Source organism: Hyaena hyaena, unplaced genomic scaffold (assembly GCF_003009895.1).
Source record: "Hyaena hyaena isolate Hyena2069 unplaced genomic scaffold, ASM300989v1 scaffold_93, whole genome shotgun sequence".
NCBI lineage: Eukaryota > Metazoa > Chordata > Mammalia > Carnivora > Hyaenidae > Hyaena > Hyaena hyaena.
Window position 1 is genome coordinate 2,522,039 of NW_024080724.1, and position 71,621 is coordinate 2,593,659.

General features: G+C 47.1%; 1 protein-coding gene across 1 annotated transcript; it reads left to right on the forward strand.

The window, feature by feature from the left end:
- Positions 1–23,090: 23,090 nt before the first annotated feature.
- Positions 23,091–54,757, forward strand: FBXO10 (F-box protein 10). The gene is made up of 11 exons (XM_039234860.1): positions 23,091–23,129; positions 30,348–30,938; positions 33,942–34,775; positions 39,644–39,793; positions 42,357–42,493; positions 46,158–46,228; positions 47,967–48,119; positions 49,101–49,370; positions 51,023–51,336; positions 52,406–52,587; positions 54,583–54,757. Exons 1-11 carry the CDS (start codon positions 23,094–23,096, stop codon positions 54,755–54,757), a joined length of 2,913 nt encoding a protein of 970 aa, XP_039090791.1. The 5' UTR covers positions 23,091–23,093.
- Positions 54,758–71,621: the final 16,864 nt, after the last annotated feature.

The following is a 71,621-nucleotide window of genomic DNA, read 5'->3' on the forward strand; positions in this document are numbered from 1 at the left end:
TGATTTACATGCTGTATTACAGATATGGATATGTGGTGCCACTTGCCTACATTTATACAAGCTCACAAAAAACCTAGAAATCACATGGAAGGGTTGAATAGATTTGTTCCTGAAATGTAAAGCCATTACAGCACCACTTATTTTGTCTTTTAAACACAGTATCTGATGAACTGTTGCATGAAAGACTCTTAAACTGTTTCCTTCGCAAAGAAAACACAGCTGACTTTAATCCAGTAAGCATTCTACTAAGGCTAAAGATGTGCTTTAAGCACGTCTGATAATCGTCTTTTTCTCAGCCATGTTAGTCATAGTGCTGTCATTTTCCACTTATGTCTATAAAGTGTCTATAAGGACAAAATTGCAACAACAAAAATACACATATATATATTACCTAAGCAGCTGTATTGGCTGATACTGCTACATTTCACACTGTTGCACTGTTGTTTGAAATATTCATTAATCAGCTGGCACTAAAAGGATAAATTTGGTGAAGAGAGTAATTTCGAGAGACCAACATGTAGTAAAAAATGCATTTTGGAGGTAGAGATCTATCGGTTTGGAAGAAACACTAGAATTAGCTCAAAGTCCTCAGTTCTAGCTTCAGTTCTGCTCTTAATTATGTGACTATATGAGTCAGATTTTTTTATTTGAAGTGCCCAAATCAAGAGAAAAGTAATTCATTGGAAGGATTATAGGTAGTTTAGCATCACCTGGAGGCCTGGAGAATCAGGCTTGGAGACTAGGCAACTGGAAATATCACTCCTTGTTACTTGCTCGCTCCGTATAACCCAGTGCAGTGATCTCTGCTGAGGATTAGATGCCACCATTTGTCAAAGCCACAGACCCAGAGCCCTGCACTATCATGACAGCCAAGTGTTCTAAGAATTTCATCTTGCTGTTTGCCATGGCCACCAAAGAATTACACCAAGTCTCCACTTTGCTGTCTCTGGCTTCCAACTGATAGCCCAGGAATACCTACTTTGTAGTGTCAGGATCATGTGGAGAAGCAGAGAAAATATATGGATTTTAGCTTTTACAGTGAAAGGTACACTCTGATTCCCAACAAGCTCAAAGATGGGGAGATCCCAAATGTAGGAAGTTCAGATAACTGGGCAGCCAAAAAGGATGACACATCCACTATGTGGACCCTGGATATATCACAGAGAGCCCCACTTTCTGTAAAGCAAGGTAAAGTTCACATGGCTGAGGAAATTGTTTACTTGCTCATTTTGCAATAAATACCAACTGCTAGGCTGCAAAGATGAGCAAGTCCTCTCTAGTCTAACGGTGGAGAGGCATCAGTAGACAGCAAGTGGTAGGATAGAGGCATACGTGAAAGAGATGTGGGCAGAAAGAAAGGAGAACACAATCGCAATTTGCAAATGTTCTTATATTTAAGAACCTAAAATTACATTTTCCATGGGGCAACTGAGACTTGCACCATTACTGGGAAAGGCAGACAACACGCTCTTGTAGAGAATTGCTGTTGCACTCTTGAAGGGCTTAGCTGTTCTATAGAAATTCCAAAACAATGTTGGCTGGCACAAATCCAGAAAGTTGGGCTTTTGATTGCTTATTGACATATCTAGACTGCCAGTTTCATACAGTGGGACACTTTTCAAAGGATTAAAGGTGTCATAGCTTTGCCAGTCATCAAATATGATAAATCATCAAGCTCATTGTATTGTGAACGACCCCTATTCTAATCTGACCTAAGTCAGAGTGGTCTTTCTACTATATCTGGCTACTGTTGGCTTTAGGCTTAAGGTGTTTTTTTGTTTTGTTTCGATTTGTAAAAGAAAGCAGCTGCATGGTAACTTGGGCCTCATCCAGAATCCGTAATACCAAATTCATCATGTGGTAGTAACAGATGGAATACATTTTTTTTGGAATACATTCTGTAGAACCAGAGACTGACAGAGGTCAATGGGACAACAGGGGTCAACTATTACATTCTCTTTTAAAATCCAGAGGTCTATATCCAACTGCCTTTTTGGTCATTTCATTCGGTAACACAGGCATCTTAAATTTAACAAGTCCAACATTGATTTCTTAATCTCCCCTCACCTCTAAATATGTTCCCCCTTACAGTAGTTATACATCTCAATAAATAGCACCTCCATGGACCGAATCAGTGGATTAAGCTAGACTAGGAACCCCCTTAATGCCCCACAACAAACTGGTGTGACTACCTTAAAAACAACAACAACAACAACAACACTGAAATCTATTCCTCTTTGTCTTCACTATGATTACTGCAGCCCAAGTCCTAACCAAGCTCCCTGCTTCCACTCTTAACTTTTGTCTATTATCCACATAGTACCCCGCATCCTTTTTCAAAAAGATACCAAACCGCCCACACCCTCCACCACTTCAGTGGCTTCCTTTCACATAAAATTTTAAAATCCTTAATCATGGCCTACTAAGTGCCGCATGATCTGGCACCAACCTACCTCTCCTAAGTTCATTTACAGTGTTCTCTTTTAACACAATAAGCTTCAGACGAACTGGACATCTTCCATTTACCCAAAGAGCAATCGTCCCATATGCCCTGCCCCACACAGCCTACCCAAAAGCCTTCACTCAGGCTTTCCTTGCCTGTCATCAATCTGGCAATCTCCTTACTTTCCTCTGAGAAGTCCTCCCCGACCACCCTCCCTTGCACCATAATTTAAAACCAGGATTCCTTCGGTAAATTTACCACAATTTTAAATACCTGTTTATTTAAGTGATATGGGATTAATGTCTACCTTACCACTCAGGAATTTAACTTCAGGAGGACAGGAACCGAATCAGCCTCGTTCACTTCTGTGCCCATATACCAGCAGTAACAACACCTATGCAGCATTAGTATGTGCCAGGCATTGTGTTAAACGCTATGCATGTAAGAATTTAATACATACTCCCAATATGTCGCCTGGCCCAAAGCCAGTGGTCAGTTTGTTGAATGAATGAACTCCGCTCCTGCGTGCACACCTACGAGTTGTTCACCACCTCCTGGAACAGCCCATTACCCTGACCGATAACTCTGATGACTGGAAGAATCTTCTTTGTATTGACCCCAGCATACCTCCCTGCAGTTTCCTCCCACTGATTCTATTTCTGCCCCTCTGGGGCCACGCAGTACAAGCCGTAATAGTCCTTCCACAAGCTCGACTTGGCAGCATCCGAGGACCCACCCGCCCCCGGCGTCTCCCTCCCGCTCCCCTCCCTGCAGAAACGCCGGGCTCCTTTTCCGCTGCGGTGGTCGGGGAGCCCAGCCCCGGCCGCCAGCCCGCTCGGCTCCCGGCATCCCCCGCCTCGCGCGTCACGTGACGGCGCCCGCCCGCAAGAGCCCCGCAGCTGTCCGCCCTCGGGCGGGGCCCTCGCGGCGCGTCCGCCCGCCCCTGGCCGCGCGCCGCAGTCCTCGCGGTCGGCTCCGGCTCCGGCTCCGGCTCCCGCTCCCGCTCCCGCTCCCGCGGCCCGGACTGCTGCGGGCGAGCGCTCCGGAGAGCTCCCGGCGAGGTAAGAGGAGGCCGGCCCGCGGAGGCTGAGGGCGAAGTTATTCGGCGCGCGTGCCCGGGATGCCCGGGGCCCGGAGCGGGGGGCGGCCCGGGCGCCTGGCGGCGCCGCTCGGTCCTGGCAGAGGCTGAGCACCTGGCCCTGGCGGGACCGGGAGAGGGTGCCGTCAGGCCGCCCGCGGCCCCGCGCTCCCTCACTCCGCTGGCACCCGGAGGCTCAGCCGCGCTGTGCTTCGTCTTCCCCTCCTGTAAACCGACCCGGCGGGGAAGGCGGATCTCGGCGGTTGCCTTCGGGCTTGAGGTTTTGCGAGTGTGTAAGCGAAGTCCGAGAGCAAGAAGCCGACTCCTGGGATGGGCAGCGCCCTCCCCCAGGGACGCGGGGGCGTCTGGGACCGGGCGCCTACTCTTAAGTGCCCTCGGTATTTTGTGCAAACCGCTCGGAGAGTCTTTTTCTGTCTTTGAAGTAAAGGTGGTAACCCCTGCCCTGCCTCCCTCATCGGACTACAGCGGAGCACAGGTGGGAAAGCCACGTGAGGAGCCGGAACTCCGGATCAAGTTAGACGTGGGGTCAGGTCCTCGTTCTGCCGGTTACCAGCTGTTGACCTTGAGCCAGACAGAACCCTCATCTGTTAAAAGTAGATGATCATAGTACTCAGCTCAGGAGGTTGCTGTGAGGTTCAGTGTAAAGGGTACTTCGCACAGTGTCCGGCACAGAAGTGGTCGATAGATAGTGCTATTCATATACATGTTATTCAATTAGTTTAGCAAGCTAGAGAGTGCTTCACATGAGGGGCGTTTAGAATAATTGCACTTCAGTTTCTATATAGTTCGAAAAAGAGTACTGCTTTGGTTTCCCACGGAAGAGGGCAAGTGGGATCCTTTCCCTGTTTCTCTTTCTGGGCCCCCTTTGCCTTCTCATTTACAACTGGCATGTGAACCTGTTGTTCTTACCAAATGAGTCAGGCAGGATGGGAACGTTAATGTACCAGAGCAGATGGGTATCAGATTCCCTCTGAGGGGAAAGAAAAGTGCCAGGCATGTGCTGCCACCAAAAAAAGCACAGTATAGTGATTGACTGTTGGAGTAGGAAGATGCCTGGGAAACGGTCTAACCCAGCTGTCTGCTCTTGCACATGGAGAAACAGGACCCAGGACGAGATCAGGACTTCAGGTCTCAGCACCCAACAGGTTGTTGACACGGGGTGGTAGAAAGAACACATGCTGCTAACCAGACACTGCGCTTTCCCTCAGCCCTAACCTGATTCTTCATTTATTCAGCAAGTATTCATGGGGCACCTACTGTGTGCTTGTTACACCTAGAGATGAAATATACTTATCTCCCTCTCCTGGTTCTCAATACATTTTATGATAACAATAAGTTCTAGCTCCCCGCAAGGTTTCACCTTAGCAGCTGGCCCCAAGACACAAAAGCACATAGAAAGGTCTGAATGTTATTTCATGATCTGTGAAGGCGGTCCCTGAGCCTTTCTTGAAACCTCTGGAAACTAGAGAAAATGCTGCTTTGTCAGGGCTTTGGGGGAAAGGATTTCCTTCTGGCCTGGAGCACTTGGATTTCTTTGTCTTTCTGGTTTCAGCCCTTTTATTGTGTATTATTTCTGCAAAGAGCCACCCTCGCCACAGTGCCTTCGTTTTGGTTTCCATGGTTATCAGAAGAATTGTTTTTGTGATAGCACAAGTAGCTATTAAGTAAAACGTGGTCAAACAGTCCCCAGTTCACTGTGGTGTCTGTTCTCTGGTGGTGGCCCTCAATTATTTTTTTCAGTTGCGGTGTGTTCATGCTATTCCTTCCTCATTTATCCTTTCCTTTAACAAGCATGTATTGGTGCCAGGCCCAAGAAGAGTGAAACTAAGCAGAAACAAAGATAAAAACAAAGCTAGACCCCAGTTTAGGGAACTCGGAATCTTTGAGGGGATAGTCTGAGGGCATTCCCACATGCATGGCACAGGCAGGTCTGTGGGGCTCTGATAAAAGTGTAGATTAGGAGCCAGCGAGAGCTCTCAGGTGGGAGGGAGTGTCCTGGGCAACCAAGAAGACATCATACAGTAAGATGCTCTTCAAGGAAGACGTAAAAGAAACCAGTTCCTTTTATGTGCCTCAGCCACCTTGTAGTGATACAGGGTACAAGAAGTCCTTGTTCTTTCCATTTGTCGTAATCAATGAACCCTCTCTGAAGTCACCTGTCTTGGGCTTTGTGTGAAATGCCTGCTCATTTCTCTCATTTCCCTCTTTCTGTTAGCTTAGCGAGTGATATATTAGTTTCCTACTCATACACATGGTATTGCATGTATAAAGGTAGACAATAGCGACATTTGATCAAGCGTTTGTTTCAGATGTTTAACCTGTGCATCTTGTTGCACCTGTCGGCTTCTAGTGGAGTCAAAAATTTATTTTTCCAAGTCCTCGCCCAAATCCTTTCATGCCCTCATGAGTGAGAATTCCAGTAGCTCCTACTTTCAAGCTCCCGGGGGACTTAGACAATCCAAAGAAGTCAGTCTTCCACTCTCCAGAGGAGAGAGACCTGCAGAGTCTGAGCAGCCCACCCACCTTGTTATTTCTGACACAGCTGTCTGGTATCACTATTGAAGAGCTGTCCTGCACGCTCCAAGGATGTGCAGTCACTGCTGCTCAACGCCATTATTGGACCAGGTTCCCGCCAGCTTGATCCCATGCTTGGATTCCAAGGTTAGAGCTTTTTTTAGTTTGTGCTCACATGCTTAGCTATTCTCCCTGAAGCACCTCACTCTGGGCAGTGTGTTGAGCATGTCACCAGGCTGAGTTCCCCCAGTCCTCTCGTGAATTTCCTTTGGGGGCATATGGGACCCTTTTTGTGCTAGCAGCCTCGGTCAGGGTCATCCCAGACCACCAAGGAGATTTCCCTATTTTTCAAGCCTTTTGTCAGGGTTTGGAGATCCAGTCCCTTCCTTACCCTAACCCAGGGCTTTTTGACAATTTGATTCTACTTCGTCTCCAGGATTCTGCCTACTGAGGATTGTCAGGAATGGCAGGTAGCTACCCCAGAACTTTGTGTGCCTCCTCAACTTTTCATATGTAAGAGGGGTCCTCTGGTAAATCTTGGCAAAGCATGGTCTGTTCCCAAGAGACTGTTTCTCCACCTGTCATGGAGAAAAGTAGGCACTATTGGCAAAATTTAAATGGCATGTACCCTGTTAGGGATTTGGGGGCAAGGTTTTAATTTAAAAATGAAGTTCCCTCAACTTTTCTAAGAATCAGACAATAATCGGTATGTTTATTTCATTGTCTTTATTTTAAACTTTAGAAATATGAGATCTAACAAGAGTGTATGCAAGGAAACCCCTTAAATGTGTGTAGGGGGAATATACAGGGAACTACCACCCAAGTCAAGAAGTGGAACATTGCTAATACTCAGTAGCCCCCCCTTACAAATCACAGCCTCCTTCCCAGGAGAAACCATTGTCTTGACTTGAGTGATAATCATCTCCTTGTTTTTCTTTGTAGTTTTGTCACCTATATCTGCATCCCTAAACAGTATAGTTGAATTTTACCAGATTTTAAGTTTCATACAGAGAATCCTACGCACTGTAGTGTGCGTTTTGTTTGCTTCTTTTGCCTTGTTTGTGTGTTGTATCCATGAGGTTGCTAACAGTGTTTCATGATCTATGTCACAGTGAATCTGTGTGCCATATAGTTTACAGACACTTTTGTTGCTTATAGCTTGTGAGTACCCAGAACAGTGCAGCCAAGCACACCCTTAGATGTTTGCTGTTGTGTTTGTGAAGCTTCTTTAGGTTGTATGTGTCAAAGTGGAATTGCTGCGCTAGATCATGCCAGTTTCTGCAGGGACTGTAGCAATTTACTTTCCTACCCACAGCATGTCAGAGCTTCAGCTGCTTTACATCCTTGCGGATACTCCGGATTGTCTGTTTAAAACCTTTAAACTAATCTCATGGATCTAGAGTGATAACCCATGTGGTTTTAATTTTCTTTTCCTTGGTTACAACTAATGTTGAACACTTTTTTATTGATTAATTGGGTGGTCTCTTTTGTGAACTGCCTAATTCAAGCTTTTTGTCTGCTTTTCAGTTTTTCTTATTAATTTTTGGAGTTCTTTTTATGTTTTGGTTAGTGGTCCCTTGTCAGTTATATGGATTTTTTTAAGCTTCCCCCCCCCAAATGTTAATGTTTATTTATTTTGAGAGAGAGCTAGCAAGCAGGGGAGGGGCAGAGAGAGAGGGAGACCGAGAATGGCAAGCAGGCTCTGGAACTGTCAGCATGGAGCCCTCCATGGGGCCAGAACCCAGGAACCGTGAGCTCATAACCTGAGCCAAAATCCACCGCTCAACCAACTGAGCCACCCAGATGCCCCTGTGTTTTTTTCTTTTAAATGTTTGTTTATATTTGATAGAGGGACCGACATAGCATGAGTTGGGGAGAGGCAGATGGTGAGAGGGACACAGAATCTGAAGCAGGCTCCAGGCTCTGAGCTGTCAGCACAGAGCCCAACACAGGGCTTGAACCTGTAAACCGCGAGATCATGACCTGAGCCAAAGTCTGAAGCTTTACCAACTGAACCACCCAGGAGCCCCCAGATTCAATGTTTTTAATGACTCTAACACAATTAAAAATTTTTCTTCTTTAGTTTTACCAAGTGATATTTTTTCAGGAATTAGTTCCTTTTACAGTTTCAAATTTATTTATATAAAATTGTTCATAATATTAACTTGTTGTTTTAGGACGCCTGGGTGGTTCAGTTCGTTAAGCATCCGACTTTGGCTCAGGCCATGATCTCACAGTCCGTGGGTTCGAGCCCTGCATCGGGCTCTGTGCTGACAGCTCAAAGCCTGGAGCCTGCTTCAAATTCTGTGTCTCCTTCTCTCTCTGCCCCTTCCCCACCCACACTCTGTCTCTCAAAAATGAATACATGTTAAAAAAAAAACAACTTTTAATTAAAAAATATATTTGCATGTTATTTTAATGTCTTCAATGTCTGTAGAGATGTCCCCCTTCTCGTTTCAGTTTCACTTTTACATTTTCTCCCTTTAATTCTTCTTCAGCTTCAAAGTTCCTTTCAGAGAACCAACTTTGTCTTCACTGATATTCTCCATAGTAAGTTGGTTTTCTCTTTCATTAAGTTTTGCTCTTTTATTTTTTCATTCTACTTTCCTTGGAAATATCCTTTTTCCCCCCCAAATTTCTTGAAAAGTTCATTCTATTTTGTTCTTTTTATTCTTTCTATTTAAGGCTGCACATTTTCCTCCAAATAGTACTTAGTAGGTGCTTAGAGGTTTTGATATTTTAGTCATTTATTTCCAAATATTTTCTAATTTCCATTGTGACTTCCCCTTTGGTTCATAGGTGTTTTAGAATTTGTTTCTTAATTTTCAAGCATATGAGTATTTTCTAGTTATCTTTTTTAATTGATAATGGTCAGTGAGCTTGTTCTGTATAATTTTAGTCCCTTGAAATTTTTTTTTTATTAAAAAAAATTTTTTTTTTTTTAATGTTTTATTTATTTCTAGGAGAGAGAGAGACAGCGTGAGCAGGGGAGGGTCAGAGAGAGGGAGTCACAGACTGAAACAGGCTCCAGGCTCTGAGCTGGCAGTCAGCACAGAGCCCGACGCGGGGCTCGAACCCACGAACCGCGAGATCATGACCTAAGCGGAAGTCGGACACTTAACCGACTAAGCCACCCAGGCGCCCCTAGTCCCTTGAAATTTTTGTTAAGGCTCTGTTTATGGTCTGTTTTTATAAATGTCACATGTGTGCCTGAAAGTAATATGACTTCTATAGTTACTGGATTCAGTGTTGTGTATTCCACTAGGTCAAATTTATTCATTATATTCCAATCTCCTTTATCCTTACTGGTTTATTTTTGCCTATTCTAGCTATTACAGAGAGAAGTGTGTTGAAATATCCAACTATAATTATGAATTTGTCTATTTCACCTTTTAATTTTTTTCTTTTTATCTTTGAACCCTATTATCAGGTGTACACAAAGGTGAAGTTATATCTTCCTAGTGAATTAACCTTTTATCATTATGAGGTTGCCCTTTTTTTAAATTTAATGTTTGTTTATTTTTGAGAAAGAGAGACAGATACACACACACAAAGCATGAGCAGGGGAGGGGCAGAGGAGAGAGAGACACAGAATCTGAAACAGGCTCCTGGCTCTGAGCTGTCAGCACAGAGCCCGATTTGGGGCTCAGACCCACAGACCACGAGATCATGACCTGAGCCAAAGTCAGATGCTTAAATGACTGAGCCACGCAGGCGCCCCATGAGGTTGCCCTTTTTATCTCTAGTAAAAGAAAGGTTTGTTTGTTTGGAGGAGGGGAGGCATTAAACTCTATTTTATCTGATACCAGTATAGCTACACCATCTGTTTTTAGTTAGTCTATGTAAGGTATGTCTTTTTCCACCCCTTTCCTTTCATCCTTTCTGTGCCGTGTGTTTTAAATGTGTCTTTTATAAGCAGCATGTGGGTTGTTTTTTTTTTTTTTTTTATCACCTGTTTTTGTCTCTTTGGAAAATTTAGTCTCTATTTGTTTAATGTAACCACTGATGTATTTAGGTTTAAGTCTGCCTTCGTATTTTACGCTTTTAATGTATTTGTCCTGCAAGTACTCCATTTTGTTTTAGCTCTTTCTTCCCTTCTTTTGGGATATTTTTAGTCACTTGCTCTCTTTTTCTTTCTCGTTTGAACATTATGCACTTGCTCTTCTTTAATGGTTACCCTTGAAACTTTAATTTAACCAAAGTTGATAAATTATGGAGGTGATAAATATCCCTACACTTCTTTAGGACGGTACGGGGACCATAGATCACTTGATCTCTTATTTATCCCCGTCCTGCTTAGTGGTAGACTAGTTGTAACACAGTGTCAGCTCTGAGTAGAGTCGTGTAAGGACTCACAGGCGGAACAAATGTAATGAGGGAGGAAAAAGGTGACAGAGCGAAGAATTTACTTGAGAAAACGATACAATTTTGTCAGGACTCTGAACTCCCTGAACTCTAAAAAGAAAATCTGTTTGCTTATAAAACTGCATAGCTGGATTCAGAAGTTCAAACAAATCTTTTTAAGACTACCTCCACTTCATCTCTCTCAGTCAGTCAGCCTTGCTTGTCTTAATTCGGCTTCATTCCTCGGATGAACTCTTCTGAGTTGTCGCCATCCCTGGCAGGAGGGATGGAATCTTCTGATTCTACTTTGGATCAAAGTTGGGGGCAGAGGCACTATGAATGACAGCCCTGCCTCTACCTGGACTAAATGCAGTGGGAGCATGTGGAGTTCCTCTGAGGAACCAGAAGAGGGAAGGTGCACTGGGCAGACAAAAGTTACAGTCAACCCCGGCCCACTGTACCAAGTAGTGGCTTGGAAGAGTGACATGCCGAAAAAAGAGAATGTGATCGTAATAAACTTGGTCAGTCTGTACAAGGAAAAGGGGAAGGCTATCACCTCCTCATGAGCCTGCTGACAGAGAAGGAGGAGTCTGGTCAGACCATTCCTTCACCCACCAACCAGTGCCAGTGGGTGCTTCAGCATTGGTGGCTGAGCAGTGGCAGAGATGAGGGAGAGCTAGTGTGAGCCCCTGTAATATGTGGAGATGTAATTAGCAGGTCAGCCGTGGCGCTTGCTATTCCCATGGCCCTTTCTAGGAGAAACTTCTACGTCCACAACTTCTGTTCACATCAGCCCCACATAACCATGTTTTCTACCATAAAATCTTGCTCTATCCCTACTCCCTAGACAGAACTTCCTGGGCCAGAGCTGGATGTCATACCTAAAAACAGCCAATTCTTAGGCTCACCAAGGACCTGTGATATGACATGACCTAGTGGGAAAAGAGATGCATGTTCTTAGAAATTTGAACTGGGGATTATAGAAGAGCACTTAGCTACAGAAATGACAGCTGAAATGGTATGTAGAGAGAAGCCATGAGGTAGAGTCAGGCCTTTCAGGAGTCCTGGCTAGCTGGTGCTCTGAGAAGCAGAAGCACTGGGGTAGAGAGGTGTGCAGAAGCCCCAGGTGAAAGGAGAATGGAGCCAGCCCTGGGGGAGTGCCTGAGCCAAGTGATGAGTGAAGACCCGCAGGCTAGCTGCTGTTCCAGACCTTTCATTCCAGACTCTGGGAGAACCAGCCCTACTGTGGTCCTATTCTATAAAATCCTTTATCCTTAGTAGTCCACGTGAGTCCTTATGATACCCACCACCACCCCCCCCCCACCTTGTTTGCACTTGGTGTGATCAGAAGACTCACTAGAACAGATATTCAGAGCTTGGGAACAGTGCCCACATAGGTGAATTTCTGTTGCTGCCCATGACTGTTCTGAAAAGAAAACTCACTCTCTTTGTCATTGGATGGTCAGCAGCTACAAAACTTGTTGGCTAGTTACAATAAAGAACACACCCACTGTTTGGCCTGGTGTCAGTGTCTGCATTGTCAGCCAGGGAGCTCCCCTCCCGCTATGGTCTCCTTGTTCCTGACCCCACTAGAGAAAACCCTAACTTATTGCCTATAATTAATTTTTGTTTCTAAGATGTTGGAGGGTTGGTTTAGATGCATTATAATGAAAGAAAGGCATTTAGGGAAAGAAAAGTGTCCTAGGAGAGAAGGAATTCATCACCATTTATTGTGTGTTTGCTATGGGCCTGGCACGATGTTAAGTGATTTCCATTCATTCTCTCATTTCATCTTCACAACAACTCCCTAGGGTATTATTATCCCCATTTTTATAGATAAGGGAGCTGAGACACAGGATGGTCTGACTCCACTGAAGGTGTAATTTCTGGGGTAAAGTAACAATCACTTGGTGTGGAATTGCCTCAAGCTGAGATTGGTTAAGGGGAAATGGCTAGGAGCGGGTGTGTGGTCGAGTGGGAGGCAGGAGGTGGTGAGAAAGGAGCTGGCCAAGTGTTCCCTCTGCACACCGTGCCTGCCGGGAGGCCCAGTGCTCTAACACTGCATAATAATTGCAGGATTAAATTCATTCCTGTTTCATGATCTGTGAGTTTATGTGTCTGCAAAGTAAGGTTAGAAGGTCCTTTACCATGATTTCACAAGTTAGGAGCCCCCGAACCTCAGGAAGGGAGCCAGGAGGCAGGCTGTTGTGGAAAGAGCAGAGGCTTTGGCTCAGTCCAGGTTAGGAACCACTGCTGTCCTGCTTACTAACTAAATAAAGAGCAAAGGCGCTTTATTCCTGGAACTGGGGATACCAAGGCCACAGCCTCTTAAGTTGTGTTAATTGCTCCTTGAGATGACATATAAAAAGCACCTGGTATTTAGTAAGTCCTCAACACATCTTTCCCTGCCCCCTCAAGGTCACTCAGTGGATTTGATTCAGGACTAAGCCCAGGTTTTGGGATTCCCACCCCCATGCAGCTATAGGTGAACGACCATGAACGGGCAGTCCGTTGAAGGAGGGAAAGAGGGCCCTCAGGGCTCCCAGCCATGCTCAGCACCAAACGCACATCCGAACACAGCATTCTGGTCCGTGCCATCAAATTTCAAAGCTGAAATAAGAAACAGCTGGTTATTTTTCAGGCTGCTGATGAGAGCTGAGGTTTGAAGACATGATGAAAAGCCCAGCTGAGATGTTTGTCATCTTCAAAGTCTTAAGTTTTGTCTCATTTCCAATAGTATGTGTGTAGGTATATATGCAGGGCTCTTTCTTGGTGTACAGTATTTTATTCTGTGTCCTTTCAAACTAAAATCCACAAAACTCTAGAAAAATTTACTTTGATTTGAAGAAAGATCTAAAATCATTCACCTGTTACTGTTTGTAGTTATTTACACGGGTGTTTAGTATGCTTCATCCTGTGGGAGGACATCTTTCCCTTTGTTGATCCTAAATAGAGTTCTGAGCTGTTCTAGATCCTCCTCCCACCCGATTTTTTCTTTATTAAAAGCAAAATTCTTGCCACTCTGATACTGATATGGCCTCCGCTAGGTAGGAAGTAAGTGCATTTTCTTCAGTAACCAATGAAGAATGTGAGAGCTGTTTGCATAATGCACAAAGCAGAGTTGTGAAGTCCCCTGCCCTCAAGATTACCCCAGGAGGGAGACACAGAACCCAAACTAGAAGCCTTTGAGTCCCTTTTGTTTGAGTCCTCTCATTACAGGGTAGGTCCCTTTGTGCTGGAACTCAGTGCAGTTCCCCACTGCCCCCAAAGTTAACGGAAGCTCTTGGTACTGATGGGTTGGCCTGTCTTCCTGCCTCTTTCAGGCTCCTGGAGGCGCAGCCAGACTGAGCTGCTTCCTGTCCTCAGCCTGCCTAGAGGTTTCTTACCTGCAGCTTGGCTGACACTCTTTCCTCCACCTGCAGTCCCCTTTTCTGCATTCTCTGGGTGCCCCAGCCCAGAGTGTCAGAGTGCAGCTCAGTGCCCACTCTTCCATGATGCTTGGCTTCGTGGTTAAAAACCTAGTCTTTGGGGTCAGACCTGGTTCACCAGGGGATTCTGCTGCGCTCTAGCAAAGTGACTTGGGGTAAGTCATTTGTCACATTAGTTTCTCGCAGACTTAGCTTCTTGTAAAATGAAGACAGTAATACTTTAGATCAGTGCTTCTCAAACATAAATGCACACGAGTGCCCTGGTGGTCTTGTGAAAATGCCAATTCTGATCCGGTGGGTATGGGACAGCGCCCGAGATTTGGCTTGTTTTTATTATTATTATTTTTGTTTAAGTCTTCTTTACTTGAAGAGAGACAGAAACAGCACAACTGGGGGGAGGAGAGAGGGGGAGACAGAGAATCCCAGCATGGAACCTGACATGGGACTCGAATTCATGAAACCGTGAGACCATGACCTGAGCCAAAAACAAGACTCGGACGCTCAACCAACTAAACCACCAAGAGTTGGCATTTCTAACCAGCTCCTAGGTCCTAGGAAGAGCATTCTGAGTTGTAGAGCTTTGAAGAAATGTTGAGAGAATAAAATGAAATAATGCATGAAAAATGTGTAATGTGGTGCCCTTCAAATATTTGTGCTTAGTAAATGTAGCTGTTGCTGTTTTTGTAACCTTCTATTATTATTGGCTGATTCCCTAGCTGGAAGTCACATGTATAGTCTTTAAACAAAGGCTTTCCCTCTTATGGCAACTGAGTACTTTTTCACATATACTGTGGGTTTTGTGGTTTTGGGGGGTGTTTTTTTGGGGGGGGTAGAGGTATCTTGGTCTCCCACCAGACTTGAGGATAGGAGCTTTATCGTATTCCTGATTTGTTCACAGTGCTCACCACAGTCTTATACATAGTAACTGTGAATTACATACTTGGGTTTCATTTACTTATTTTTTTATTCCACAGGGATCTATGGAATTCCTTCTGTGGCTAATAGTCCCAGCTATTCTAATATACCAGTTAATGATGATGGTGTTTATTCATCTATTTGGTAAATGTTTATTGAGCACCTATAACTGGCGAAGCAGAGTTCCAGACATAATACAAAGCAGTGATACAAAGTTTCTTTCCTTATGGGACTTGCTCAGGAGAGGTACACAATAAAGAAAAGCATATTATTTAGAAAAAGAGAAACTCCTTGAGGGCAGAGAATGTGTCTGATTCATCACAGTGAATTTCCTTATGGTAGGTATTCAGCCACCGTATCACCTGACCACTCTAATCTGCATACACCTTCTGACTTTTCACTTGGGTGGTCCTTGTGGTGTAACTCGCACTCCCTCCGTCCCTCCCACCCACCCCACAAATCCCCTCACAGAAGCCTAAGTGAAATATATAGATGTCACTAGCGCTTTTAGTCCTGACGCCGCCTTGCCTGTCCATCATGACGCACAGGACCCTGGCCGGTGTTCACCCCTGATTTCACCTTTGCTGAGTCCTATTCCATTTCATGCCCTTTAGATGTTAGGCTGGCAAGGACTTGGTCATCAGACTTCTCTCTCTTTCTCTCTAGTGATCTCATCCCATCCCGTGACTTTAAATGTCATTCTGGTCTCTGTTTAAATGTCACTTCCTCAGAGACCTTTCTTGACAACGCTATCTAAAATGGCACACGTGCACACGTACCCAGGCACACGCGCACCCCTGAGGCTGCTTTATTTCTACTCGTAGCATTTATGTTATTGTAATTTTTTTTTTAAGTTTATTTATTTTGAGAGGCACAGAGAATGCAGGCTGGGAAGGAGGGGGAGGGGACAGAGGATCCAAGGCAGGCTCTGCTACCCAGCCTCCCCAGTGTTATTGTTTTTAAACTGTATTGTCTGTGTCTAAAGGTAGGGACTTGGTCTTGTTTACTGCTTGTTAGTACTTAGAACACTGTCTAGCGCAATGGTAAACAATCTGATTATTGAATAAATGATTATTTGTCTTTGGAAATCCTCAAAATCCTCATGAGGTGTAGCAGGACAGCCATCATTAGCCTGTTTACAGATGCGGAACTAGGCTCAGAGAGGTTAAAGTATTTGTTCAAATCACAGGGCTGGGAAGCAGTAGAGCTTGCTTGTTGAGAACCAAGTCTTAAGGGACTCTCCCTCCCAAGAGGGTGACCTCTGTCCTACCCACTGAAGCAGGGGACACTTGGTGGCCCAGAGGGTTAGGAGGCTGCCACGCAGAAGCCCTAAGTTCTCACCGTCTTGGGAACACACACACACAGGGAAACAGCTTGAGGCCTGCCACGGGCCCTGCTCCCTCCTGCCCCAAAGAGTGCCCACTGTTGTTTCTGCAGCTCTTCACAGGCTCCCACTCCAGGTGCGCCAGCCCTGGGGGACACTTGTTACTTTTAATTCCATAGCTCAGAGGCCCCAGTGGCAAAAAGGAAGGGCAAAACTTGAATACTTTTTTTTTTAAGTGTTACCTGGTTATAGAAATCCCTATTGCTGCACAGATCCCCATGGATTAGTGTAAAGATACAGTAAATAAAGCCAAATGGAACAACAGGGAATGTGACAGTTGAATAAAAGGAAATCCTCTTTGAGTTCAGAGGGGTTCTGAAGGTAGAATTGTCAGTTAGCCTCGTTCCAGGTTCAGCCCGTGGGGTATTGCTAGCATCGAGGACATGGCCAGGTTTGGAGGAAGGCAAGTGCTAGGAGCAGAAGATCCCCTGCTGGCATATCTTCCTTCCCTTGGCGGGCCTGCTGCAAGACCCTTAGCTTTCCACTGTTGGGTGGGCTTCTTGGAATCCTAAGCAAACTGAAGTTCCAATATTTTCTATGCCAGGCAGCTTTGCCCCATATCCGCTGAAGACCCTCACATTATCCGGAGGGAAAGAAACTGTCATTTTATATTTGCAAAGTTGTGAGTTTCTGCCCTCACCGTTCTACCTGACATACCTCTCCTGGATGGATCTCCTTGAAACACAGCTCTGATCAGGTCACTCCCCTCCGAGGAACCTACCCTAGACAGAGTATAAGCTTCCAAGTTTAGCATCCAAGGCCTGTACCAAACATGCAACATCTTTGAGACTAGAACTCCAGGGGCCCCAGGGGAAAAGAACTGAGACCAACCAAAGAAGTAACTAAGAGCTAGATTTTGGCTCATTTTGGGGAAGTACACTGAAGTCGCTGCAGACAAACCATGGAATGGGCAATCTCACGGTGTCCCGGGACTTCGTACTAGCACCCTTTAGAGTTTCACATGCTCTATCAGTCAGGAAGGGCTAGGTTATACTGTAGTAACAGTCCCCAAATTCTTAGTGCCTTAACCCAAAACAAAGGATTATGTTTTATAAATGATACACGTCGGTTTTGGGTTAGCATGGGGACTCAGCTTCTCCTACCAGAGTAGCCATCATCGCAAATGTTGCCAGTTGCTATGCCAGAGAAAAATAGCTCTGGATGATCTTGCATAGTCGAGAAGTAGCACACACGTCTTCTACTCAAAACTCATTGATTGGGGCACATAGGTGGCTGAGTCGGTTGAACAGCCAACTCTTGATTTCAGCTCAGGGATTGAGTCCCATTTCAGGCTCTGTGCTGAGGATGGAGCCTGCTTGGGATTTTCTCTCCTTTCTCTGCCCCACTTCCCCACTGATACTCTCTCTCTTTCTCTCTCTCTCTCTAAAAAACAAAAAAACTCCTTGATTAATACTAGCCATGTGGTCCCACCCAACCATAGGAAGGACCCAGTGCAATCCTATCAAGTGCCCCGGAGGGGAAACTGGGAATAATTGGTGAAAAGCACTAATTACTAACACAAGGTGCATTGGATCTTATTCATTGTTACAACAGTCCTTTGGGGTAGTATCAAGGTCTCCAACTTATATATGAGGAAACGGAAGCCCAGGGTATTAAGTGACTCAAGGTTTCATACAACATGGTCCAGGTCTTCTGACTTCAAGATGACACAGGGAGAGCCATAACACCCAGGGGGTTGAAAGTTGAGGAGAGCCATTCATTGAGGATGCTGCACCTAAGTGTGGAATGGGGCCCCTTTTCATGCAGTCACCAGGAAGCCTGGTAAGCATGCAGATAAGTGGTTCCACTTCAGAGACTCTCATTCTGGAGATACAAGGTGGAGCTATGAACAGGCCTTGGGTGATCCTGAGGTAGGTGGTCAAGTGCCACATTTTAAGAACCAGTTATGGGAAGTCTCACCAAATCTGGTTTTAAAATGTTCTTCCTTCCAACATTTCATAATGCTCTGCTTAAGATGCTCTCTCTCCCTCTGCCCCTCTCCCTGGCTCGTGCTCGCTCCCTCTCTGCCCCTCTCCCTGGCTCGTGCTTGCTCTCTTCCTCTGCCCCTCTCCCTGGTTCATGCTCGCTTTCTCCCTCTGCCCCTCTCCCCAGCTCATGCTCGCGCACTCTCTCTCTCTCTCTCTCTCTCTCTCTCTCTCTCTCTCTGCCTTTCTCAAAAAAATAAAAGATGTCTTTTCCTCTTGAGCTCTGTAAGCTGCAGTATTACTCAATTCTTCCTATCCCAGGTTGTCCATTTTCTATCACTTTTTTCTCATCCCAGTATCTCCCACACTCCATAAGGGCTATATTCACAAAACAAATGAACTGAGGAATAAAAGGGATTTTTGTTATTTAATTTTTTATTCACAATGGAACTTTAAGAATTTCTACATGGAAATTTCTATATGGATACAGGAAACTTGGAGAAGGAAGGTCCTTGAAACGGTTTATATAGTAAATTTATGTACATTTACAAAAATAAAAATTGGGGTGGAGGCATGATGGAAATTCACCTCTGCTTATTTGTTTACTTAAAAACACTATTAAGCATGTAGTTTATGCAGGTATTAGATGGCATTTGGTTCTTGCTGTATACTCTATAATTCAGTTGTGGTGGCCCAGTGTATTGCTTATTGATGGGCTGCTATGGTAACTAGGAAACTCATCTGGGACAGAAATTGGCAGTGCTTGGTGCTGTGAGATGTCACACGAGGCATACAATAGGTTGGCTGTTATATAGTGAATACGGTTCAAGTAAGGTAAGGTGCAGTTATCAGGGTGGGTGGGTGTAATTTGGGTATAGTGACCATTAGTGGTGTGTCCCAGAGAAGGCCCTGCTGGGCAGACCTACAAAAGGCCATATGGGAGTCTGTCACCTGAAAGACTATATAGGTTAAGTCCTTAAGGTTAGCTGATCCACTCTCGAACAGCTATCAAAGTTGTCCCTAGTAGAAGGAAAGAACATCATGGATAAGGCATGTCAGAAAATACACAGTATATGATGCTTCCAGGAAGAACGACATACAGTTATAATCAGAGAAGTTAATAACTTGGAAAGTGGGAGGTAGAGACAAAGAACAAGGACCATAAGAGATAAGTCAAAGCTCTTAAAAATGATCAAAAGATACTCCTTCAAGGGGTGCCTGGGTGGCTCAGTTGGTTGAGTGTCGGACTCTTGATTTCAGCTCAGGTCATGATATCACGGTTCATGAGATCAAGCCCCACACTGGGCTCCGTGCTGATGGCACAGGATTCTCTCTCCCTTTTGATGTCCCTTTTCCACGTGCACACACAAGACAAAACTCTTGGTTTTCTGCTTAGGTCATGACTCCCAGTTCGTGAGTTTGAGAGCTATATTGGACTCTGCTCTGACAGTGTAGAACCTGCTTGGGATTCTCTCTCTCGGTCTCTCTGTGTGCGTACACACACACACACACACACACACACACACACCAGATAAATAAACTTAAAAAAAAAGATAACCCTTTGGGAAGAAATGCTTGGGTGGTTGATGATTTGTATGCTTTCAGATAGAAACTTGCTAAAATGAGGATAATAGTGGTTTTTTTGGTGATTTTTCCATTGAAGTGCAAAATAATAAGGAAAAAACAGGTGAAGCAAAGACAGCTTTAAAAGTATTATAAATGAGCTCCTTTTAATAGGGAGATAAAAAATTGAAAAAGATAAATGTAAAGCATATGGTACATAGATGATCAGAGGGGCACCTATTATGTGGAAGAAGGAGGCTGTACCTGAGCTAGTCACAAGAGAGGGACTGTGTGAAGGGTCGAGACCAGCTAGAAGCAATGTGATAATATGAAGTCACTGAGTTCAGAGAACCCTGTACAGGTCACCAAGACCTAATGGAGACACAGCAAAATATCTTTTGTCATTATTGTTATCCTTTTTTTTTTACATTTATTTTTGACAGAGACCGAGCACAAGCAGGGGAGAGGCAGAGGGAGAGGGAGACACAGAATCAGAAGCAGGCTCCAGGCTTTGAGCTGTCAGCACAGAGCCTGAAACAGGGCTTGAACCCATGAACCATTTAGATCATGACTTGAGCCAAAGTGGGTTGTTTAAGTGACTGAGCCACCCAGACACCCCTGTTGTTGTTATCTTATGAGTGAGGTGAGCCAAAAGCAGTTGGAAGAGAGGGCCTAGTTGAGACTGACCTGAATCTAACCCACTCAGAGTGGCCCTGGCATCAGAGCTCCTTCTTCATGCAAATGACATCATAATGAGAAGAACAACGTTAAAATTAGGAAAAGAGTAAATAAAGGCAGAGCTACATAAGGTCTGAGAAGAAGTTTGAGAGAGATGTGGAGTGCAAAGACAGGAAGCTGTGAGGGAAAGAAGGAGTTCTGTGAAAGTTAAATATATATATAGAAGGGTTAACTTAATCTTACCAGAAGTACTGCTGACCTGTTTCTTTTCCCATTGACTCTGGTCGAGTCAGTTATGGTAATAATAAATCATGTAGTTATCTCCTCTGGTTTACTTACTCTCATCATTTCCTGTAAGAACCCAGAGCCTGGAAAAAACCAGAGTCTCACTCTTGTTGTATCTGGGAAGAGTGGACCTGGTATTAGAGTATGCTGTCTAATATCTGTCTAGTATCCTAACCTAGGTATCCTGTTGCTTAGAATGATTTTCTTGTCTGTTCTGTTTCCCTGAATAGTTGGAATAGAAAAGGGGGTCAGCACCCAGTATTGAGCCTTCTGAGATCAAAGTGTCCAGTCCCTATCCCCAAAGAACACCACAATCTAATAGAGGAGATAGAAGTCTACTGAGAAGCCTTAGAAACAGTGTGGAAATAAACATCATTAATACCCTGGTTTTGGTCTTGAAATAGTGCTTACATTTAACGATACCAGGACACAGGTACCTGGGTGGCTCAGTTGGTTAAGCATCTGATCATGATCTCACGGTTCGTGGGTTTCAGTCCCATGTCAGGCTCTGTGCTGACAGCTTAGAGCCTGAAGCCTGCTTCAGATTCTGTGTCTCCCTCTCTCTGCCCCTCCTCTCTCTTGGTCTCTCTGTCTCTTACTCTCTCAAAAATAAAGAAACATTTAAAAAGTCTATAAGAAAATAAAGATACCAGGACAAAAATAAGCTCAACTGATTTTTGTCAAAAGTGCAGAAGCAATTCAATGGAGAAAGGATAGTCTTTTCCACAAATGGAGCTGGAACAGTTGGACAACCGTAGGCCAAAAATAAAAATAAAAACAAAACCAAAAAAAACCTTCAAACTAAGCCTTACACTTTAATCAAAAATTAAATCAAAATGGATCACAGACCTAAATGTAAAAAGTAAAATTATAGAAGTTTTAGAAAAAACACAGGAGAAAGTCTTCAGGATCCAGAGCTAGGTGAAGGGTTCTCCGACTTGACACCAGAAGCATAGTTCATAAAAGGAAAAGTGTCAGAAGCGCAGTGCTAGTGTGGTGCTGTCCTAAGGATTAACAGATCCATCCATGAAACAGAATAAATCACCCAGAAACAGACCCACACTGTTGTCACTTGACTTTTGACAAAGACACCAAAACAAACCAACTAGGGAGAGGAGGTTCTTTTCAACAAACAGTGTTGGTATAACTAAATGCTCACGTAAAACATTTATTTCAACCATTACCTCTTACCGTAGCAAAAATTAATTTATGATGGATCACAGATCAAAATGTAAAAGTTAAAACCACAAAGATTTTAGACTATGAGGGAATAACTTCGTGACATGGGGATTACCAAAGGCTTCTCAGTTAAAAGGAAACAATCATTTTAAAAAGGTGAGGGGTGCCTGGGTGGCTCAGTCAGTTGAACATCTGACTCTTGGTTTCCACTCAGGTCATGATCCCACATTGGGCTCCGTGCTGGGGGTCGAGCCTGCTTAGGATTCTCTCTCTCCCTCTGCCCCCTCCCCAACTCATGCTCACATTCTCATTCTCTGTCTCTCTCTCTCTGTCTCAAATAATTAAACACTAAATTAAAAAGGTGAGTTAGACTTTATCAAAATTTAAAACTTCTCACCAAATAGTACCATTAAGAAAATGGAAAGATAAGCTACAGACTGGGAGAAAATATTCACAGAACATTTGTCTGGAAAAAGTTATATTAAAAAGTCCTATAATTGAGTAATAAAAAGACAACCCAATTAAAAAAAATAGACGTTAACACATTCCTAAAAGGAGATTTATGGATGGCAGTACATACATAAAAAGTGCCCAACATCATTAGTCCTGAGGGAAGTGAAAATTAAGACCAAAATGAGATGTGATTATATACCCCCCAGAATGAAAATTAGACCAACAACAATAAATGGTAGTGAAGTTGTGAGCAACAGTATTTCTTGCACATTTTCGGTGAGAGGGTAAAATGGTGTAACTTCTTCGGAAAAAAGACCCGGCAACTCCATTTGTAGGTATTTACTCAAGAAAACTTAAAACATATGTCCACAAAGCACTTTCATAAGAATACTAACAGCAGCATTATTCATAATCGCCCCAAATTGGAAACAGTTCCATTTCCATCTATAGGTGAATTGATTTTTTTAAACAGTGATATATTATGTACAATGAAATAACCACTCAGCAGTAAAAAGGGACAAGCTACTGATAACATCCAACAAAATGAATGAATCTCAGAAATGTTATACTAAGTGAAAGAAGCCTTAACACAAAAGAATACATACAGTGTGTTTCCATTTATATGAAATTCTAGAACAGACAAAACTAATCTATGGTAGAAAAGTCACAGCAGCAGTTGCCTCTTGGGATTTGGGGTAGGGATTGACAGAAAAGTCATGAGGGAATATTCTGTTTTCGATACGGTTTGAGATTACATGCGTGAATGCATTTGTCAGGATTCTGCAGATGTACACTGTGGGACATCCACCCCATGAAATGCTTCTTGGCTTTACAGAGGAACAAAGTACTGGTGCACCCAACTTGAATGAATCTCCAGGGAATTATGCAGAGTGAAAAAAAGCCAATCCCAAGAGATGAGGTATTGTATAATTCCATTAATATGACATCTTTGAAGTGACACGGATTTAGAAATGGAAGACAGATGAATGGTTGTCAGGGGTTAAGAACGGAAGAGGAGTCAGGAGGGTGGTAGGTGTGCTCATAAAAGAGTGACACGAGGGATCTTGTGTCAGAACTTTTCGGTGTCTTGACTGTGGGAGTGGATACACGAACCTACACAACTGACAAAATTGTATAGAATGTAATACCCACGAAAACGAGTACAAGTGAAACAGGAGATCTGAGTAAGGCGGTAGGCTGTGCCAGTGTCACTGTGCTGGCTGTGAGTCTGGTCTTGCACGGTGTTGCCACGGAGGGAAACTAGGAATGTATGCAAGAGGTTTCTGTTCTTTCTTACAACTGCATAAGCACTTACGATTATCTACAATTATCTCAGTAAAAATGTCAGTAAAAATACAATTTGGGGCACCTGTGTGGCTCAGTCAGTTAAGTGTCCAACTCTTGATTTTGGCTCAGGTCATGATGTCGTGGTTTGTGGGTCGAGCCCCTTGTCAGGCTCTGAACTGACAGTGCAGAGTCTGCTTGGGATTCTCTCTCTCCATCTCTACCCCTGCCCCACTTGTGCTCTCTCTCCCTCAAAATAAACAAACATTTAAAAAAAAAATTCTTAGAGAAAAGTCTGAGACGATGTCTGGGCAGGAAATGTAAAAAATGAGTCAGGAACATCTTGACACACCACTTTGTGTGTCTTCCTTTGATAGCAAGGAAGCTATCAACGATGACTGAAGTTGTAGCAAAATGACTGAGGAACCAAATGGAGGGCAAAGATGGCTCAATTTGAGTTTCAGTAAGAACAGCAATTTCTAAGACTTGAGCCCTATAAAATATGTTTAAATCCATGACTTCATAATAGTGGTTTACACACACACACACACACACACACACACACACACACACACACACTGGTTACCTTCAAAGAATAACAGAGAACCCGCTCTTTGTCTTGAAACCTGGGAAATACAAGAAGCCTTTCGTCAATGTAACGTAAAACTGGATAACCAAATGTTAGATGAAGAACAGCATCTCCTAATGCAATTACTTCAGCAAAGAAATGAACCAAGTGATACAGTTAGGAAGGTATCACCATTTTGTTACCTCTAGTAAATTCATGGATCTAGGCATTGGGCATCGTGAACAGGAACATCAAAAAAGAGATAGCCAGGATTGTGGATACTTCATGATAAAAAGACACCATGCCACTGGTAGCCTTGCTAAAAGGATTGAACCTGAGCCTTCTCAAGCCTCTGGATCCAGCTGCCCATATGCAGGAAATACAGATGATAGGGTAACAAGTAGGACTTCTGAGAAAGCATGCAGTCAGCAAAATTCACACTGAGAACTTGGTCCAATGGGTGAGGTTCTTCAACAGACAACTTGTGAAAAAAACCGGGGAAGGGGTGCGGGGGGTATGGACGGGGAACCTGTGGGTAGAATGAGAAACAAACACACATCAAGCTAAAAACCTGAGGACAAAACAAATTCTAGTATCTAAGGATACACACTTAGGTGGTAAAAGCACAAAGACCTAAGGAAGTGATTACTACAGAGTCAAGAATATGTAGACCTTAGTGAGGAAGATTGGAATGGGGCACATGGGGAGGCTTCTAGAGTGGCTGACAAAATTCTGGTTTGTTTTTGTTTTAAGATTTTTTTTTTTTTAAGTAATCTTGAATTCACAACCCTGAGCACAAGAGTCACATGCTCCACTTACTGAGCCACCCAGACTCCCCAAAATTCTGTTTTTTGATGTAGGTAGTGGTTAGTAGGATGTTTGCCTTGTAAAACAGTTCACTAAACTGTACATTTGCTCTGTAATTCACTTTGGTTTACACTTTGTTTTTTTTAAGTTTATTTATTTTGAGAAAGAGCACACTCGCATGAGCAGGTAAGGAGCAGAGAGAGAGAAAGAGAAATTCCCAAGCAGGCTCCATGCTCTCAGTGCAGGGACCATACTCATACACCATGAGATCATGACCTGAGAGGAAACCAAGACTCAGAAGCTTAACCAACAGAGCCACCCAGGCACCTCTTGATTTACACTTTAAAAGGGCTGTGATAGAACAGTTCAGATAGCTGTGGGAGGCCAGAGGAGGCACTGAATGTCTGAGAGAGACCCTCAGAAGAAGGCCGTGTTGGGAGAGTAGCATAGATGGGACAAATGTCAGTGGTGAGACTTGAGAAATAGACAAGCTCATGACCTGTCATCTGTACTAGGTTTTATCCTGGAAGCCATGGGGAGTCATTGAGGAAATCTAAGCTGACCATTGGCATGACCAGATTTATATTTTAGAAGGATTCCGTTGGTGGCTGTGTGCGAAATGGATCGGATGGAGGAGGCAGGACTGGTTCCAGGGAGACCAGTTGAGAGTCAGCCATGGTAATCCAAACTAAAGATGGCGAGGCCAAAAACAACATGGTGACAGAGAGTGGAGAGAGGAAAGGACTAACTTGAGAGTGCTTAAGGAGGTGGAAATACAGGATTTGAGAGACTATCTGGGACAGAAGCAGAGAAAAGAAATCAAGGTTTCTCTAGTTACCAGGTGGGGTCGTGGAAGATGATGGCGTGATTAACTGGGACATGGAATACCAGTGGTAGAACAGGGGTGAGGTGGAGAGATGAGATGATAATCTATACTATTTTTGAAATAGAGATAATTTGCATACAATTAAATGCACAGAACAGAAGCATACAGTCCAGTGATTTTTTTCAGATGTCTGCATCCATGTGACTAACATACCAGTGAGGATGTAAATATTTCCTTCACTCCTGAAGTTTCTTTGTGACCCCTTCAGGTGTGTTCTGATTTTTTTTTTAATTTATTTTTATTTTTGAGAGAGAGGGAGATGGGGGGAGGGAGAGAGAGAGAGAGAGAATCCCAAGCAGGCTCTACTCTGTCAGTGCAGAGCCTGAGGCAGTGCTCAGTCTCATGAACCATGAGATTATGAATTGAGGCGATCAAGAGGTGATGGTGATGGTCATTTGGGTTGTTTATAATTTTTTTGTTTGGTCATTTTACTGTTGTGAGTAAAGCCTCTGTAAACATCCTCATATAAGTCTTTTCATAGGTGTACATTTTCATTGATCTCCAGTAAATATCTAGGTCAAAGCATAGGTGCATGTTTAATGGCAGAAGAAACTACCAAACCGTTTTCTAAAGTAATTGTAGTATTTTATGCTCCTACCAGCAATGTATGAGAGTTCTGGTTGCTTCACATATTGGTGCTCTGATGCTTTTAGTGTTTTTAGTTTCAGCCATTGTAGTGAGTGTGACACACATATCTCTGTCATTATGGTTTTAATATAAATCAAGTAATGAATATAATGATGTTGAGCAGCTCTTCTTGAACTTACTGGCCATTAATTTTACTTTTGTGAAGTTCCTGTTCAAATCTTTGCCTGTTTTTTGTTGGATTTTTTAAATTATTGTTGAGCTGTAGGATTTTTTTTTTAATGTTTTTATTTATTTCTGAGAGAGAGAGAGAGAGAGAGACAGCATGAGGAGGGGAGGGTCAGAGAGAGAGGGAAACACAGAATCTGAAACAGGCTCCAGGCTCTGAGCTGTCAGCACAGAGCCAGATGCGGGGCTCAAACCCACAAACTGTGAGATCATGCCACCCAGGCACCCCTACATTTTCTTAATAATGCCTTTTGATGAGCAGATTTTGAGATAGATTTTAATTTATTGATTTTGTCTTTTATGATTAGTACCTTTTGTGTTCTCACAAATCTTTGTGTATCCCAAGGTTGCGTACTTTCTTATGTTTTCTTCTAGAAGCTTTATAGATTTGTATTTTGTGCTGAGGTATAAACTTAATCTTAAATTTTTGTATATGGTATGTGTCAGAAGTTCATTTTTTTCATACGTACGTCAAGCTTTCCCAGCACCATTTGATGAAAAGGCTTTTGTTTATCCATTGAATTGCATTGGTATTTGCTCAAAAGTTAATTGCTCAGTATACATATTTTCTGTCCTGAACTCTATTTTCCTCATGCCCATACCACACTGTCTTGTGGCTGATGTGTTGAGGGAGTCTAGATTATGTTCTCTTTTTGTTTTTGTTTTTGTTGAGTGTTTGCTGTATTCTAACAGTTCAGTTACTGGCAGAACCTTTTGATCCTATCAGATTTGCTTTTATTCTTCCAATTTGAATATGTTCCTGTAGCATATACTTTGAGTCTTGGTGTGAGACTCCATGTTCTGGACTGGACTTCCCTTAGCTCCCAGCTCTGCGTGATCTCTAGTGCCCCCATGTATCCCTAGCAGGCGATGTCTACTAGGTCCCATGAAGGCTTGCCCTGTGCCTGTGCAGTCTAGCCTTGAGCCAAGACACTGCCTACCCCCCTCACCCTGCCTCACAGATTCCAGGCACCCGAGCCTCTCAGAACTCAGATCTGCCTGCTCAGTGAGACTACAACTCTGCTTGGGCACCATCTCTCTGCCCCACTAAGAGAAGGTGCCCCGAATGAAAGCTAGAACAGTTGCACGCTCCTCTCCTGTGTTTCCCTTCTCTCCAAAATTACAGCCTGGCGCAGCATGCTGTTCAGTGCCTGAAACCACATATTCAGAGCAAACTGATAGGGTTTTTTTTTTTTAAGTTTATTTATTTTGAGAGAGAGAGTTGAGGTGGGAGGGGCCGAGAGGGGGAGAGAGAGCATCCCAAGCAGTTTCAACACTGAGCAGGGATCCTGACAGAGGGCTTGATTTGATGACTGAGATCTTGACCTGAGCTGAAATCAAGAGTCAGGTGCTTACCCAGCTGAGCCACCTAGGCGTCCCTAGAGCAACTTTATAGTTTTTCATGGCAGGAGGGAAAATCTAATTCCAGTTATTTTGTCATGGCCAGAAGTGGAAGTTGAGGTTCTATTTGCTGAATCTTTAGTATCTGTGTAACATTCAAGTAGAAATGCTCAACAGGCAATTGGGCGCCCATGTGTAGAAGGCCTGAGAGAGACTATTGGGGCTGGAGACTCAGATTTTATAGTTGAAGCCAAGGGATGTGATCACCTAACTATATTTACCTTCTTACAATAGTTAGAGAAGGAGGGAAGAACAATTTTCTGGGGGTGCCTGGGTGGCTCAGTGTTAGGTTAAAGCATCTGGCTTCGGCTTGAGTCATGATCTCCCAGTTCATGAGTTCAAGCCCCACATCGGGCTCTCTGCTGTCAGCTTGGAGCCTGCTTCAGATCCTCTGCCCCCTGTTTCTCTGCCCCTCCCTGTCTAGTTCTCTCTCTCTTGCTCGTTCTCTCAAAATGAACAAATAAACTTAAAAAATTTTTTTTCTCTTAAAAAAGCCTAAAAGATATGGCTAAAGAAGGAGGTGAGGAACAGGACATGGGTGTCACCGAGACCCATTCACACTATGAATAAAGCCGTGTTCATTTGAGAGAGTGACAGCTATCAGGAGCCCAGCCTTTGCTCTGTCATGCTTCCCAGTCCAGAGGCCTGTTCTTCTCCAGTGCTGCCGAAGACTAGGAAAGTCTCAACCAGGTGATCGTTACAGAAGAACCTACCTACCCAGGCCCTCATACTAATCTGTAGAGTTAAAGTCACACCTGTCATGATGAAGCCCAGAAATCTTGTGTACATCACACATTTGTGCTTCTAGCCTCCCTGGGCCTAGATAGCTGACAGGTATGATCATCATTTTCATAAAATGGAGAGGAAAACCAAGGCCCCGAAGAGGTTAACAACTTGATTACAGTTGGCTGTGAAGTCTGCCCTATTTCCAGTTTTAGTTTCTAGTTGTCTAGAGACTTCATAGGGTTTCAGACTTGGAAGTTGCTCTAGGTCATCTAATACAGTCCTCTTGTTTTTTAGGTGGGGAAACTGACACTCATAAATGACAGAGCTTTAGCTAGGTATACATGACAGAAATTCAATGAAGCCAACTTGAGCGAAAAGAGAATTTATCGCAAGAGCACAGAGCTAGCTGATGGAATTCAAAAGGCAAGGATAAAGCTGAGCTTTAAGCATAGGCTGGAACCGTGACCTGGAGTGCTATAGAGAAATTGGGATGGTTTTTGCCCTTTTCTCTGCTCATTTCTTTGTCTCCAGTTCATCCTTCTCTCAACGTAGACTACCTTCTTCTGCCCCTCCCCCCAAAGAAAATGGTCATTAGCAACTCTTCCTGAGTTTATAGCTTAGGAAAGAAGCCATTCATTCTTCTCCATTCAGGAAAGAAATCTAGAAAGATTCTAGAATTACAACTCCTGTTCCGCAGGAGATTTCAGCGGCCCAGTTGGAGCCATCCAGAGCCCCACTCTATGCTGCCAAGGGCCTGGGGAGTTGTCTTGTTCCACAGACACAGCTACCAGGGGGCTCTGCATTCTAAACATGGGGTAAATTGTGGGTCGGGCAGAAAGCAAGGGGGCAGATGGCTGGGCAGCCAGCATGGCACGTGTTTAGGACACAGGGTTGCATCGGTGACCAGCAGCAGAGCCAGGACCAAACCCCACAGCCTGACCCAGCAGCAGTCTTTCCTGAGGCTGCCTCATGCGGGAGTACAGTATAATTACGTGATCTGACAGTGAAGAGAGGTGGACAAATGGACACTCACTGCCCTAGTTCTCATTCCCCTTGCTGTGAAGAAATAGAGGTCCCTTTCCTGGGAGTCTAGGAGGTCCAGACCTCTAGAACCAAAACAGCAAAAGGTGGGTTCCCTCTATATTAGTCCAAAACCTTGTTACAAGTCATAGAAACCCACATCAAACTAGCTAAAGCAAAAAAGGGAATTTATTAGAAGGCCATCGAGGAACCTCCTAGAAGTGAAGAAAGAACTACAGATTCCAGGGCAGCTTCAGGAATCTGGAATCAGTACCAGCAGGACACATATACATGTGATCACTTTTTTTCTTTCTTTTTCAATTTTCATCTTTCATCTCCTCATCTCTGCCTGGCTCTGGTACCACAAGGTTTTTTCCACCAGTGGGGAACGTGGCTAACAGCAGTTTGGGGGTCATATCCTTATAGTTTCTGACCAAGAGAAAGGAGCATCTTGCCTGCTGATTCCAGGTAGAACAATCCCAGAGGAGGATTCTGATTGAGAGGATGGAGCCCTGTGATTGGCTTGGCCTTGTTCTCTTGCACACCCTTGGGGTCCCGAGAAGGCAGGGAATATTTTAAGAGGAGGAGCTATAAGCAAGGTCAACAAAAACGTCTTTTGTGTTTGCTCCCAGGTGACCATGGAGGCTGGCGGTCTCCCCTTGGAGCTCTGGCGCATGATTTTAGCCTACCTGCACCTTCCTGACCTGGGCCGCTGCAGCCTGGTGTGCAGGGCCTGGTATGACCTGATCCTCAGTCTCGACAGCACCCGCTGGCGGCAGCTGTGTCTGGGATGCACCGAATGCCGCCACCCCAACTGGCCCAACCAGCCCGATGTGGAGCCTGAGTCTTGGAGGGAGGCCTTCAAGCAGCATTACCTTGCCTCCAAGACATGGACCAAGAATGCCCTGGACTTGGAGTCCTCTGTCTGCTTTTCTCTCTTTCGCCGGAGGAGGGAACGCCGTACCCTGAGTGTTGGGCCAGGCCATGAGTTTGACAGCCTGGGCAGTGCCTTGGCCATGGCTAGCCTGTATGACCGAATTGTGCTTTTCCCAGGTGTGTATGAAGAGCAAGGTGAAATCATCCTGAAGGTACCCGTGGAGATCGTCGGCCGCGGGAAGTTGGGTGAAGTGGCCCTGCTAGCCAGCATTGACCAGCACTGCTCCACCACACGCCTGTGCAACCTTGTCTTCATGCCCGCCTGGTTCTCCCCGTTCATGTTTAAGGTGCGTCTCCGTATCCAGACAGCTGGCCTCTCAGTCCTGACCCTGGGCTTTGGCCTCTTCTTAGTGGGTTTGCAACCCCTTTCTGTTGGAATTAAGAGTTTTTTTGTTGTTCCTAGAACACACTCCTCTGCACCAGTTGAGAATTGGGAACAGTAATAATCAACATTCTGCTTTATTCCTGGCAAAACTGTATTAAAAAATAAGCCAAGGACTCCGAACCCAAACTGCTTTGTACTTTTCTTCCCCACTGGATGAACTGGAACCACAGGTGGAGTAGCTAGGTGGGAAGGCCAGGTCTGGGAGTATGCCATGGCTGCAGGAGGCAAGAGCACCTCGTGCCCAGAGGTGGGCAAAGCCAGGGGAGGCTGTGCAGGACCAGTGACCTTCAGCACATCAGCCCCAGCCTGTGGAGGAGGCTCAAGGAAGGTCAGGCTTTTACCAAGGGTGCCTTGAGAGAGGCTCAGGAAATACCAGCCCAACACAGATCTTCTAGTAACACAGAGCACAGGCTGTATGCAAAGCAAAATATGTTTTGACACGCTGGTAGGTCAGTAGGTCTCGGCAGAGCTGTTTACAGCTCTACACTGCATAGAAACATTGTAATAGTAATAATTATGTTGCCTCTATTTCTACCAATAACAACAAATTGTCTCTCAAGTTTGTAATGATTGCTATACTACCAGTTGTTTGCAGGTACACTGTGAGCCTGGCATGTGCTTTACAGCCATTAGTAAGATGCGTAGTGTCATCTGGTTTTATAGATGAGCAGACTGAGGCTCAGCAAGATGAAGTGACATACCCAGGTCTCAGACTTAGTAAGGGACAGAGCTAGGATCCAAAGTCTATATTGATAATCTAGATGACTTTCCATCTGTGACTTCATTTGATCCCCACAACAAAGATTCGTGGTAGGTAGTAAATGTAGGATCTCCATTTTGCAGAGAAGGGCCATTAAAAAGCTCAAGGATGCTAAGTAATTTTCTCAAATGCATAATTAGTGAAGTTAGAACTCAAATTCTAAGCACTTTTGAAATCACACTATGCTGTATTCTTTAGAAACCTAAAAGCCTGCTTTTTAGGCCTAGAATATTTCAGAAGGACTGATGAACGATTCCTGCACGGGTCTGCAGACCCAGAAGAAAGTTTGATTCCAGACCCTGGATGTTTCCATTTACTCTGAGAATAATTTGTTGGTTTCAGCCTCTCCTTCCCACTTAGAAGTATAGCTGCAGATGGGGTGGGGGCCTGGCCTTCACTTCTCTGTAGCCCAGCCCACCATCTGGCTTCATGCTTGGCATGTATCAGTGCTCTGCCCCTGATTGTCTTTTAACTAAAAACAGGACAAGGGTCTAGGATGACCTTGCAGGAAAAATGCAAAGGCCAGAGTGATTTCAGAGCAGTTTTCAGTGACTTATGAGGAGAACCCTAGCAATGGCAGTTCATCTCCAGAGAGCTGGCGTTCATCTACAGAGGGGACAAAGTAAAGGAAAATAGACTTAAATTGCAGCAGAAAAAAATAAGTTAGCCATAAGGAAGAACTTACAGAGGTCAAGGCAAGTAAGCTCAGGCCAGGCTCTCAAGGGTGGTCACTGCTAGAGAATGTAGAATCTGTTCAGGGGGTGGATGTGTCTGTCACTCAGGGGGATCATGGAACCCTCCCTCATTTTACATTTCAAATCCATCTGGTGGCATTTAGTGTGAAATCCAGAAACAGTTACTTGTCAGGAACACAGAGTGGGTGGGCTTCTCAGTGAGGCCTGGTAGCTGAGAGGCTCAGGTGAGTGGTGCTGTGGGGCTCAGCCCTTCCCACCCTGAGAGGAGTCTCTGTTCTTTGTGTCCCTGATCCTGGGTAATGATGGCTAATTTTTATTAGGTGCCAACTTTGTACCTGGCTCTCTGCCTTGTGCTTCCTTAGCTGGTAAGCCCCCTGTTGCAGACAAAGAAGCTGAGCCTCAGAAAGGTGAAATCCTATCCGGGGTGACACACTTGAAAGAGGCAGAGATGGGAGCACCCCATGAAGTCAGACTCCAGAGCCCATCTTAACCGCTGCTCGGTGCTGCCCAGCTGCGGCAGCATACCTCGTCCCCCTCGTTAGGGACGTAGCCTGCCGTCCTTTGCTCTGCTCTACCGCTATGTTCCAGTTGCCAGACAGGCTGACTCTTTCCCAGTACCTGTGGGTGAGCCTTCCCCACTGCCTGCCCCAGTCCAGGCAGGGCTCAGCCCCTCCTGGCCTGTCTTCTGTCGGCCCACAGGGTTCTGCCTGGCCTTGTGCCCACCAAGCTGATGCTCTGTGGGGTGCTGCAGGGCTGAGAGAGGATGGGGAACAGGAAGTGGTCTGAAGGGGTGAGACGTAGCACAACACCTCATGACCTCATACTTCCTTCACATAACCGAGATACCGAGTTGGGATTCCCTCACCCTTCAGGGTTCGCAGTAAAGTTGCTCAGATCCCAGCCACTTCTTGTGTTTCTCAAAGTTCAAAGCTCTCCCTGTCACTCCTCTTCATCCCTAGAGTGGTGCTCACCCTCCTGGTTACCACTGATTCCATTTCACACAGCATCCTTCTGAGCATTTGGCTTCTCAGAACCCTCTTCCCCATCTTCACCTCTTAAAGTTTATATTCTCACTAAGCATTTCTTGAGTATTGGGAGAATTTGCTTGAGATCCGAGATCTTCAGGAAGGGCCCTGTTGCATAGCGTGAACTTTTCTGCCATTAGCCATTTCCACTCTTGTCCCCTTCCCCTTGGGACTGGAAGGAGGGAAAAGCAGGCAACTCCAAATTATCCCCCCTCTGATGCAGTGCAGCCTCCTGTCCTGTCCCCATCCCCCTCTCGGGGCGGGGGGGAGGGGGCGACATATGCCCTAGTGGGTAGGGGAGAGAACAGTATCAGCAGGATACATGGCTTCTCCATGCTCCACCCTCCTTAAAGAGCAGTTAGAGTACTGACTAGCAAAACAGTTCTTACCCCTGTTTTATCTACTTTCTCTTTTTTATTCCTCAGACAACATCAGGTCATGTCCAATTCGACAACTGCAACTTTGAGAACGGGCACATCCAGGTCCATGGCCCAGGCACCTGCCAAGTGAAGTTTTGCACCTTCAAAAACACCCATGTTTTCCTTCACAACGTGCCCCTGTGTGTGCTGGAAAACTGTGAATTTGTGGGCAGTGAAAACAACTCTGTGACTGTGGAGGGCCACCCATCTGCAGACAAGAACTGGGCCTACAAGTATCTACTAGGGCTTATCAAGTCCTCCCCCAGTGTGCTCCCCACGGAGAACTCTGACTCTTTAATGTCCCTGGACCTGGAGAGCAGGGACCAGGCTTGGAGCCCAAGGACCTGTGACATCGTCATTGAAGGCAGCCAAAGCCCTACCAGCCCAGCTTCTACCTCCCCAAAGCCAGGCTCCAAGGCTGGCTCCCTGGAGGCAGAGGTGGGCAGTGATGGGGAAAGGGTGGCCCAGACCCCAGACAGCAGCGATGGAGGACTGAGTCCTAGTGGTGAGGACGAGGACGAGGACCAGCTCACATACAGACTGTCCTACCAAGTGCAGGGCCCACGCCCTGTGCTAGGGGGCTCCTTTCTAGGCCCGCCACTTCCAGGAGCGTCCATTCAGCTGCCCAGCTGCCTAGTGCTGAACTCCCTGCAGCAGGAGCTGCAGAAGGACAAGGAGGCCATGGCACTGGCCAGCTCCGTGCAGGGCTGCCTCATCCGCAAGTGCCTCTTCCGGGACGGAAAGGGAGGCGTCTTTGTTTGCTCCTATGGCCGAGCCAAGATGGAAGGAAACATCTTCCGGAACCTGACTTACGCAGTGCGGTGTATACATAATAGCAAGGTGCTGTCATAAGCCTTACTCTGCAGACCCGTGAGGCCTTCCTGGGTCACTAGGAACATGATTTTGACTGATGAGAGGGCTCCTGTGGCTATACACAGGAAGGCTATTTCTTTAAAAGTCATCTTTATACAAGCTTATAACACACCCTTGTCTTATGTCCATCATCTGATTTGAACAGAGCAGAAACCATTCCCATTTTACAGAAGAGGAAACAGGGCCCAAAGGGGGAATGTGACTTACTCAGGGTCACACAGCAAGTTAGTGGCAGAACTGAGACTAGAACTTAGGTCTTCCAACTCCTTTTGGTATGTCATGCTACTTCTCAACCATGTCCCCTAAGTCCTAGGAGAAGGAACAAGGGCTCTTTAGCCTGGATGAGAGAAAACTGAGAGGCATGTGATGACTGGCTTTGATCTAAACCAGAGAAGGCTCCCCAGAAGAAGTGTCGAAGCTGTAGGATGAGTAGAGAGGACAGCCAAGGAAAAGAGTGTGCATGTGGTAAGAAGGGGGCACAGAGTGAGGGCATTCTAGGCAGCCAGAACGTTCTGCACTGGGGCCTGGGTGTGGGGCTGAATTCAGCGGTGTGCTGGGGAGGGAAGAGTGCTTACAAATGAGGCAGGGGAGGCAAGCAGAAGCCACCTTGCCCAGGGCCTGAAAAGCCCCTACGAGATATCTGGACTTTATGCCAAGAGGAATCCATCCTGCCACTAATGCGATCACCACCTTGCAGGCCCCTCAGGGCGCCGCGGGACAGTCCACAGCCCCCGCAAACCACCGAGCACAGGAACGGCCTCTCAGAGGAAAGATACAGCCTTTTGGAAGAAAGCATGGCTGGCTCCTGGGTCTGAGTCTTTCCTCTCCACTGGTTCACCATGAGCGTTACCGTTCTCTCTTGTAAAATGGAAATAAGCTTCCCTGACTTGCGTCTGTCATGGGGGTTTGTGAGGCTCTGGTACCGTAATATTGCCAAGGTACCTCGTAGGCTGAGGGGCGCTGCTCACGTGTCACTTGGGAGTCTTGCAGATCGCTGCAGGCTTCTGGAGTGGTTAGCAGCAATCGCATTTAGTTGCATTTTGCCCAGCCCACTTCCAAAAAGGATTTTAGATGGTGTTACCAGGAAAGCACAGTTTCAGCCTACAGAGAATGAAAGATCATGGTCAGGTAAAAAGGATGGGTCGTAGTTTTGCTCTCAGGTACCGTGGTGATAGGATCTGGTCCGAGCCCTCCAGGAGGGTCTCCCCCACCCCCACCCCACCCAACACCTTGTATACTTATTAGGACTTTGGCTTATGAGTCAAATTCTGGCTCTGCCCCTTACTAGCTCTGCGTCATTTGGACCAATGATACTTTCTGTCTCCAAGGTGTGGTAAGGATGAGCTAAGGTCCTGTCTGGCACATAGCAAGTGCTCAACAAATGCTTTTAAAAGTCCGGTGTGAGAGGTGCCATGATGGAGGCGCCATGGGTGGCATAGGAGCCCAGCCTCAGGGAAGGTCCCTTGGAGAAGCAGTGCCCGGGCTGAGCTTCCCAGGAGGAGGAGTTGTCAGTGGGAGGCTATGAGACATTGGGGGGGTGGGGGGATGAAGGCCCAGATGTAAGAAAGGACACCACATGTTCAGGGAGTTGCAAGTAAGTCAGACGGCCAGAGCTTGAGGGGAGGCTCTGAGACAAGGGAGGGAGTCAGCTAGCTGAGACACAGAGGGCTTGCCGCAGAGATGGGAGTTTGCCCTGAAGGCAGTGGGAGCTTGCTGACAGATTTTAAGCAGAAAACTGTGGTCAGATCTGTATGTGGAGAGCTCATGCTGTCTGCTTTCTGGAGAATTGAATGGAGAGGAACAAGGCCGGAGGCAAGATCAATGAGGGCCAGTGGAGAATTGTGATCCAGAGACGGACAGGAGGGGACGGGGCAGTCTGGAGAGGTGGGAAGGAGGGCTTTCGGAGGGAGTAGTCGAAGCCATGAGGCCTAGATTTCGGGCCTGAGTGGCTGAGAAACAGCAGGAACGTGGGAGGTTAGGACGTGCAGAGAGATGCTGAGTTCAGTTCTGGGCATGCTGAACATGGAGCACTTCTGACGTCTGGCAGAGGTGTTGTCTGGTTACCTGGGTCTGGAGCTTTGGAGAGAGAGGTGGCCTGCCTCGCGGACTTGGGAGCAGGTGGTAGCTGGGAGTCATGGAAAAGGAAAAATGGAAAGTTACACAGCCTTACTTGCAGTAGCCCTTTTGAACTGTTGCTTCCAGAGGCTTTGGGCAGGAAGTGTGCAGCCTGTAATTCCTAGTGAGTCTCCAGCAAGGAACTTGAGAAGCTGATATTCAGGATTTTTTACTAAAAAAAAAAAAGAAAAAAAAAATCCTTGGTTTCTCACGAGTACCCAGCATCAGGTACAATTATATGCTAAGTGGCGTTCATACAAGCAGGGAGCTGTGGGCGGGAGCACAGGGCCCGCTGAGCTGGTCCCATGCCCAGAAGCAAAGCCTTGATCCAGTGGCCAGAGGGCAGCCACCCTCCCCTGCCTTCTAGAACACGTCCAGGAGAGTAAGGCTGGCAGAAAGCCCAGTTGCTTGGGGCCCCACAACGAAAACTGTGATGTTTTTCTTGCTGTTCTGTGTACCTTATCATTTGTAGTTGAAAGTCAAATATCTGGGAAAGCAGAGACTGAGGTAAATCACATTTATGTGTGGAAATGGGCATACCTCTTCTCATGCTAGGCCTTTAGAGGGCCAGGTTTTGGGTCAGCCTAGTCAGGATTAAGCTGGTTCTGGTTTTGTTGTTATGACTACCCTCAGCATTCTTCATGTTCTTCTTTACCGTGTGCTGGCCTTTTCCTGTGCTTTTAGGGTCTTCTCTTTGCTCCTTAGAGAGTGGCTGTCTCCATGGCCTCACCCCTCCCAGCAGATTGCAGTCACTTGTGGCTCTGGGCTGGTGTGTCCCAGTTTGTCCTTAGTCTTAGGCAGCTGCTGTGTCCATGGGTCTTGAAAGTAGGCCCTTTCCAGTGGTCCTGCCTCACCCCCAGCATTAGGGGGGCTCTAAATATCTGGGCCCGAGATGGGGTTTTCTCTTTCCCTTCCACGACGGGGTCTACCGCCCTCCTCCCCCACTGCTGAAGGCTTGTTCTACAGGGAAGTTAGGGAGAAGACTCAAAGAGGGGCTTAGTGCTTTCCTTACATTGAATGGCTGCTCTCCTTGTGCCCTACACCTCTGCCCTGCGGGAGGCTGTTTGTCCCCAGTCTCTTGTCCTATCCCCATTCTTTCCCCCTGAGCACTTCACGAGGTCCCCAGAGAAGTAGACATATCTACTCCCAGGGCTCCTGTACTCTCGCACTGGTTCACACTTGGCCTTCAACAACGCGCTGAACCCTGTAGCTGAATTCTTACCGGTTCATGTGGCACCATGTGCAGTGGGGCAGGCAGGTGCTCCCCTCTCGTCTCCTAGGAGGTGCCTGCTTTCCTTGGGTTTCAGGCTTGTTGGCCACCGTGCAGTCTCAGTTCTCCGATGGTTCAAGAAAGGCTGTGTTTTTGTGCTGTATCTGATTCTGTTCTTGTGTGGGATCAGTGACTTCTCTGGCCAGCGCTCTCCATCCTAAACAGACACTTCCCTTCTACCTTATTCTTCTGGACTGCTATTTTAATGTAATCTGTTGTTTACTAGTAGCGCACAGTTTACCCCGATGTAATATGTTTTTACTATTAATACATAATTGCTTAGAACAATACAAATATATTCTGAATCTTTAATATACCTATTAAGTATGAAAAGAAAATGTAAATGGCAGTCATCCCCTTAAATAAGCTTGGTGCTAGGTTGTAGTACCTTGTTTAAAAGCTTCCTTGTGCCAGTACTTTTTAAAAAAATTTTTAATGTTTTATTTCTGAGAGAGAGAGACAGCATGAGCAGGGGAGGGTCAGAGAGAGAGGGAGATACAGAATCCGAAGCAGGCTCCAGGCTCTAAGCTAGCTGTCAGCACAGAGCCCGATGCAGGGCTTGAACCCACGAACCATGAGATCATGACCTAAGCCGAAGTCGGATGCTTAACCAACTGAGCCACCCAGGCGCCCCTGTACCAGTACTTCTAATTGTTCCCTTAAAACTCCAAACTAAGGAGCACCGCAGGATAATACACCCAAGAAAGATTCAGAATGGACGAGAATAGGCCTTTGTCTTACAAAGTGAAAGGGAAGGTGGAGGGGTTATCCTCAGGTGCTTTATCAAGCAGGTGAAATTTTATTTTATTTTATTAAACTTTATTTTGAGAGAGAATGAGCATGAGCAGGGGAGGGGCAGAGAGAGAGGGAGAGAGAGAATCCCAACAGGCTCTGGGCTGTCAGTGCAGAGCCAGACACAGGGCTCGATCTCATGAACCGTAAGATCATTACCTGAGCTGAAATCAAGAGTCAGATGCTTAACGGAACCACCCAGGCACCCCTCAGGCAGGTGAATTTTAGCAAAGACGCATGTGGACCTTGGTTCCATTCATTGTTAGCTGTGCCCTGGGAACCTGGAGAGACCTCTGGGTAACCCCAGTGCGTGCAGTGTGAAGACCACTAAATCCCAGCTTCTCTGTGGGTCCTTTCCATCTAGTCAGCCAGTCGTTCTGTTCACAAGTTGTGACCATGGGACACGGGGCCGAGCTTTGGTCCAGGTTTTATTAACGAGCCACTGTGGTTGGGTAAGGAGGCTTCAGGGCAGGGCCAGGTGGGGCACAGAGCTCAGCACCCAGGAGCACACCAGGTGGGAAGAGGCCATCCTTGCCTGCTGCTGGCACAGCAGTGGGGAGCAGATGGTAAGGGAAGGACTCAGGTGGGTTTTTTAAAAGGGTTTTTCTTTTTAAAAACCTGGGACAAGAAAACAAATGGCTTTCTCCTTTCTGCCTAGATTGTCATGCTCAGGAATGACATTCACCGCTGCAGAGCGTCAGGCATCTTCCTTCGCTTGGAGGGCGGAGGCTTGATCGCAGGCAACAACATTTACCACAATGCGGAGGCGGGCGTGGACATCCGGAAAAAGTCCAACCCACTCATACTGGTTGGTACTTTTCTCTGTCTTCATGCTCTTTTCAGAGTGGCTCTCGGTTCTAAAGCCTTTTCTGAGATTATTTAAGTAAATGTTGCTATCTTGAATTTATATTGCTTCCTGTTTGCAAGTGGTTTTTGCCCTTTTCTCTGTGTGTCCTTGTGACTCTGTGTCTCTTTCTTCACATAATTGGAATGGCTTTGAATAAGTCACCTCCCTGCAGTCTCCTTGTTAGGAAAAAAGAGGACTGGATAGGAAATGTTATGGAGTACTTCCTCAGCCCTGATAGGCTCTGGTTTGCTTTGAGTTTGATAAGAATAAAGATATGCTATATGCCCTACAAGACACCTGGCTCAAAACTAAAACTCCACGGTAGATCATTCTTCACTATAAACAGGGCATTTAGAATATTTAGTTCTTTTTTTTTTATATATATATGTTTGTTTATTTTTGAGAGAGACAGAGTGTGAGCAGGGGAGGGGCAGAGAAAGAGGGAGATACAGAATCCAAAGCAGGCTGCAGGCTCTGAGCTGTCAGCACAGAGCCTGACTGTGGGGCTAGAACCCAAAAACTGTGAGGTCATGACCTGAGCCAAAGTCCAGCACTTAACCGACTGAGCCACTCAGGTGCCCCGAGGATATTTAGTTCTGAAGATTATTTGTCTCACGAATATTGTGAAACCACGTGAATTTGATTTTACAGCAACGTGAAAGCCACTTGAAATGGCAGAAGATAGGACCAGTGACACAAGAGCCCAGCCCCTTGTTCTGCTCAGGCCTTCCCTGAGAGACACATATCCCAGGAACTAGGGAATGTCCCAGACTTCTTATGGCCTTGAAAAAATAATATCTGCCCTTATCATAGTGCTTATCACTTTGTATATATTTACCTGTGGTTTAATCTTTACACAACCCTGTGTGATAGAATTATTATTATTCCATTTTATGGATGATGACATTGAGGCACAAAGAGACACTAAGGATGTTGCCCCAAATCATACAATTAGTGACAGAGCTGGAACTTGAATCCAGGCAGTCCTGACTCTGGGTCGATGTTCTTAACCCATTATATTAGACTGCCCTTGGGACGCCTGGGCAGCTGAGTCGGTTGAGGGTCCCGACTTTGGCTCAGGTCACAATCTCACAGTTCGTGAGTTCGAAACCCACACTGGGCTCACTACTATCAGCACAGAGCCTGCTTCGGATCCTCTGTCCCCGTCTCTACCCCCACCCCATGCACGCGCGCTCTCTCTCTCACTCTCTCTCTCTGAAAAATAAATAAACATTTAAAAAAATGTTTAATAAGACCACCCTTGCCAATGCAGAGGAGGGAAAGTTCCTAACTCCTATTTAAAGAGACATGCCTATACTCTAGTTTCTCTTCAGATCGTATAAATCTTTCGCCTTTTCGAGAGACTTGCCTAGCCAGTGTCCTCTTTCAACGCCTTCCTCTCACTGTGTTTCTGCCTTGCAGCTGGCGTCTGAGGCACGGCCTTGCCTGAGGAAAGAAATTAATGCTACTGTTGCCAGAGAGATGAAAGGAGTTTGCCTTCCCAGGGACAGAGGGGACAGGCCAGCGTAGCAGGTGGAGGGACAGAGGGCGTTATGTTTCTGTCCTGGCTTCATGAAAGGGTGTGGGGATGGAAATGCCACTGCTTACGCTTCTCTCTCTGAGCTTTGCGCTTTTCACAGCCGTGTGAAGGACTTGCGTTAGGCGATGGTTGCCCTGGTGGGTCTGCCAGATCCTTCAGGAGAAAATCTGGGAAGTGAGTAAGAATAGGACTGCTTACGGCGTGGAACGTTTTAAAGCAAACTAGAACTTTGCTTCTGTGAAATCGTTTTGGAAGAGAATCCGCAAACTTCCTGGTTCAAGTATAGGAATGTATATAGGCTCTAACTTAACAGAGTGAAACAATTTTATCATCATTTGTTATGATCTGAAAATGTCACTGTGTAAAAGCAGCTCGCTGGGAAGCAGGAGAGCTAGGTTTCAGATCTGGCACTGCCACATACTGTGTGGCCCTGGGCTAGCGTCCCCGTGCGTAAGAAAAAAGGGTGTTTGTTTGTAGCACGTACAGCTTCTGTGATCTCAGGCCCCGTGGAACAGTCAGGCCCACCAGAGCCGCACCTTCCCACAGGCCTTCCCTCAATGGGAAGTGAGGAGTGGGAGCCCAATGGCTCTCACTCGTCCCTGGAGGTGGCCCGTTGGGACTGCACGTGGCCAGCATTGTCACGTAGTGGGGTGCTGCCCTTCCATGAGATCTGAGCTCCCTGGACCCTGGGCCGTGCGCTGGAGGACTCTGGAGGCTCAGCCGTGCTCAGTGGCATGCCTTGCGGGTGCAGAGCCAGAGGCGGGGCGGCGAGGACTCCTGTCTGTGGGTTCTCACTTACAGCTCTGCAGGTGTGCCACCAGCAGCAGCGTGGCCCGCTCGCTTTGTGGTGTGTCAGGCAGGGCGCTGCAGCGGCGCCTTCTCCACTGTGCCCCCCCGGGCCCTGCTGTGGGCCGGCAGTTGAGCACTCGGCTTCTTACCGGCAGTTCTGATCCACCTTCTGTGGTGTCTCCTGTCCCCTTGCAGTGTAACCAGATCCACCACGGCCTTCGTTCTGGCATTGTCGTCCTTGGCAATGGGAAAGGTGTCATCCGCAACAACCAAATCTTTTCAAATAAGGAGGCTGGCATTTATATCCTGTACCACGGAAATCCAGTCGTGAGGTATGTGTGCTGTCCCTAGACCACCCTCAGCCATCGTCCCTTCTTTCCTCTCTGATCTCTGCTTCCTACACTGCGGCTTCCCTCCATCTGAAAACGTTTTTGTTTACTGAAACAACAGTGTAGAAAGCGAAGCAAGCAGAGCCGAGACCCCACCCTGATCTCACTGAGGTAACACAGGCGCTTTCGTTCGCATCCTCTACCAGTTCTACTCAGCAGACGTGGCTGAGCACCTCTAGCAATGATAACAGAGGAGCACCCTGCTCCCCCAGAGCTCACTCTAGCCTGGAGGTGTGGTCACACGTGTGACCAGACCTAACTCTAAGATAGACATGGCATAAAGATTTCCACTCACCTGACAACTCTGTTCGGTTGCGAGTGGGTGCCTGAGAGGCTGCGTTAAAGTCCCAGGGCGGGATCTGCCTCCGCACACAGCGTCCCGTGACGGACCAGTGTGCGAGCTGTAGGTGAGTAGGGGCAGCGGCGTTGCTGGGAGCATGGAGCGCCCATCCCAGCTTTCCAAGGAGCAGACTGATAAACACTGCTGAAGCGCTCCCGAGGGAGGCACCCATGCTACTGGGGGCATGTGGGAAGGCCTCGATACAAAGGGGCATTAGAGGTGTACTTGGAACTATGGGTAGAATGTGGGCTGTCACCGAGATGGGAGTGGGCATTCCTAGTAAAGGAAACAACATGAGCAACGGCAGCAGAGCATGGCAGATTCAGGGGTTGGCTAGCAGTCTCCTGTGGCTTGAGAATCCATCTGACACAAATTGTGACGTTGGTATAAAAATTTTAAATTGGGACTGTCCCAGAAAGTCGTGGGTCCTGTGGCCGCCGCAGCATGATCCATATCCCTGGAGCCTTCCATCTCTGCCGCACAGCACAGTGGAAGGGTGGTGGGAAGAGAGCTCAGGGCCAGAGGAGGAAGCCTTCTGTGGACCCAGCTGAGGAAGGTCATTTATTCTCTCTAGATAATGGGGAATCATTAAAAGTTTTTAAACAGAAGACTCACACACTTATGTCCTGCTTTAGGAAAATAACTGGAACAAATGTGCAGCAAATTATTCTGAAGTGTTTTTTCCCCTAGGTTATTCTAAATGTGCTTTTCCATGTGGTTGCATGGCCTTTATCAGTTTTGGAAAGCTTCAGATCATTCCATTGTTTTGATATTCCCTAACTTTTGAACCAGTCCGATTACCGTTAGGCATCTGTTTTTGACTGTTACAGACAGCTTACTGAAAACCATTAGTGGTCACAGAGTTCTTTCTCCATCTTTGCATTATTACCTTAAGAGTTATGTGTTTATACATGTGCTTGCTATTCATTTAACACACTTTTAAGTATTTACTCTTTGTGCAAGGGAACAGTGATATAAAAAGTATGTAAGAACAGTCTCTGCTCCGTGGCATTTACAGTCTCATGCTGGAGATGGACACACAAATAGTGCTTCACTAGGTCTTTGTTTAAGTGACAGAGTGACAGAGGAGCCAGCCACAGTTTCAGCTGAGCGAGTCAGGGGAGGACACAAGTTGTGTGTAAAGGATAGGTAGGATTTTGTGGCCGGGTTGATGGCATTCTGGACTTAGGGACAGTGAAATTTGGGATGTGTCTTGGAAAAATGGTAATAAGTGTGGTGTGTCTGCCACGAGCCTCCCAGAAGGTTGAGTAGAGGATCGGCCTACGAAGGCAGGTTGATGCTGGAACACAGAACCTCCAATACCGAGGATGATCTGCAGAATAATGGCTCTCCAGATGCATCCACTTCCTAATCCTTGGAACCTGCACGTATGTTCTTTCATGGCAAAAGAGATGTTGCAGAGATGATTAAATTAAGAACCTTCAAGTGGGCAGACCATCGTGGATTATCCAGGTAGGCCCCTTACGTAAATCATAAAGACCCTTCGAGGGAAGCCAGAGAATCATTTGGGAGGAGGAAATGTGACAATAGAAGCAGAGGGCAGAGTGATGAGGCCATAGGCCAGGTTGTGCTTTTTTCCTTTATGTTTCTTTGTGATGGAAGGTAGAGATCTAGGGGAGGGCACAATGAATTTTGAGATCCCAGAAGTAGCCTGGATAAGGCAGTCTTTTTGCCAATGAGAGTTTTATAACCTTTTGTGTTGCTCTTTTTGCCTTGGCTTCAAGGAAACACAGGGTTCAAACTGGCTCAAATGCTGTAAACATCCTACCATTGGTTCTTGGAACAATGATCTGTCTGTCCGCTTTTCCTTAGTGTTCCCTGATACCTCTTTTATCTTTGTTTTGCTCTCCCTGTGAACATACGCACACTTGCTTCTCCAAGTGGCCATGGGTCTTTTCTAGAGGTGATTTGTATTAAAAACAGACCAGCTATGCATTTGTTGCTTTGGCACAGTTCTCAGAAATATGAACTCCCTAGCCTAGGGCCTGTGTCTGACCGTGAATTCTAGAAACCCACAGTAACCATCTGCCGACTGAATTATAACCAGATCAAAACAGACTCTTCAGATCTATCTGGGGGCAAAAATTGGGATATCTTTAACAAATGATTTTACTTGTTCAACTCAAATGCACAGCATGGGTGCAGTTGACATTTGGCTTCCCCAGCATCAACATAATTTGCTGGGTTTTCCCCCCAAGGATGTAAACCATTTGAACCCTGCCATAGGAGATAGGAAAACTTAGCCAACTCCTACTCATAATGTTCTGTGGGATGCCAGGCCCTGTGTTAGGCTCTAAAGAGCCAGATGAATATTTGGACCTAAATCCCTCAGCCACATGGTAGGAAGTAGGAGGTTGTCCCCTAAGAGAGGAGGCGAGTGCCCTTCCAGGAAGAAAGGAGGTACCAGCATTCCTATTGGTAAAACGAACAAACAGCGAATGAGTGGCCTCCAGGGATAATCCAATTGTGCTAATGTCCCCATGTGACTGGCTTTGTGTTACCAGGCAGGAAACCAAGGTGCAGAGACTGGAGAGTGATGTATGTCCTTCAACCCGCTCAGGTGTCCGGTGCTGCATTCTCAAGGCCTTTCCAGGGCAGTGAGGGCTGCACATGTTTCTCTGAGCGGGAGCACGTTTTCCCGTGTCATCCGTATGCAGCTCAGCCAGCCCACGAGGTTTCACATACACATTCCCTGATTTTCTCAAAACCTCCTTTTTAAAAATCTGGTTTTCTTTTTTTAAGGCATGTCATTATTTTATGTTATTCAGGGAATAAGTGATTAAGCTAACAGAAAATAAGGTAAAGGGTAGCTGTTGGATACAAACAGGAGAGTGTGGGCTCATTACAGGAGAGACTCCGATTCAGGCATTGGGAACAAATCATGCCCAAATAAGCTTCACACAGCCTCCTAGGAATTCCTGACCAGTTGTTGACTTTTTACCAGTGCACCACGATGACCAGTTTCAAAGTTTGCATGTAAGCGACAGTCAGGAGAGGCCACAGAAACTCGAGTATCATTGTCTTGTACGGCATAGTTACTGATTTAGTTCTGGATCAGGTTGTCTGTAAGGTCACTAAAGATTTATAAACGCCTGGCTTCTAGGACTGCAGGAAGTGCTTTATGCCCCTGTGGGCTTGTGTAGTCTGGGGAAGGCCACAAAGGAAGGTAGTCCCCTTGAGCAGGCATTGGCTTTGACACGTAACAGTGGTCTTATCTACTCTTTTTTTCTTCCCCTTCCATTTTAGCGGGAACCACATTTTCAAGGGCCGTGCAGCAGGCATAGCAGTGAACGAGAATGGCAAAGGCCTCATCACAGGTAGGGGTGGGAAGTGCTCAGAGCCGTGGCCAACCAGGCAACCAGCAGCTGACCCAACCTCCCCCACCTTGCCCACTGCCCAGTCCTTCGCCTCGGCAGCCTGGCCACCTTCTGTGTGTGTCACTCACTGTCCCGCACACTGGCCGTGCTAGCCTCAAGGAGAGCCTAACAGGGAGGGAGCGTCTGCTCTTTGCCAGGCCCGCTGCTTACAGGATCTCCTTGGCTGGCTTACATAACATTGTCAGAAACACTTATGGCCCACACACTGAATCCCTCCTCTTGGCTTTTGTATGGGCTTCTACCTGTTCTGGAAACCCATCCCCATTTCCCCTCTGCCTGGCCTGCTCAGCCCTTGGATTTCGGCCTAAATGTCACTTCCTCAGGGAAGCCTGCCCTGACCTCTCACTGTACACATAAACACTCACTGTACCCAGCAGGTATGCTCTGTAGGATGTCTTCCTTAATTTCTCAGGGATCTGTGTGAGGTCAGTCTCCTTTAATAGGAGGCAGTATGTTCTCTAAGACGAAGATCACGTCTGTGTGGCACCTTCCTGTAGCCTCAGCAGAGAGCATAGCCACACCTAGGACATAAAAAGAGGTTGGTCCAGTGAATCCCTCTGACTGAATGCTGCCTTCATTCATCAGACGTTTATTGAACACATGACGTATGCAGGAGCTGGGGATACAGCAGCCCTTGGGTTCCTGCGGTCAGCAACTGACATTTAGGGGACAAAAGCACACACACACACACACACACACACACACACACACACACACAGAAGAAACGTATCTGTGAGTGATAAGTGCTCTAGAGATGAAATAATTATATATTATTAACTTTGATATATTTACATATATATTTTTATATGTAAGTATATAATATGTAAAATGTTATATGTATATATAATGATATAATTTATTGGAATTAATTTAAGTGATAGAGGGACTCTGTGGGTATTTAGGATTGTGTGGTCAGGGCAAGCATTTCTAAGAAGGCCAGACCTGAGTGACAGGACACAGCCTGAGAAAAGAACCAGAATTCCATGCAGGGCCACCTATGAAACACAGTCAGCATGCCTGGGGAGCAGGGAGATTCCTGGTTGACTGAGTGTGGGGAAGGAGGGGTATGGGGTGAGATGGGGACACAGAGGCACAAAGGGGCTAGTCACACAGGGTCTCCCGGGCCACTGCACTCCAGTCCCAGGAGACCGAGAGTCTGCCCAGCCATAGTACTGGGGGCCTCAGTATCCCAGCACCAACTCCCCTGAATTCTGACTTTGGCCCACTCCTAGAGCGGTAGGGAAGAGGAGAGGAAGGCTGTGGTCACTCCAGAGCTGAGGCTGAGAAGGACCAGCTTGTGCCTTCCCAGGCTGGTGGGGGAATGGCTGGATTCTCAGCCCTTCTAGAAGCAGCCCCCAGGACAGGCAGCCCTGTCTGGCCTTGGTCCAAGGACTCTAAAGCCAGTTTATTCTTAGTCATTGGTCCTTAAGGCCACTGGGTACAGTGGGTACTGAGAATATGAGAGAGCACAAGATAGATATAAACCTTGCCTTTGAGGAAAGCAGACAGCATTCAAGTCCCTGAAAAGCCAAATACCAAGCAAGATTCAGGATGCTGACTGGTGACAGGGCAAGGCCTCATGTCCTGGTCCAGAAGGCCCTTTCTCTCCGCTGTCCAAGTCCTCATGGCCAGTGTGGGCGGTCCTTGGGTCTTGACCCTCTCTTCTGCCTCTCCACAGAAAATGTCATCCGTGAGAATCAGTGGGGAGGTGTAGACATCCGCCGAGGAGGAGTCCCCGTCCTCAGAAGCAACCTCATCTGCTTCGGCTACTCAGATGGTGTGGTCGTGGGAGATGAAGGCAAAGGACTGATAGAAGGAAACACCATCTATGGTGAGGCACATGTTCCTGGGGGAACGGGTCTGGGGTCCAACCCAGCCAGAGAGGCAGGAAGCCCAGGTTCCATCTCCAGCTGTGGGTCCTGAGAAAGTTACGGTCTTCCCCTAGGCCTCAAAGACATCCTGCAGAACAGAGTCGATCTCAGGCCACAGCCACACAGTCCCTCAGAATACAAAAGCCTCTCATATATCACCTTGTAACCCACAAGATCAGTGAAGCAGAGAGCTTCATCCCCATTTAAAATAGCAAAAGGCAGGAGTTGTGCAAGGATAGAGCCATTTAGGCACTGACGTGGACATCTGACTCCTCTTACCCCTTTCTTTGGATCTAGAGGACTGGAAACAGAATGGGAGAAATAGGATAGTACAAAAAAGGAAGCTGTTCTCACTCATGCTGTGACTCTGAGCAGAGCCTTACTCTCTGGACCATATCCCTAAAAATAATAATAATCATTATTATTATTATTTGCTAGGTGCTTTATATGCGTTATCACATTTAATTCTCATAGCTGCTTTCTGAGATAGATATGGTTATTTACCCTATTTTAAAGACAAGGAAACCGAGACACAGAGAGGTTTAGTAAGCTGCTGAAGGTGACACAGCTAGGAAGTGATAGGGCTGGGATTCAGACTGAGGCCACCTCCATCTCTATGCAAGAAGGGGTTGGGCTGGGTGAATTCTAATGACCCTTTGGCACTATTGCTCTGGGCTGTGTGCTCCGGAACTGTGGCCTTGACAGTTCTCTGAGCACTTTTACATGCTATGGAAGGGTTCTGGTTGTGACACTGACCTGACTGTTACCCTCTTGTATGAAGGTGAAGCCTCCAGCCATAAAGCGACTTGTCCAAGGCCCTTAGCGTGCCAGGGACTCTGTCTCCCGGGCCAGTGCCATCTTTGCTTCCCCTCTTGGGGAGACACTGGTTGCTGGCTCACCCGCTGCTCAGTGTCCGTGACCAGCCCCTTTCACCGTCCCAGCTAACAAGGGCTGTGGTGTGTGGATGATGTCGTCCAGCCTGCCCCACGTCACCAGCAACCACGTCAGCTACAATGGCCTGTACGGGGTGGCAGTGTTCAGTCAGAAGGAGGGCTCCGGTGAGTTCCCTGGAGGACACGGGGCCCAGGAGAACTTCAGCGAGGACGGGGACGCCATCCTTTGGGAGACGGAGCTGGAGAAGGACGACGACCCGCTGCGCCGGCCCGTCACCATAGCTCTTGTTGAGTCTAACAGTATTAATCACAACGGAGGTGAGTGTCCTCCTGCTCCACACACTGTCCTCACACTGTTTTAAGGGCCCTTCTCATTTGGTTGGCTACTGTTTTCAGCCACTTACCCAGTACCCCGGACCTCTGGACACCACCTTCCCTGAACATCATCTTTCCTGCCCCCAACCTCACCTTGCCCATGCTGTTTCTTTTCCCTGAAATTCCTTTTCCCCCGTCCACACATCCCAAACAACTTGAAGTTCAAAGCCCACTATAAATGCACCCTGCGCCCTTACCCTCTCACCCCACTGGCACTTCCTAGGCACCTGGGACTGGGTATGTTTCTGTGGCTATTTTGTCAGCTCTGACAGGCTATGAACTTGAGGCAGGGAGCTGAATCCCAGTCTGTCGGTGTCCCTGCAGATCCCACACCCAACATACACATTTCTAATCTGAGACACATTTTCCACATTTTCACATCTGATGATGTGCATTTGCAATTGATGGCACATGGTGGTTTAATTGGCATTTTTTTCTTGTACAGAGAATTAGAGTGTGTTTGAAATCCACAGGTTGTCTTAAACTTGAGAAAAGCAGATAGATTTTCAGTATTTATTGAATTGGAAAAAAACAACTTACAGAGTTGCTCTAACTCCGGGGCACCCAAACCTGGTGGATGATCAGAGCCCCTGTAGAGGGCTGATGGAGGAAGTCTTGTTAAAAGGAGGCTCCTGGGCACCAGCAGGCTCTTGTCCTGGGGACAGCAGAGTGGGAGCCCACAGAAGATGAGTTCTGTACCCTCCTAGTTCAGGGCTTTCTCCATGTGGCCATGCTGTCCAGGAGGATAGGCAGAGGCACATAAATTCACAGATACTTGGTTTATATTCACCTTCTCCACCAGGCCAGGGGAAACAACAGGCAGGTGGCCCCGAGAGGCTGGAACTTGCAGACTCAAGTGCTCCCACATGACCCCCATTGTCATCCTCCCCACAACCTCCTCCCGATGACTCTTGCTCTTATGGTGGGTGCATGTCACCACTGGGAGGCCTCCTTTCCCCCCCCCACCAGGTCCCTCTGCCGTGCTCTCTCTTCTTGACCAAGTCATGCAGCTCTAAGCCTGATTTTGTGGGGGGTTTTCCTATAAGCATGTAGTGTCTCTAAGCATGTACAACCCCCAAACACCATTTTCTTTCTCAAGTTTCTAACATCATATATACTTAATTTTTCTATTCAAAAATTACAGAATTTCCCTTGTGAAAAAAATTTCCCAAAACAATAGGGAGGCAGATGCCAGCTCAGTACAGGCAGAGAAACACAGAACAGCTGTCCAGCGGGTAGACCTGACTGGAGGCGGAACGGGCAGCCTTACGCAGGGAGTGAGCGCCCCGTCCCAGGTGACAGTATTGTAGGAACAGGCAGCATGGGAGGGCCACGTGGGCAGCTGAGCCGAGGAGCCTTGCATCACCTTTCCCTGTCTGCTGAGGACTTAGTTCAGAAGGAACAGAGTTTCCCTGATGCTCCCGGGTTTCTTCCCACGTGGTTTATCCTCCATCTTGAAGGATGTGACTCCCAAGGGCTGTTCCTAGTATTGCAGCCTCTTCCCCACCTCTCTCCTGGGGTGCACAGTTCCCCCAGGGTTTCTCCTGACTGCTGTTGTCAGGACTGACCCCACTCCCCAACCCTTCCACCCACAGCCTCAGGACTCTACGTCCAGAGCAGTGAGGCGCTGCATGTCCTCACCAACGTGATCCACGCTAACGGGGACAGAGGCATCACCGTGGCCCAGAGCAGCCAGCTCACCCGTGTGGCCAACAACAGCATCTCCTGCAACCGCCAGAGTGGGGTCAAGGTCGAGGCCCAGTGCAAGGTGGAGCTCCGGGGCAACGGTATCTATGACAACAGAGGCCATGGCATCATCACCAAGGGCGACAGCACCGTGGTCATCGAAAATGACATCATTGGCAACCGGGGCAGCGGGCTGCAGCTACTGCCCAGGTCCGACACAAAGGTGTGTGTGTGTGCGTGTGTACGATGCATGTGCCAGCACAGGGCTCAGCCCTAGGACAGCCCTTGCTCCCTCTCTACCAAGAAGCCCAAAGCACCTGGCACTGCAAGGGACATCATTCCCCCCTGCAAACCTAGCCTGGGACACACAGGTGGGACTTCACACAGGAGGGAGGGGCAACATGACCTGAGCCCTGAAGGATGGACAGGAGAGAACCAGCAGAGAGCTAGGAGTGGGGTGCCTCCAGGGGTATCTTTGTGGTCTCCAGGTCAAGCTCAGGGCTATTTTCAGCCCTCCCCTAACAGAACAGTCTCCCCCAGGATCTAGTATGCACTGGGTGCTTCACAAGGAGGGCCTGTGTGCACACTCTTCCTGCATACCTGCAACAGCCTCTCCCCTTGTCTGCCTCAGCCTCGCAGCTGGGCTGTCACTTTCTGTAGGAAGCCTTCCCTGACAACCCCCCTCTCCCCAGGCTGTCTGGGGTACCCCTTGTTCGGACATTGGAGGTGCTGTTGTCCACCCACACCTCACAGAGCACTTCCCATCTGCTCTGCTGCCCCTCTGTCTCCCCGGAGCTTCCTTTTTATGCAAAGCACTGCATTGGGTACCAGGGTTTCAGTGTTGAGCCAAGCCGACCCAGGCCCCACACTTGTGAAAGTACCATGCCACTGCCTCTCCCACAGCCTCTCCTTGGCTCTGCAGCTGAGCACTGTGGAAACAGAGGACGGGAGTGAGAACACGCTGCTGCCTCAGTCGAGTTGCCAATGGTCCTTGCCTCGGGTACAGCCTCCCCTCTCTGCCAGCCTTTGCACATTATTCCTTCTTCCTGGAACAGCTGTCCCCTGGCCTGCACCTGATAAACTCCTACCACTTACCCATCACCTCCTTCGGGAAGCCTTCCCTGGTTCTCCCACCTGATCTCGATATCCCTTCCCTGAGCTCCCATGGCTCAATGCTGACCTACCTTAGCAACGTCTTACCCCTCAGGTTTTTAACTGGTATTTCGCTTACCTGGCTCCGCAACCAGTCTGGGAGCCCCCGGAGTGTGACGAGCTCTGGCTGTCTCTCCCAGGTGATAAAGAACCGGATCCATTCATTCCGGGCCTACGGCATTGCAGTGCGGGGCCGCGCCAAGGCCCTGGTACAGGAGAACATCATCTTCCAGGGCAAGGCCAGCAAGACGATCTTTCAGCAGATCTCAAACAACCGAGAATGTATCATGCAAAACAACAAGTTCCTGGTGTTCAAGAAAAAGTAAGTGTCTTGGGTCTGCCTAAACCAACCTTCTAGAACCACAGCGAGGTGACTAGAGAAGCCAGGCCCGGTGATACTGGCTGCCCTTGCTCCCTGCGGCCCCGCCAACTTCTGGCTCTGGTCAGATAAAGGCCTGTGCTTGGATTTGGAGTCGGGCTGGTGCTGAGGACCTGCGCCTGCCTCCTTGGGAGAGAACAGGCTTTAAGAGTCAGGGGTATGTGGTTTCATATCTCTGCTCTACCAGTTCCTTTGGCATCACCTTGAGTCTTAGTAAAATCCAGTTCACAATGTCTGCTTTGTAGCACCAATTTAAGATGCACTAAGCTCATGTGACCTAGCACCAGATCTGAGGTTTTACAGAACTGTCTATTGCTGCTGCTGTCACTTGTTTTTAATACCTCTGCCTCCGTGTACAACTGCTTCACACTCATCTTCCCCGAACCTCCCAGTCCGTCCCTGCCCCCCATTTCAGTGACCTCACCATCCACTCTATTCTGGCAGCAAAACCCCTGTGACCAATTTCTCCCTAACATCAGTGTTCAGTCAGTCATTACTAGGTCCTCTGGATTCTGCTTCTGAAATGTTCCTGTATCTGGCACGTCCTCTTCCCAACTGCCATCGCCCCTGCTCACATCTCAACACCCCTCACCCTGACCTGTGACCCCTGTTGCCAGGGTGCTGTTCCACCGGTGAACGCACGGCCTCTGTTCTGTGTGGTTGGTGCTTTGCTGCACTGGTTACACAGGTGGTAACCGCTGCCTCCCCCCTGCACTGGTTGTAGCCCTGTCCCACGGCAGCGGCACCCTGGCCTGGTCTGGCTGCACGGCTAGATTCATCTGTCTGGATCAGCTCTGGTCACGTCACAGCCCTGGTCGGAAACCTTTGATGGATCGTCTTTCTCTATAGTAGTGATGTCCATTCCTTTTTTGATTATATATACACTCAGTAAAAAAAAAAAATTAAGGAAACCTCATATATGTTTTATACCGTCATAACTCATAAAAAATAGGAATTCTAATCTTTTCTACCCACATGCCAGCAGATCGTATTGTGGACCCCCTGGGGACTGCTTCTTCCTGTTCCTTTGGAGACCCCAGGATCCAGAGAGCATAGACCTGGCAGCCTGACATTACATATCGTGCAGTGTTGGGTCCTAATTTTCCTGCCCAAGCTTGCTGTCTGCTGCCAAACTCAAATGCTGGCAATTCTTTGAACATACCTTTGTGCTTCTCACTCACCCCACAGTAGCCAGCCCCTCACTATCCATGCCTTTACAGTCCTACTCCTTACAGAATCATCATAAAAATGCACAGAAGATATTGTTACTGGCATAAGCAACTTAGGATTTGGGGTAAGAGGCGGTTCTTTGTAACTCAAATGACAGCCCTGGCCCTTCAAAATCTCGCTAAGAGCCTGATGGACTGAAAACCTACCATTTTCTGTCCCCTATAGATTTGCAGTTTCCAGGATGTCATTTAAGGCAATCGTACAGTCTTTGGAGCCTGGCTGCTCTCACTTAGCCTAATGCACCTGAGATTTGTCCACGGTGTCTCATGTCATTCCTTCTTTTTGTTGCCAAGTGGCGTTCTGTTGTACAGATGTACCACACTGTTTATCCATTTGTCGGCTGAAGGGTATGTAGTTTCTAGTTTTAGGTGATTACGACTAAAGCTTCCGTACACATGCAGGTCATAGACCTAGGAGGGAAATGAAAGAGAAAAACTCACTGGCCTTCTCCAGATCCTTACAGAGATGGGGAATTTAAGGCTTACTTATCCAAGGTTACATGCGGAGTTGAAGGCAGAGCTGGAACTAGAATGCAGGGGTTTTGCCCCTTAGCTTCCCACACGTCCCACCTCACTGACTTGGAGGCAGAACCAATACCCAGATATAAGCACCTGGATCCAGTGATCTGGAACCTAAGGTGAGATGGTGTGGGGCACTCAGCAAATGCTCCAGACTCTGAGTTCAGGGACTGTCGTTTTGCACCTTTAGGTCTGATACGTGGCGCCTGGTGAACCCACCAGCACGGCCTCACCTTGAAAGTTCTCTCCGAGGCCCGTCTGCAGCCCACAGTGGGCAGAAGGTGACGGCCATGGCGACCAGGATCACCGCCCGCGTGGAAGGTGGTTACCACAGCAATCGCAGCGTCTTCTGCACCATTCTGTAAGGATGGGGAGCCCGGCATGGGGCGGCTGGGGGGCGGGGCGAAGACTCCAGGAGCAGCAGCCCCATAACCGACCTCAGGCTCGGGCTCTGCCGGCCGTTCTGCCGAGCCAGAAGGTCAGTGCAGCGTCGGGATGGAAGCAGCGGCAGCTGAGGCGCTCTGGGCCCCTCTCGGTCCTCCTGCTCACCGCACCCCGGAGAAAACAGGCTTCCTGGGGACTAAGAAAAGAAACAGATTGGTGGGTTTCCTGTCACTCAAGCCCTTATAGAGGTGATGAAGAGTTCGGGAAAATGCTACTGAAGCTTTGGTCAGGTCTTTCTGTTTGAATGACAGAGAAGTGTTGTTTTTCACACACCAAACCCAGACTCTTGTCAGGGAAGAGCAGATTGACTCCTGAGGGAGGAGGTGATTCTGTGAGGTGGAAAGAGATAGCTGCCCTAGAATTTCCCTCTCCTGGACCTCTCTCGATCCCTGCAGGCACATGGCCACATGCTCCTGGCTACCTGCAAAGGCTGGAGGAGCGGACTTTGGTTCCCTTCAACTTGAGCATGAACTGTGAGGGGGACAGGGGCCCTCTGGAAAGGCTGCCCCTGGAGTGACAAGGGACTTGCTGAAAAGAGGAAGGCCGTGTGGAGAACGCCCCCTTTGAGCGGCCCAGGTGCCAGGCTGGGTGGGGCAGCGATGCACGAGACCCCCTCCGCCCTCAGGGAGCTCCCAAACTCAGGAGGATGCTGGCTCGGGGCCCCGCGCTCCCACATCAGCCACCCTTCCTGGGCACCAGCCTGGTGGAGACAGAGGTGCCCAGGGCCCCTGGTCTGTGTCCATGTTCTCCCACAGATAACTGCCTGCCGTTACTGACCCTACCACGGTTCCCCACTCTGTGCCTTGGCCCATGCTCTGTCCCCTTCTTGGCATGCCCTTCTCGCCATCCGCACCTGTCCGCGCCCCACCTCGTCTTGGGGGTTTAGCTGAGACACTGCCTTCTCCGCAGAGCTCCCCTCCCTGCAATGACACGCCTTCCCGCTCTGAGGCTCCACCGCCCTTTCTCTGCCCCCTCTCAGGTACGGAGCCCTTTCTGCCTTGCATTGGAGTTTTCTGGGTCCCTGCCTGTGAGCTCCCTGAGGGCAGGACCCGGCCTCATAGTCAGTTCCCCGTTGGCAGCCTAGGGTTAGGGTGGGGTCAGTAGCCTGAAGGAGGGGCGGAAGGGCCTCCCAAGGGCTTTACTGAACTGTACTGTGAACGTGTCAAGGTCCCAGAGCCAAGTGGGCTCAGATCCCACCTGCTCGAGGACAGGGACTGAATGCAGCACTGATGGGCTCAGCCTGGACAACCCCCTCCCACTCTGCCTTTCCTGCGGGGCCTTCGCCAGCCTGTCGGGGGTGCTTTGGTGCACCCTGCCCATCGCTTCCCAGGCTGGTTCCCCAGGCCCTCGGTGCTGCTCACCTGGGTGGGCTGGAGGGATAGCTAGAGATGGTAGTAGCTGGCTTCTCCCTGAAGACTCTGGGCACAAGACACAGGCCCCTCCTGTCCCCAGCACTGCCCTTTGCACTTCTCTGGTGGCCCCAATGTAAGTCGCTGTACAAAATGCTGCCTTTACTATTTTGTAACGACTTTTCTGTGAACCAAATGCTTATGAAAATCTCTGCAACCAAAATAAAGCTCTATATTTTAAAAGAAGCCCTTTCAGGGGACTTTCCTTGGTCTGGGTACATGCTAGGTTCCTGGGGGGGTCTGGATGCAGTTCCCTGCTTTGCCTTCCTGAGGCGCTGCTGCTCCCTCTGAAGGAGGCAGATGCCCCCCACTGTCTTGTCCATGCAGCTCATTCCCAGGATTCCACGCTCCAGGGTCTGGGTTCCCGTGTGTCAGGGGTTACACCGTGGCCCTCCCCACCCCGTGGGCTGTGTGGAGAGCAGCAGTAACCGTACCTGGCACACAGGACTGGACGGTCTGCAAACAGCTTTGAGGTCATGAACATGTTTATCCCAGCTTCACTCAGCACCTTCATTTTGTCATATCTGCAGGCCACCTGAGGAGGTGACTACTTACTATTTTCCTTTAAATTAAGACTTCATAGAAGAGTGTTGGATTATAGCACAGTAAGCAGATAGGTAGCACAGCATGCCCGTATCCCCCCTCCCCACCCCGTGTCTCCCTCTTATAGCATCTTACACTAGGGTGGTACATGTGTCACAATCAACCAATACTGCCCTGCTGTTAGTAGCTAAAGTCCACAGTTTTTACCCAATAATCCTTTTTCCATCCCAGGACCCTACCCGGGACATTTAACTTCGCTGATCTAAGACGACATGACTACATCACTACTTTAAATCCACAGTTAGGGTTTTCTAATACACATCTAAAACTATTAAAATGAAAATATTCGTGATATCACAAGCAAATAAACCTTTGTTGAAATGAGACATTTGGGGAGAATTGCTACTGCACTCTATCCTAGCCAGCAGAACCTCGTGTATTTTGATAAACTAAAATCATCTTGCATTCCATCGATAGTGTGCTGAATACTCACTCGGTGAGGTCATCGCCCTATTTTGTACAGAAGGAGTTGAGGCTCCGAATGGTGATGCCTGTAAAGGCCCAGCGGCCGAAAGTTCACTGTCAACTGTTAAGAGCCGAGAGGCAGGAGAGGGATAGATAGGGCTGTTACCTAAAGCTTTGGCAGAAAGAGGAACAGCGGAGACACACGCATGCACACATGGTACCCGTCTTCTGCCAAGTCACTCGGAAGGGGACACCCACGCGTGCCCTCCTGTGGCTGGGGAAGAGCGGGGAGCCAGCGGCCCTGCAGGGCCTGCACTGGTTGAGTGGGCAGGGCTTGCCATCCCACACCAGGCCCGACCCACCCAAGAAAACCTGTTCTGATGATCTGCCCTCAGGTGAGCCAAAAATCTTCTCTCCTTATGCCTCTGGGGTCTGCCCTGCTCCGGGCCACCTCTCACATGCCACTTTGCAGACTGTTCTCACCATCCTGGTCATTTCTCGAGACCCACTCCAGGCGTCTGGGTGTGGCTGGGAGAGCCCAGGGGCAGCGTGTGGCTGCAGCATCTCAGGAGGTATGTCCCAGCTCTCTGCGTAGCAATTAGAGAGCTGAAGATAGGATTCTCTAAGGAGACTGCGTTTCCCTGGGCCACTTGCTTTCAGACTGTAGCAGCTAAGGGCCCCCTCCGCCGAGTTACTTGTCACCGGGGAAGGCTTCACCCTGGTACGCGGTGCAACAGGCCTCAGCTGTCCCCGCCCGAACAGCTCATACTGTGGCCTCCCTGGCCTCTCCTGCTGGCCGGGCAGGCCCAGACATCGATGCCTGCGGACAGGAGTGTGCAAACACAACCAAGACCGACACAGCTTCACCCAGGTCTCCAGATCCTGTTGCGGCCACTGCCCTGGTGGCCAAAGGAGATCCTGAGTACAGGGAACGGCCAGACCAGACAAGAGCCAGCATTGCGTGTTAGAACAGCAATAACCCTACTCGGTCCTCAGCAGCCCTGGGCCCACCTTCCCACTCCTTCCAACAGCACAAAGAAAGTCTCTCCCAGCCGTTCCTCATGGTGAGCTCCACGGGGCCTGAGGGGCCTGCTCCAACCCTAAGCAGTTTCCTCCCGATTTGCACGTGCTCATCCCATTAGCGCTTTTTCCCCTCCTGTCCAGAGCTTTGCACGGTGCAGTTGTGACCACCATGGGGCTCCAGAACCCCTCCATCGTCAGCATCCTTTTTAAATGAAGTCAAGCCTGGGGTGCCTGGGTGGCTTAGTCGGTTAAGCGTCCGACTTTCGCTTAGGTCATGATCTTGCGGTTTGTGGGTTCGAGCCCCGCGTCGGGCTCTGTGCTGACTGCCAGCTCAGAGCCTGGAGCCTGTTTCAGTCTGTGACTCCCTCTCTCTCTGACCCTCCCCTGCTCATGCTGTCTCTCTCTCTCCTAGAAATAAATAAAACATTAAAAAAATAAATAAATAAATGAAGTCAAGCCTAACAGGGCCCTCCTCGTATAGTCGGAGCAACTCACAGCTGTCAGCATCTGCTTGGGATATCGTTCCTGCCTGAGTGCAGCTGTCAGGATGGTGTCTTCCTTCTTGGTTTTGTCCCATCATTCATGCCCTCTGTTGGGCTCCTTGGGTAAAAGGCTGATTCCAGGGCTAGAGCAGGGAAAATACAAGATGGCTAGAATATCTTGGTCTGGAAAGTAAGGAACCATCCTTAAAATGATGGGGATACAGAAGCTAGGTTGAAGGAACTCGGATTGGCCGAATGTGGTACACTCTGAGCATCAAAATAAAACAATAGTAACAATGTTCATAGAATTAAATAATCTGGGAGGGGTGCCTGGGTGGCTCAGTCGGTTAAGCCTCCGACTTCAGCTCAGGTCATAATCTCACGGTTCATGGGTTCGAGCCCCGTGTCAGGCTCTGTGCTGACAGGGAGCTCAGAGCCTGGAGCCTGTCTTCGAATTCTATGTCTCCCTCTCTCTGACCCTCCCCTGCTCATGCTCTCTCTACCTCTCTCTCTCTCAAAAATAAAGCATTTTTAAAAATTTTAAAAAAAATAAAAAGAATCTGCGAGTCTGTCCTGATAACTAAAGTAACAAAAACATTTTAACAGGAGAGAAAAGAGGGCTTCCTCTGTGTAAGAAATGAATGATAGGGTTCGAAGATCACCATATTGCAACTATCTTGGTAACTGACTCAACCGGAATCTTCAACTGAGGCTAAAACTCATGGCGACTTGATGATGGGAAGAACACAACCTAACCAAGTAATGAAAACATCACAAGCACAGGACAAACATCACGTGTCTCTACTGTGATGCACTTAGAACACAGCATCGGGTCTGATTTTCCTGCCAAAAATGTGTATGCAGAATCTAAACACAAGGAAACACCAGACAAACCCAACTGAGGACACCCCACAAAGTAAATGGCCTTACCCTTCAAGGTCAAGAAAGCAAAGACTGAGGAACTGATTGACATTGATTAAACAAAACCAAAGAAGTGTGATGGGCGCAAGTTGAAGATGAACTGAGGGCTAGTTGCTAGTATAGTATTGTTCTATCTCCCCACTATTTTTAAAAATATTTTATTTTTTAAGAGACAGAGAGGGATAGAGCACGAGCAGGGGAGGGACAGAGAGAGGAGACACAGAATCCGAAGCAGGCTCCAGGCTCTGAGCTGTCAGCACAGAGCCCGACATGGGGCTCGAACCCATGAAGCAAAAGATCATGACCTGAGCCGAAGTCTGACACTCAACTGACTGAGCCACCCAGGCACCCCCCATCTCCTCACTATTGATGAATGTGCTGTAGCTGTGGAAGACAAAGTCCTGTTCTTAAGACCTGCACACTGCAGGGGGTGCAGGGGTGGTTCAGTCGGTTCATGTCCCACCCTTAATTTCCAGCTCAGGTCATGATTTCACGGTGAGTTCAAGCCCCACATCAGGCTCTGTGCTGTCAGCTTGGGATTCTCTCTCCCTCTCTCTGCCTGTCTCCCACTCATGGTTGTTCTCTCTCTCTCTGTCTCAAAATAAACAAACTTAGGGCACCTTGGTGGCTCAGTAGGTTGAACGTCTGACTTTAGCTCAGGTCACAATCTTGCTGTTCCTGAGTTCAAGCCCCATGTCAGGTTCTGTGCGGACAGCTCGGAGCCTGAAACCTGTTTCGGATTCTTTGTCTCCCCCCTCTCTATGCCCCTCCCCCATGCATGCTCTGTCTCTCTCTTGAAAAAAAAATATTAAAAATTTTTAAATTTAAATACATAAATAAACAACAAAAGAAGACATACATACTGCAGTTCTTACAGGTGAAAGGGTGGGATGCTTTTCTCAAATTTTCTCAAATGGCACAAAAAGAAATCTATAAATGTATAAACAAATAATAAATAGGGCAACACATCAACAGTGCAAGAATCTGTATAAGGGATATTATAGTTCTTTGCACTATTCTTGCACCCGTTTTCTAACGAGGATATTATGTAAAAATGAAAGTTTTTTAAAAAGAACACTTTCGAGAATTTTACCTAATTAGCTTTCTCCAAGTTGTGGTCCCCTGTGTGTTAAATATAACTTCTTTGACCTTATCACTGTTAACAGTGTCCAGTGGGTCTAGGCCACAGGCAGAGACTCCCCTCCTGGGAAAAGACTTCATTTTTGTAGCCAACATCCAAATGTTGAGATTATTCCACAAACTGCAAATCCCCCTAAATGTACAAGCATCTAGCTGGCAGTCTTCCTTTCTTCAAAAAGGACATCGGGGGGCACCTGGGTGGCTGAGTCAGTTAAGGGTCGGGATTCGGCTCAGATCATGATCTCATGGTTCATGAATCAAGCCCCACATCAGGGCTGTCAGTGGAGAGCCTGCTTCAGACCCTCTGTCCCCCCACCCTGGCTTGTGTGTGTATGCTCCTCTCTCTCGCTCACTCACTCTCTCTCAAACATTTAGGAAAAAAAAAAAAAAAGGACATCAGGAGACATGGCAAAAAACGTGGGATCAAGGTATCTTCTGTGAATGTATTAGTAAGTAAATGAGTTTTTAGAGCTAGGATAAAAACCTAGTACAATTCTATTATATTACAATTGTTGACTGCCTAAACTCTCTGCCATGGAGAGAGATGCAGGTCACATATTATGACTCGTTTCACAGACACTGCTTATATGTCAGGCACTGGCCAGGTTCTCTCTCACAAGACGTGTTCAAATGGAACAAGGGCCCCCCCTTTTGAGCCTTTTGATCCACAGACCCCTTGATGTACAGAAATGTGCTTTTCAGCCAGCCCCTGAGAATGCACCCCCTACATTTAGCGAGGTTCACCTGCGGTCAGCCCAGACAAGTACTTGCTTGTTGTCCCAGACTTCTTGTTAGTACCATGCCTCTGCGTGAGTGGCCGAAGACCGGCTGCTCCCTTACTAGCACAGAGGTGGTTTGGATGCTGTGAGCCCACCGTTCCTGGAAGTTAATTCTCACAGTGTCAAACACATCAGAATCTAAACGTATTCACAGAAACACCTTCTACCCTAGGAGCCACTAGGGAGTCGCTTCCCAAAGTTCCATCAGGATATTCTCTTTCCCTGATGCAGGGCCACATCCTTGATTTTCAAAACAGCTTAAAGAAAAACCAGGCATTTAGATTTCCTGCTCACAGCTCTGCTGGCGGGAGACTCGGATGTACTGACGCCCACTGCCGAGGCTTGGAAACAAACGAGACAAACCACAGCCGAGCCTGAAAACATCCTCAGATACAGCCTGATAACTGCATCCCAAAACTCAAAGAAATACAAGGACAGCCTGTCCCAAATGAAGCACCCAAGATTCCTTTCCACCACGTCTTCCCTCATGGATGACCCCACTGCTGTGTGAACCTCCTCCTGTGGCTTTTTCAGAGAGAACTGGATTTCATCCCCCCTCCCCTCCCCAGCGCTGAGGACCGCAGACCTCGGCCGCTCCCACTGCCTCAAAAGCACCTTGAAGATCTAACTGTGAGCACTAGGCACGTACGTAAGTCTCTCTGAGTCTCATTCCTGCTCCGCATAGCGCCCCTCCAGACGCAGACTCCACCTCCCCAGCGGCAGGTAAGGTTGGGGGACGGTCAGCCTCCACTCCGTCTCCTGGGGTGCCTTCTAGTAACTAGAGGCTGGAGAGCAGACACCGATTTCCACACTCCCTTGCTGCTGATGTTCTAGATCCAAATTAGGTTCCTATGTGCGGATAGTGGAGCCATGAACATGGATTTGAGCCGCACAGGTCCACACATGCATGGTTTTTTCCCAAGAAATATAGTGTATTGTAAATGTACTTTCACACAATTTTCTTAACATTTTTCTTCTAAGAATATACCATATAATGCATATACAAAATATGTTCATAGCCTGTTTATGTTCTAAGTAAGGCTTCCAGCCAACAGTAGACTATCAGTAGTTAAGTTTTGGGGGTGTCAAAAGTTACACATGGTCAGGTGTACTGTCACATGCATGGATGAACCTCAGAAACTTAGGCAAAGTGAAAGAAGCCAAACACAGAGGGAAACATGATAATACGTGATTTCATTTACAGGAGATTTCTAGGGAAGTCCATAGAGACAGAAGACAGATCAGCGGTTGCCACGGACTCGGGAGGATGGAGTAGGGAGTTTCTGCTTCATGGGTACAAGGTCTCTATGGGTGAGGACAAAGTTCAGGAACCAGATAGTGGTCAGGGTTGCACAACATCATGAATGTACTTAATGCCACTGACTTGTGCATTTTTAAATGGTTTTCATTTTTTAGTTTTTTAGGGTTTTTTTTTTTTTTAGTTTATTTATTTTGAGAGAGAATGCAAGCAGGGAGGGGCAGAGAGAGAGGGAGGGAGAGAATCCCAAGCTGACAGTGGAGAGCCTGATGCGAGACTCAAACTCGTGAATGGTGAGATCATGACCTGAGCTTAACTGACAGATCCACACCCAGGAGCCCCTTCAGTGGTTTTTAAAAGGTAAGATTTATATCTGTATATTTTACCAAAAGAATATGTGACCAACCTTTGCCAAAGACGGCCAAAAGATCCACCATGACAGGGACCACAGACTTGGCGACTGGGACTTTCATGATAGTATGTACCCCATGCTCCTGCACAGCCACAGAAGGGGGCATGGCTGGCCTCGAAGCTACTGAGGGCCTTTCCAGCTCAGACGCCATCAGATCCCATGGTCCTTAGCATGAAGTTCTTTCCCTCCCCATAGAATTAGTTTTTGCAAATGCCCTCATCTGTGAAGAAATTCTGGTTACAACCATCTGGACATAATTCAACAAAATTGTAGAACATAAACTCAAAGCCGAGACTTGTTCTTTCTATCAACTGATTCATCAAATGTCATTACACGCCAACTAATTTTCAGTAGCTTCTGGGCATGTCTGAGACCACAGGCACCGAAAACAAAACCACAGCAAGTGCAGTGCTGGGAGATGCAGACCGAGGACTCCCCCTGCTCAGAGGAAGCAGCCGGATCGGACTCCAGGGGTCCGTGCAGGGGAAGGAAGGCGGGCTCCCGAATCCATCGCGCTGAGAAAAAGCAACCACCGCCGCCACAGACCAGAAACAGAACGGCTTCCAGAGCTGGGCCCAACATGCTTCACAGAGCTCAGTGACCCAGGACGGGAGGCCCTGTCCTGGCCAGAGAGTCTTAAGTCCCACGGACGTGGCACTGGCCGTGGACTGGTGGCCTGGTCTCTGCATTTTTCAAGTCTCATCCCTGGATCTTCAGACCTCAGTCTGGAGGGTCTGCAGCCATCTCAAGTCAGGGGATTTGGTCCCAAATCAATGCCCTTCATTCAAATCAAGCACCTCTTTCAGCTGGGCCTTGGGCTGGCCGGGGTCCAGGAGATGGAGGTTAATCAGACACCGTCCCCACCCTGGGACAGTTCACACGGTGTGAGAGAGACGGTAAGACACACCTGGATAAATCACTCCTGGCCACTCCAAGGCAGAATGTGGGGCCCACAGGAAAGGGACATCTGAACTGCTCCAGGGAGTCTAGAAACGGCTCCTGCCAGCCAGCGGGCAGCGTATGTCCTGCCAGTGGCTGCACGGGGCTTGGGAACAGCCGACGGGTATCAGGGAGCCAAGAGCGCCAGGGGCCGCCTGCCAGCCGGGACCTCCTGTGAGGGTTCAAACCAGCAGACCCTCTGGCTGCCTTAAGTAAGCCCCAGGTAAGCATTGTGCCCGGAAACCTCTTCCCCTTCCTGTAGAATGACCCAGCAAACCGGGCAGGGAATCGGGTCAGCCATTGAGGGATGGCAGCCATGGGCAGCAGTGTCGACGATGGTCAACGAATGCCGCCTCAGCTCAGGTCACTGAGAACCGCAGGGCCCAGAAACCCTGACATTCCGCCCTAAGGAAGCATCCCGCTTCCTGTCCCTGCCCTCAGAGAGAAAGTCCAGCTGGGGTCACCCCGCTCTGAAAGGACACAGACACTGCCCTGGCCGGAGCTTTGCCTGAGGAAAGGAGGAGAAGCAGAGGCCGCAGACGCTCGCTGAGACACATCTCTGGGGTCGGGGAGCAAACAACTGACACAGAGGATGGGTAAGTTACAGCTCATCCTCTTTCTGGAATCCTCAAAAAAAAAAATGCTAATAAGCTGTAGAACATTCTAGGAAAAGCAGTTGATTTAATGAAGGTGTAAACCATAGGCGATAAAGCCATCTCTATGCTCTGGGCACAAGTGTAAAGTGACGCTGGGCACACACAGGCAGGAGACTCCAAACAATAGGTCTGATCTGCTCGATGCGGGGTTTAGGCAGTAAATTGTATTCATTTCTTTCTAAATCCCCGTTATCTCTGTGCACACGACACCTGTGTTAGGATCAGAGAGACAGTCTCTGAGAAGAGAATCCAAGCTCTGAGGGACGGAGCACAGGCTCCCAGGGGAATGGCACCGTGGTGAGCCCCTGGCTACCAGAAGCCCTGCCCCTCCTGCCTCCCCCACCCCCACCCCCACACCCCCCTGCACACCTGGAAGTTGCTCAAAGGTCTGACCTCGGACTCCCGTATCTCCAGCTGGCAGAGGGCTCAGAGATCTTGGCTCTCCTGGGACAGACACGAACCAGCCCACCTTGGGGGCACATCTGTGGCATGGACATCAGGAGCAGCATGAATGCTCCACTGCCCCCATCTTCCCAGGCCCAGAACCCGGGCATTTGAGAGTCTCTGTAGCCTCCCTCCGAACCCAACCACTCTCAGCCCCTGCTGCCGTGATGCCCAAACATCTCCCGTGTTTCCATCTTCCGTCTCCACTGAAGACACATTCCATCACACACGTTCAAGTTCTGTGTGTGCACATGTGCATGTGTGTGTGTGTGTTTATTTTTGAGAGAGAGAGAGAGAGCACAAGTTGGGGAGGAACAGACAGAGACAAACAGAATCTGAAGCAGGCTCCAGGCTCTGAGCTGTCAGCACAAAGCTTGATGCGGGGTTCGAACCCACGACCCGTGAGATCATGACCTGAGCAAAAGTCAGGTGCTAAACCGACTGAGCCACCCAGCACCCCCACGTTTAGGCTCTTACATGCATGGTCTCTTATGTGACTACACAGCACCTGCTCTCCCTGCTTTAGCCTCAACTCCTGCCAACCTCCTATGACAAATACTAGACAGCACAGCACACCTATAAGTTCATGATATTCCAATTTGCTACAACTATTCCCATGAGAGCCACCACCGGAGGCGGCAGATCCTTGTAAAATGGCTTAGATTCAGGTGCTCTAACAAAGTAAGTTCATGACCGAGAGGGAAAAGAGCTTTGGAGGTGGAGGAGGAAGAAGCAGAAAGGCAGATCCACATTTCAAGTGCTTGATATTTAGACTGTCTGTGACCTGCCATTATCAGGTCACTCCGGAGTAAAATGAATACAGATCCATTTTGTTAAAAAGACAACGTTAGAGGAAAGAGAGGCCAACACGGCGGAGAAGTAGGGGGATCCATACTGCCCGTGACTCTCAAACAAAAAAGGGCTGAAGCCAAAGGACCTTGAACCCCAAGAGTCTGGGAAGAAAAGAGACGGAGCCTACCAAGGAGAAAACAGGAAGACTGGGTGGCCCCATGGTGGGTGATTATGAACTGGGGGAGATAAAACGGGCTGATGAGGCACAGAGCGGAGGGATCCCCTTGTATGGAGAGAAAAAGGGAAGTGAAAGAGTAGCTGGGGAAACATAGGGCTGTATCTGGACAAGAAAAAAACCTCAGACCAGGATGGAGAGGGATCCCATCTCCAGCCGCAGGGCTGTCTTCAGACTGGGGCTGGCTGCCTTGTTCACACACCTGGGGAGGAGGGGAGTCATCTCCGGTTTTGGTGGTAGGTCAGGGGAGCAGTGTGCAGCAGAGGAACCGGTCCCCTCCCCTGAAGCGCTGTGGCACAGGACAGAACCAGCCAGAACTACATATCATGAAGCGCTTCCCCAATAACAGGGTGCATGGAGTGGGTGTTTAAATCCCAGTCAAGCACCAAGACACAGGGTCAGTGGAGTGAGAAAGACTGTCCCATCTGCTCCTGTGGCACAGTGAGAACAGCTCAGAGTCCACCGGTGTATGGAGAAGAGATGGGGGGGGGCGCCAGTTTTCTCCCTCCCACCACCAAGACCCGGGCCCACAGCAGAGGCAGGACCTGCCTGCACCAAACCACACCCCTCCACACCTGGTAACTGTATCTACTTGAGGATAGAACCTGTGGAACCAGACGGGCCCCTCCTCCAGACCAGCGCTGAGGTATTGCCTGCATTAATTCTAGGACAATTCTTGTTATTTAGATATACTCTCCCTTTTCTCCTTCTTACCTCTTCCCTCCTCTAGGCTGGTTACTCTGGTTATTGGTTTGTTTAAACAGACATATTTAATCCATTCTCTTGATACATGTTCTGCACCTCCTTCTTTCTCTTTCTCTGGAATAATCAAGACATAATAGTTTCTCTGTCTAGGTAAGTTTATCTTCATTTATTTTTCCCCACCTCCTTCCTTATCTTCATTCCTCTCTCTGAATTAAGACTTTTAGTCTCTGCCTGGTCAATGTTTTTGTTTTTTTCTTTTTTTCTCTCCGCCTCCCCCCCCCCCACCCTTGTATATGCTCTTCCATTAGCACCACCTCCACCCTGTTCTTTACTTGTAGCTGGTGCTTCTGGTTTTTTGCTTTTGGATTGTTTTTTGTTTTTGTTTGTTTTAGTTTTTTGTGGGTTTGCATGTTTTTGCTTCCTGTTTGTCTGTTTTGCTTTCCAGGGCTGCTTCAAGGAACAAATCAAAGCACACCTGGTGGAGGGTCCAAACATCACTATGAGTAGGGAAATAACTGTATCTACCTGAGGATAACCAAAGTCACAACAACAGAGAACAAGTCACACTCTCCAAAAAACACCTCCTGAATGGCCAGGCCCTGGACAGTGTATGAACCCCCCACCTTTAATATACTACTGCTCAGGACGTCTGGGTGGCTTAGTCGGTTAAGCGTCCGCTTTCACTTAGGTCATGATCTCGCAGTTCGTGGGTTCAAGCCCTGCGTCAGGTTCTGTGCTGACTGCCAGCTCAGAGCCTGGAGCCTGTTTCAGAGTCTGTATCTCCCTCTCTCTCTGACCCTCCCCTGCTCACGCTGTCTCTCTCTCTCTCTCTCTCCTAGAAATTAAAAAAAAAAATGTATATATATACACATACACACACTACTGCTCACAGGTGCAGAGCACATAACAAGCCTTTAAACCTCATTAGGGACAGAAAACTAGTCAAAATGATGAAGCAGAAGAATTCTCCTCAAAAGAAATTCCATTAAGTCACAGCTAAAGAATTGATGAAAACAGATGTAAGCAACATAACTGAACAAGAATTTAGAATAATAGTCACAAAATTAATCACTGGGCTTGAAAAAAGCATAGAAGACAGCAGAGACTCTATTGCTGCAGAGATCAAGGATCTTAAAAATAGGATGAGTTTTAAAATGCTATAAATTAGGTGCAAAATAAAATGTAGGTGGTCACAGCATGGATTGAAGAGGCAGAGGGGAGAATAGGTGAATTAGAGGATAAAATTATGGAAGAAGAGGAAGCTGAAAAAAAGAGATAAAAAAAAAAATCCAGGAGCACGAAGGGAGAATTAGAGAACTAAGTGATGCAATCAAACAGACCAATATCTGTATCACAGGAATTCCAGAAGAAGGGAGAGAGAGAAAGGGCCTGAAGGGGTACTTGAACAAATTATAGCTGAGAACTTCCCCAACCTGGGAAAGGAAACAGACATTAAAATCCAGGAGGCACAGAGAACTCCCCTCAGATGTAACTTGAATCGATCTTCTGCATGATATATCATAGTGAAACTGGCAAAATAACAAGTATAGAGAGAGAATTCGGAAAGCAGTTAGGGATAAATGGGCCTTAACATACAAAGGTAGACGCATAAGGGTAGTGGCAGACCTATCTACAGAAAGTAGGCAGGCCAGAAAGGAATGGCAGGAAATCTTCAAAGTGACGAATAGAAAAATATGCAGCCAAGAATCCTTTATCCAGCAAGCCTGTCATTCAGAATACAAGGAGAGATAAAGGTTTTCCCAAGCAAACAAAAAGTGAAGGAATTTATTACCACTAAATCAGCCCTGCAAGAGATCCTAAGGGGGACCCTATGAGGGAATTGTTGCAAAGAACTCAAAGTACCAGAGACACCACTACAAGCAGGAATCCTACAGAGAACACAATGACTCTAAACCCATACTTTTCAATAACAACACTGAATGTAAACGGACTAAATGCTCCAATCAAAAGACATAGGGTATCAGAGTGGATAAAAACACAAGACCGTTCTATTTACTGTCTACAAGAGACTCATTTTAGACCTGAGGACACCTTCGGATTTAAAGTGAGGGGATGGAGAACTATCATGCTATTAGAGGTCAAAAGAAAGCTGGAGTAGCCATACTTATATTGGAAAAACTAGACTTTAAAGGCTGCAACAAGAGATGAAGAAGGGCATTATATAATAATTTCAGGGTCCATCCGTTAAGAAGAGCTAACAATTATAAATGTCTATGCACCGAATTCGGTGGCACCCAAATATATAAAACAATTAATCACAAGCATGAGCAATCTTATTGATAAGAATGTGGTAACTGCAAGGGACTTTAACACTCTACTTACAGCAATGGACAGATCATCTAGAGAGAGGATCAGTAAAGAAGCAGTGGCCCTGAATAATACACTGGACTAGATGGACTTGACAGATATATTTAGAACTCTACATCCCAAAGCAGCAGAATAGACTTTCTCCGAGTGCACATGGTACATTCTCCAAGACAGATCACATATTGGGTCACAAACTAGCCCTCAATAAATATAAAAGAACTGAGATCATACCATGCATGCTTTCAGATCACAATGCTATGAAAATTGAAATCAACCACAGGAATAAGTCTGGAAAGCCTCTAAAAGCATGGGGGTTAAAGAACATCCTACTAAAGAATGAATGGGTCAACCAGGCAATTAGAAAAGAAATTTAAAAATGTATGGCAACAAATGAAAATTAAAATACAACAATCCAAACTCTTTGGGATGCAGCAAAGGCAGTTCTAAGAGGAAAATACATTACAATCCAGGCCTATCTCAAGAAACAAGAAAAATCCCAAATATAAAATCTAACAGTGTTCCTAAAGGAACTAGAATCAGGTCAGCAAAGACACCCAAACCCAGAAGAAGAAGAGAAATAATAAAGATCAGAGAAGAAATAAACAATATAGAATCCAGAAAAACCAGTAGAAAAGATCAATGAAACCAAGAGTTGTTTTTTTGAAAAAACAAACAAAATTGACAAACCTCTAGCCAGGCTTCTCAAAAAGAAAAGAGAGGGGACCCAAACAGATAAAATCATGAATGAAAATGGATTTATTACAACCAATCCCTCAGAAATACAAGGAATTATCAGGGAATACAATGAAAAAATTCTATTCCAACGAACTAGACAACCTGGAAGAAATGGACAAATTCACACACACACACACACTACCAAAACTCAAATGAGTAGAAATAGAAAATTTGAACAGACCCATAACAGGTGAAGAAATTGAATCAGTTATCAAAACTCTCCCAACAAATAAGAGTCCTGGGCCAGATGGCTTCCCTGGGGAATTCTCCAGACATTTAAAGCAGAGTTAATATCTATCCTTCTCAAGCTGTTCCAAAAAGTAGAAATGAAAACTTCCAGACTCATTTTATGAAGGCAGCATGAGTTTGATTCCCAAACCAGACAGAGACTCAGCAAAAAACCAAACAAACAACAAAAACAAAAAAAAACCCCTACAGGCCAATATCCCTGATGAATATGGATGCAAAAATTCTCAACAAGATACTAGCAAATCAAATTCAACAGCATATAAAAAGAATTATTTACCACGATTAGTGGGATTCATCCCTGGGCTGCAGGGCTGGTTCAATATTCATGAATCAATCAATGTGATACAACACATTAATAAAAGATAAGGACCCAATCATCCTGTCAATAGATGCAGAAAAAGCATTTGACAAAATACAGCATCGTTTCTTATTAAAAACCCTCAAGAATGTCGGGATAGAAGGAACATACTTAAACATCATAAAAGCCATTTATGAAAAGCCCACAGCTAACATCATCCTCAATGGGGAAAACTGAGAGTGTTCCCCCTGAGATCAGGAACACGACAGGGATGTCCACTCTCACCACTGTTGTTTCACATAGTGCTGGAAGTCCTAGCATCAGCAATCAGACAATAAAATGGAATAAAAGGCATCAGAATTGGCAAAGATGAAGTCAAACTTTCACTTTTCACAGATGACATGTTACTCTACATGGAAAATCCAACAGACTTCACCAAAAATCTGCTAGAGCTGATACATGAATTAGCAAAATTCAATGTACCAAAATTTGTTGCATTTTTATGCACCAATAATGAAGCAACAGAAAGAAAAATCAAGAAACTGATCCCATTCACAATTTCACCAAAACCACAAAATACCTAGGAAGAAACCTAACCAAAGATGTAAAGTATCTGTATGCTGAAAACTATAGAAAGCTTATGAAGGAAACTGAAGAAGACACAAAGAAATGGAAAAACATTCTGTGCTCATAGATTGGAAGAACAAATCTTGTTAAAATGTCAACACTATCCAAAGCAATCTACACATTCAATGCAATCCCAATCAAAATTGCACCAGCATACTTCTCAAAACTAGAACACACTATTCTAAAATTTGTATGGAACCACAAAAGACCCCAAATAGCCAAAGTAATATTGAAGAAGAACACCAAAGCGGGAGGCATCAGAATCCCAGACTTTAGCCTCTACTACAAAGCTGTAATCATCAAGACAGTATGGTATTGGCACAAAAACAGACACATAGACCAATG

What these genes read in the sequence shown, in the direction of transcription:
- FBXO10 (XM_039234860.1), top strand. Translation starts at nt 23,094, where the DNA reads ATGCAGAGTGAAAAAAAGCCAATCCCAAGAGATGAG. An exon ending in AGTCCAACCCACTCATACTG is followed by an intron (nt 39,794 to 42,356) that starts GTTGGTACTTTT and finishes GTCCCCTTGCAG; the next exon opens with TGTAACCAGATCCACCACGG. An exon ending in AGAAGGAAACACCATCTATG is followed by an intron (nt 48,120 to 49,100) that starts GTGAGGCACATG and finishes TCACCGTCCCAG; the next exon opens with CTAACAAGGGCTGTGGTGTG.